Source organism: Oncorhynchus mykiss, chromosome 7 (assembly GCF_057628025.1).
Source record: "Oncorhynchus mykiss isolate SJ-2025 chromosome 7, ASM5762802v1, whole genome shotgun sequence".
NCBI lineage: Eukaryota > Metazoa > Chordata > Actinopteri > Salmoniformes > Salmonidae > Oncorhynchus > Oncorhynchus mykiss.
In genome coordinates, this window is record NC_143028.1 from 59,426,043 (window position 1) to 59,497,891 (window position 71,849).

Here is a 71,849-nt window from a genome sequence, read left to right on the forward strand (position 1 = left end):
AACTGACTTGTGTAGTTAAATAAAGATTAAAGAAAATACAATTATATACACTTAACTGGTTGTGCCACCTTTTAGGTGCAATGACTGCAACCAAATGCTTCCTGTAGTTGATCAGTCTCTCACATCGCTGTGGAGGAATTTTGGCCCACTCTTGCATGCCACTTTAACTCAGCAACCTTTGTGGGTTTTCAAACAAAGTCCTGCCACATCTCAATTGGGATTAAGTCTGGACTTTGGCTAGGCCATTCCAAAACGTACGTATTGCTTTTTAGCCCTTTTCATGTACACTTGATTGTGTGTTTTTGGATCATTGTCTTGTTGCATGACCCAGCTGCACTACAGCTCACAGACAGATGGGCTGACATTCTCCTGTAGAATTCTCTGATACAGTTCATGGTTCCTTCTATTAAGGCAAGTCATCCAGGTCCTGAGGCAGCAAAGCATCCCCAAACCATCACACTTCCATCACTATGCTTGACCATTGGTATTTGTATTTATTAGGGATCCCCATTAGCTGCTGCCTTTGCAGCAGCTACTCTGCCTGGGGTCCACCCTATTAACGCGCTTACATTACATAAAAGCTAAAACAGTACATCACAACATTATTAAACCACTACATATTTAAATGTTTAATACAACAATATCACAATGTGTGCGTATTCATGTGTCTGCACCTTTATGTGCTTCTCTTCACAGTCCCAGTTGTTCTATTTTTACCTTTAAAAATAAAATCAGATTCTGTTTCTTGCATCCGTTACCTGATGTAGAATAGAGTTCCATGTAGTCATGGCTCTATGTAGTACTGTGTGCCTCCCATAGTCTGTTCTGGACTTGGGGACTGTGAAGAGACCTCTGGTGGCATGTCTTGCTGGGTATGCATGGGTGTCCGAGCTGTGTGCTAGTATTTTAAACAGTCAGCTCGGTACATTCAGCATGTCAACACCTCTTACAAAAAGAAGTAGTGATGAAGTCAGTCTCGCTTCCACTTTGAGCTATTAGAGATAGACATGCATGTCATTGTTAGCTCTGTGTACTTTTAAGGGCCAGCCGGCTGCCCTGTTCTGAGTCAACTGCAATTTTCCCAAGTCCCTCTTTGTGGCACCTGACCACACAACTCAACAGTAGTCTAGGTGCAACAAAACTAGGGCCTGTAGAACCTGCCTTGTTGATAGTGTTGTTTAGAAGGCAGAGTAACACTATATTATGGACAGACTTCTCCCCATTTTAGCTACTGTTGTATCAATAGGTTTTGACTGACAGTTTACATTCCAGGGTTACTCCAAGCAGTTTAGTCACCTCAACTTGCTCAACATCCACATTCATTACGAGATGTAGTTGAGGTCTAGGGTTTAGTGAATGATTTTTCCCAAATACAATGCTTTTAGTTAACTCATCCGCATACATAAACACACTGGCTTTACTCAAAGCCAGTGGCATGTCATTAGTAAAGATTGAAAAAAGTAAGGAGCCAAAACAGCTACCCTGGGGAATTCCTGATTCTACCTAGATTATGTTTGAGAGGCTTCCATTAAAGAACACCCTCTGTGTTCTGTTAGAGAAGTAACTCTTTATCCACATTACAGCAGGGGCTGTAAAGCCATAACACATACACTACCATTCAAAAGTTTGGGGGTCACTTAGAAATGTCCTCATTTTTGAAAGAAAAGCTATTTTTTGGTCCATTAAAATAACATCAAATTGATTAGAAATACAGTGTAGCCATTGTTAATGTTGTAAATGACTATTGTAGCTGGAAACGGCAGATTTTTAATGGAATATCAACATAAGCGTCCAGAGGCCCATTATCAGCAACCATCACATCACTCCTGTGTTCCAATGGCACATTGTGTTAGATTAGCTAAGTTTATCATTTTAAAAAGGCTAAGTGATCTTTAGAAAACTGTTGTGCTAATTAAAGAAGGAATATGACTAGTTGAGTATCTGGAGCATTTGTGGTAGAGGTCGACCGATTTATGATTTTTCAACGCCGATACCGATTATTGGAGGACAAAAAAGCCGATGCAGATTTTTTAAAATGTATTTCTAATAATGACAATTACAACAATACTGAATGAACACTTATTTGAACTTAATATAATACATCAATACAATCAATTTAGCCTCAAATAAATAATAACATGTTCAATTTGGTTTTAAATTATGCAAAAACAAAGTGTTGGAGAAGAAAGTAAAAGTGCAATATGTGCCATGTAAGAAAGCTAACGTTTAAGTTCCTTGCTCAGAACATATGAAAGCTAGTGGTTTCTTTTAACATGCGTCTTCAATATTCCCAGGTAAGAAGTTTTAGGTTGTAGTTATTGTAGGAATTATAGGACTATTTCTCTCTATACCATTTGTATTTCATATACCTTTAACTATTGGATGTTCTTATAGGCACTTTAGTATTGCCAGTGTAACAGTATAGCTTCCGTCCCTCTCCTTGCTCCTACCTGGGCTCGAACCAGGAACACATCGACAACAGTCACCCTCGAAGCAGTGTTACCCATGCAGAGCAAGGGGAACAACTACTCCAAGTCTCAGAGCGAGTGACGTTTGAAAACGCTATTAGCGGGCACCCCGCTAACTAGCTAGCCATTTCACATCACATCGTTACACCAGCCTAATCTCGTGAGTTGATAGGCTTGAATTAATAAACAGCAGAGCTGCTGGCAAAACGCACAAAAGTGCTGTTTGAATGAATGCTTATGAGCCTGCTGGTGCCTACCATTGCTCAGTCAGACTGCTCTATCAAATCATAGACTTAGTCATAACATAATAACACACAGAAATACGAGCCTTAGTTTCCGGATTTGACCATATTAATAACCTATCATCTCGAAAACAAAACATTATTCTTTCAGTGAAATATGGAACTGTTTGGTATTTTATCTAACGGGTGGCATCCATCAGTCTAAATATTCCTGTTACATTGCACAACCTTCAATGTTATGTCATAATTACAAAAAATTCTGGCAAATTAGTTCGCAATGAGCCAGGCGGCCCAAACTGTTGCATATATCCTGACTGCGTGCAATGAACGCAAGAGAAGTGACACAATTTCACCTGGTTAATATTGCCTGCTAACCTAGATTTCTTTTAGCTAAGTATGCAGGTTTCAAAATATATACTTCTGTGTATTGATTTTAAGAAAGGAGTTGATGTTTATGGTTAGGTACACGTTGGAGCAACGACAGTCCTTTCTGCATCGATTATATACAACGCAGGACACGCTAGATAAACTAGTAATATCATCAACCATGTGTAGTTATAACTAGTGATTATGATTGATGCTAGCTAGCAACTCACTTTGGCTTCTTACTGCATTCGCGTAACAGGCGGGCTCCTCGTGAGGCAGGTGGTTAGAGCGTTGGACTAGTTAACCGTGATGTTGCAAGACTGAATCCCTGAGCTGACAAGGTAAAAATCTGTCATTCTGCCCCTGAACAAGGCAGTTAACCCACTGTTCCTAGGCCATCATTGAAAATAAGAATGTGTTCTTAACTGACTTGCCTAGTTAAATAAAGGTGTTACATTTTTTTTTTAAATACAGAGTTATGAAATCGGCCCTGATTAAATCGGTCGACCTCTAATTTGTGGGTTTGATTACAGGCTCAAAATGACCAGAAACAAAGACCTTTCTTTTGAAACTCGTCAGTCTATCCATGTTCTGAGAAATGAAGGCTATTCCATGTTAGAAGTTGCCAGGAAACTGAAGATCTTGTACAATGCTGTGTAGCACTCCCTTCACAGAACAGCGCAAACTGTCTCTAACCAGAATAGAAAGAGGAGTGGGAAGCCCCGGTGCACAACTGAGCAAGAGGACAAGTACATTGGCGTGTCTAGTTTGAGAAACCGATGCCTCACAAGTCCTCAACTAGCAGGTTCATTAAATTGTACACGCAAAACACCAGTTTCAACGTCAACGACGAAGAGGTGACCCCGGGATGCTGGCCTTCTAGGCAGAGTTGCAAAGAAAAAGCCATATCTCAGACTGGCCAATAAAAATAAAAGATGGGCAAAAGAACACAGACACTGGACAGAGGAAGATTGGAAAAAAGTGTTATGGACAGACGAATCTAAGTTTGAGATGTTCGGATCACAAAGAAGAACATTCGTGAGACAGAAAAAATGAAAAGAAGCTGGAGGAGTGCTTGACACCATCTGTCAAGCATGGTGAAGGCAATGTGATGGTCTGGGGGTGCTTTGGTGGTGGTAAAGCGGGACATTTGTACAGGGTAAAAGAGATATTGAAGAAGGAAGGCCATCACTCCATTTAGCGTCGCCATGCCATACCCTGTGGACGGCCCTTAATTGGAGCCAATTTCCTCATACAACAGGATAATGACCCAAAGCACTGCTCCAAACTATGTAATAACTATTTAGGGAAGAAGCAGTCAGCTGGTATTCTGTCTATAAAGGAGTGGCCAGCACAGTCACCAGATCTCAACCCTATTGATGGAGCAGCTTGACCATATGGTACTTCTTACGCACATGAAGCAAGAGAAGTGCACATGAAGCCAATCCAACTTGTGGGAGGTGCTTCAGGAAGCATGGTTAAATCTCTTCAGAAAACATCAACAAATTGACAACTAGAATGCCAAAAGTCTGCAAGGCTGTAATTGCTGCAAATGGAGGATTCTTTAATGAAAGCAAAGTTAAGGACACAATTATTTCAATTAAAAAAAAATATTTATAACCATGTCAACATATTGAATATATTTCCTATTCATTTTGCAACTCATTTCATGTATGTTTTCATGGAAAACAAGGATATTTCTAAGCGACCCCAAACTTTTGAACAGTAGTGTACGTTTTTCCAGCAGTAGACTATGATCGGTAAACGTCAAAAGCTGCACTGAAGTCTAACAAAACAGCCCCCACAATTTTATCATAAATTTCTCTCAGCCAATCATCAGTCATTTGTGTAAGTGCTGTGCTTGTGGAGTGTCCTTCCCTATAAGCGTGCTGAAAGTCTATTGTCAATTTGTTTACTGTGAAATAGCATTGTATCTGGTCACCAAAAAAAATCAATTTGTTTGCTAAGGGTTGGTAACAGGCTAATTGTTTGGCTATTTGAGCCAGTAAAGGGGGCTTTAATATTCTTGGGTAGCGGAATGACTTTTGCTTCCCTCCAGGCCTGAGGGCACACACTTTCTAGTAGGCTTAGATTGAAGAGGTTATTACTTTGGAATGCAGTGTTTGGTTTTCGCCAGGCATAATGGGACCCGTTGACTCAAGTTTGTCAAGAAGCACCTGGATGATCATCAAGACTTTGGAAAGATGGTTCTAGAAGAAGGTTTTGGTTGAAGATCTGATAATTCAGTAGAATTTTTTTTGCAAAAGTAGAGAAAATTAGAAAGGGGCCAAATACTTATTTCCAGCTGGTGCAGTCCCATGGCAGTATGATCTATCCTCCACAGTGCCACCCCAAGATTATATTTTAAGAGCCACCCACAGCTATTGTAAAATGAGCAAAAATATTCCGTTAAAGTTGTATCTGTGTTTGTGTCAGTTAGGGATGGTGGAAAATGGGGGAGGGTCATGCTTTTAATATTTCAGTCAAGGGGGAGGGTTTAGTATTTAATTATTTTTATTTTTTTAACATAGTCCAGGGGGATCATGTAATTGATTACATTTCAACATTTCTCAATGTTTTAGAACGAGTTGCTTATTAGGCTATATATCGATGTGTGCCCAATGCCACCCCTCATCTCTGATCTTTGCTGGGCACGCAATATCAATTGGCCCTATAGGCTATTTAGTGTGGTCGCAATCAAATGATCTATAGGCTACGAAATGCATTCGTGAAGAAGCACAGAGTCAAGTTATATTTCTAAGATAGCTGCTGGAATGGTATAAATCAAACTAGGCTGCATTACACACTGCAGTGAATCTGCCAACCCTGAGCCCCGGCCTGCTCTGCTGATCAAATACTTTGTGTGCTGCTTAACCAATGGCTGTACTGTGTAGGGCTACGATGGCAGTTCAGGAGGAAAATCTAAGTTTGATTAGTCTTGGTCTTGCACGCAGACTAGCCTATGTTATTTTTAGTTTGAGAAGGAGAGTGTGAAGATGAGGACCAGAGGTAAACTTTGATAGCTTGCTACTACTATAATTGATTTTAATAAAAACAATATTTTTGTTGCCCATTATGTATTTATTGGAGTTAATGACCTCACAATAAGCCAAATTGGAGAAACTTACATTGTGGTGCTGAAACTGAAAGCAGGAGCCGGCACAATCAATCAGAAATGGACAGCTCGTGCTGAAAGTAGACTAATTAGAGTAGACATTCATTTCAACGTCTCCATTTTAATTAGACTTTACTAACAAGAAGAGGGAATTTTGTTGGAGTCTATTTGTTTAAGAAAGAGGTAGGCCTACCAGTTTGACAGACGAAATTAGGCTATAAACTGCTATATCCATTGATGGCACAATTTAAATAGCCTACCTCTGCGAAGGGCTGTTAAGTTAAAAACAAGACTCGAATTGAGAGGGTATGCAATAGGCTTACCTTTAATTAAAGAAAATGTCAAAAAGCACTACCCCTTGTTAGTTAAAGATCTTGAAGAAAATAAAAACGGATCAGAATATGTAAAGTACTCTATAACAGAGTTTTGGTCAGTGATGCTTTAAGCTAGAAACAAGCTGTAAAATACCCGGGAAAGACGTAACTCCGATGCACATGGGGATATCATTATTTTTGTTTCTTTGACATTCAGAGGCTGACTTTGCTTGGGAAGTAATCAAATTCACGGAAAAAGAGTAGCCAGCCGTTAAAGCTGACATTTTTCTTCATCGGTAGGCATACTCTGACTGGGGGGTGGAAAGGTAGGACTAACTTTCGAGAGTACCATGCTCAGATACCTAATGATCTCACAGTTTTAATTATTCGCAAACAGGGCCAGTTTAGTTGCAAACAAGACATACTGATTTGGCAATGGAGAAATATGAAGAAATTAACACCCAAGGCCTAACTCTGTCTATTCTTAGCCTAATAATTAGTAATTTGTGTTGTACTAAAAAAAAGATGAATATGTAAAATTACATGAAATGTGTATAAATGGCAATTTTTTTCCAGACCTGCAAATACAATGATAGATTCATGCAATGCTTTTACTATAAAGGAGATCTATCCACCCCTACTCTCGTCCACGGTGGTCTGCGAACCCTCAACCTTCTAACCCTCAGCACTTTGCTCTATCAAAAGTTACACGTTGCTATGTAATGCTTACAGAATGAAGAACAGTTTTTAAAACTGCATATTGTAGGCTCTGGTCTGTCCATGAAGTATGGGTAAACGGTAGACATGTTCTGTGATATCCACTTTAATTATTATTTTGGGTTTAGGGGAGGGTCACCTTTTTCAAGGGATTCAGGGAGGGTTTAGGTAAAATATATTTACTGAAAGGAGGGCCATCCATTTTCATTTCAGAGGTCTGATTTTCTCCATGTAACCCTTATTTTAAATAATGTTCCCTCACGTTTTCATCCTTTGCATGAATAGTGCACTTAAAGTGGAACTGACATTGTTTTAGCAACATGAAATCGTATTAAATGCTGTCCATATACACCCCCAGGAAGAATGACACCTTTTTTAGATTATGACAAGCAAGCACTTAAATAATGGTAGTTTTCATACATTTATAGAATGTTTGCGAATGATGTAGAGTAAGGCATTTGTGAAATTTCTATAGCAATAGAGTGGGAAAGCGGCAGTGTGTTTGGACAACTAATAGACACTGCAGTAAATAAAGCCTATAAAAAACATGTCTTGTCCAGGATCAGAGTCTACACAGACCGGTGCGCCATAGCCAATCAGAGCTACAGTAGGCCTTTATGCAAATAAGCCATTTGCCACACAGGCCTGCCATCATTAACCTTGATCTGGACTAGAGGTCGACCGATTAATCGGAATGGCCGCTTAATTAGGGACGATTCAAGTTTTCATAACAATTGGAAATCGGTATTTTTGGACACCAATTTGGCCAATTTTTAAAATGTATTTTACACCTTTATTTAACTAGGCAAGTCAGTTAAGAACACATTCTTATTTTCAATGACGGCCTATGACCGGTGGGTTAACTGCCTTGTTCAGGGGCAGAATGACCTTGTCAGCTCGGGGATTCAATCTTGCAACCTTACGGTTAACTAGTTAACTAGTAGTAACTAGTTAACGCGCTAACCACCTGATTACATTGCACTCCACGAGGAGCCTGCCTGTTACGGGAATGCAGTAAGCCAAGGTAAGTTGCTAGCTAGCATTAAACTTATCTTATAAAAAACAACCAATCATAATCACTAGTTAACTACACATGGTTGATGTTACTAGTTTATCTAGCGTGTCCTGCGTTGCATATAATCGATGCGTATTCGTGAAAAAGGACTGCTGCTCCAACACAGAAGTATATATTTTTAAACTTGCATATTTAGCTAAAAGAAATCCAGGTTAGCAGGCCATATTAACCAGGTTAAATTATGTCACTTCTCTTGCGTTCATTGCACGCAGAGTCAGTGAATATGCAACAGTTTGGACTGCCTAATTTGCCAGAATTGTACGTAATTATGACATAACATTGAAGGTTGTGCAATGTAACAGGAATATTTAGACTTATGGATGCCACCCGTTAGATAAAATACGGAACGGTTCCGTATTTCACTGAAAGAATAAACGTCTTGTTTTTGAGATGATAGTTTCCGGATTCTACCATATTAATAACCTAAGGCTTGTATTTCTGTCTGTTATTATGTTATAACTAAGTCTGATTTGATAGAGCAGTCGGACTGAGCTGTGGTAGGCACCAGTAGGCTCGTAAGCATTCATTCAAACAGCACTTTCGTGCATTTTGCCAGCAGCTCTTCGCAATGCTTCGAGCATTGCGCTGTTTATGACTTCAAGCCTATCAACTCCCGAGATTAGGCTGGTGTAACCGATGTGAAATGGCTAGCTAGTTAGCGGGGTGCGCGCTAATAGCGTTTCAAACGTCACTCGCTCAGACTTGGAGGGGTTGTTCCCCTTGCTCTGCATGGGTAACGCTGCTTCGAGGGTGGCTGTTGTCGATGTGTTCCTGGTTTGAGCCCAGGTAGGAGTGAGGAGAGGGATGGAAGCTATACTGTTACACTGGCAATACTAAAGTGCCTATAAGGACATCCAATAGTCAAAGGTTAATGAAATACAAATGGTATAGAGAGAAATAGTCCTATAATTCCTATAACTACAACCTAAAACTTCTTACCTGGGAATATTGAAGACTCATGTTAAAAGGAACCACCAGCTTTCATATGTTCTCATGTTCTGAGCAAGGAACTTAAACGTTAGCTTTCTTACATGGCACAAATTGCACTTTTACTTTCTTCTCCAACACTTTGTTTTTGCATTATTTAAACCAAATTGAACATGTTTCATTATTTATTTGAGGCTTAATTTATTGTATTGATGTATTATATTAAGTTAAAATAAGTGTTCATTCAGTATTGTTGTAATTGTCATTATTACAACAAAAAAAGTGAAGAAATTGGCCGATTAATCGGTATCGGCTTTTTGGTCCCCCAATAATCGGTATTGGTGTTGAAAAATCAGTCTAGATTAGAGGTCTACCGATTATGTTTACAGGCAGTGGCAACAGCGTGACTTTAGATCATTAGAAAGCATTCGCCAAAAGCCACAATACACCACAATGATTTCTGCAAATAGGTAACTACCACGGGAGTCCTCTTATATTTGGGAACTTTACAGTCCAATTGATCAAACAACCATTAAAAGGTATGCTCTCTCTCACTCAGTTGCCTATGCACATCAACAACTGTTAGCCAGAGTGAGATGATCTCAAATCTAATGAGGGAATAGTAAATAACACTCAAACTTTTTCAGCTTGTAGTTGGCCATCAAAATTACACTGATACACAGACCTGCTCACCCTTCTCCAGCTTGCCTGCCAATGCATGCTTGTCTCAACCCACATTTTGACAACTGATTGAGGAACATGCCTACATACCTGCCCATTTGACCAATGCCAAATATACTGAACAAAAATGTAAATGCAACATGTAAAGTGTTGGTCCCACGTTTCATGAGTTGAAATAAAAAATCCCAGAAAACTGTCATATGCACAAAAAGCTTATTTCTCTCCAATTTTGTGCACAAACTAGATTACATCCCTGTTAGTGAGCATTTCTCCATTGCCAAGACAATCCATCCACCTGACAGACGTGTCATATCAAGAAACTGACACACAGGTGCACATTGTGCTGGGGACAATAAAAGGCCAATAAAATGTGCAATTTTGTGACAACACAATGCCACAGATGTCTCAATTTTCAATGGAGTGTGGAATTGGCATGCTGACTGCAGAAATGTCCACCAGAGCTGTTGCAAGATAATTTCATATTAATTTCTCTACCATAAACCACCACCAACATAATTTTCGAGAATCTGGTAGTATGTCCAACTGGCCTCACAACCGCAGACCGTGTAACAACACCAGCCTAGGACATCCACATCAGGCTTCTTCACCTGCAGGATAGACTGAGACCAGCCACCTGGACAGCTGATGAAACTGGGGGTTTTGTAAAACCTAAGAATTTATTCACAAACTGTCAGAAACCATATCAGGGAAGCTCAACTCGTTATCCTCACCAGGGTCTTGACCTGATTGCAGTTCGGCGTCGCTGGAGAAGTGTGCTTTTCACGGATGAATCCTGGCTTCAACTGTGGCAGATAGCGTGTATGGGGCGGTTTGCTGATGTCAACGTTGAGAACTGAGTGCCCCATGGTGGCGGTGGGGTTATGGTATGGGCCATTCCAGTATAGGCTGTGACTTACTTACAATTAAATACAAACTAAACGAAAAATGACTTTAGTGCCTTTGAATACATTTTAGAAACAGGACTTTGGACAGTATGTGGCTTCAAGCTCATGCGTTGGTGTCAGAAGAGCAGGCCAGCGGCGAATATGCTCTCCACACTTGCAGAGCTGGGGATGCTAAACACCATTTTGGCCACTCTTACTAGGCTGAGCTTATAGGTAGGCATACATGTTTTTAGGCTAAATAACCCCATAAAAATGTAAAGCTCCTTGAACGTGGGAATATACCAGGCCTATTGAGCCAAAATCAAGGCGAATCGCCGATTCCACTATTGTTGCTCAGCTAATGTTGCTCACAACACACACACACGTTCTGAAAAGCATGTGTGCTACCTAACTGCCTAATTCCATCAGAATTACATTTTTAATGTAATTTTAGTAACAGGATAATCAGCTTGCAAACTAACATTGCTCGACTCCTTGCCTAAATCGAATGAAATGCCATAACTCTTTAGCTGGTTACGTATTAAACAGTTTCGTCTGCCAGCTTCTTACCTTCTTCTTATTTTATATATATATTTAATTGTTTATTGAATATCCGAAACATACAGTATACTTGCAGTGAAGCCGCTCAACAGCTACATCATACCAGTCATCCAACAGACTCCCCTTCAGAGCGACACACAGAAGCATCCTGGGTCAATGCCCTGCTCACTACTGTGTTGTCAGGTCTCCCACCAGGCCAAAAAACGTGAACCCGAACCCTCCAAAATCCCTCCACCGTTCCCCAATAGCTGTCCCTCAGCCATATGTTCATCACTTTGTAAATCTTGCTACAGAAGATGAATTATCTCAACCCCCCAAAAAAAAAGTTGAAATATCTATCTAACACAAAAAAAATAGTCCAGCTAGTTTTCTTGAATAAGGCAGATAACGTTAGAGGGTATAATATCCATTGCAGACAGATGTTTTGTTTCTGATATAGTTACGACGTTACTAAAACTATTACATTTACACATTTTATGGATAGATTGTAGTGCAATATTCAAAGTGACCACTGTATGTCGCTGCTTGTAGTTACTGTACATACTAGCTTTTACCGACGGCCGCCGTTCAAGTACGCACCACTTGTGTCTATCAGTGTAATAAACAACGGCTAGCACACACGGACGCAGAACAAACCCTTCCCCGAACAATTACCACAATAAAACAAAAATATCGCAATTAGCTACATCTCCATCCGATCCTAATGAAGGATCTCCGGCCTGACTGACTAGGAGATGGGAATACTTAACATAATAGACCAGGTAGGTAACGCGAATTAAAGCTAGTATTCCTTTTGGAAACCGTTGTTTTCTTTATCACTGTTTCCTTATGAGGGCGGGTTTGATAGATAGCTAGCTAACGTTAGCTTGCTAGGTCTCGCTAACTACGTACGGTGCTTGGCCTAAGCTCGTTTATGGCCATTTTAACGATACAGTGTAATCACATTTTACATGCTCCAATAAAATGAAGTATAACGTGGGACTGTATTGTTTGCTAAAAGTATATCCGCTGATTTGTTCGCTTGCTAATGCCTAACTACTAAATGTGGCAATATCATGTACACACCAGCTTCCCTAACCAGGCTATCATCCCATAGCTAACGTAGTTAGCTGGTATCGGTATGGACGATGACATATTCAGAATAGTAGCCAGCTATCTGGCTAAGCATTTGGGATTTTATGATGTTCAGTATGAACAACTTGTTTAGACGTCAATAACCAACAATATAGGAGTAATGACGGTCACATTCTTAGCCAACTAGCTGACAGCTAGGAAACTAGCTATCTAGGTCGATACGTCGTCGCTGCAGTCCGCATTAGTTAGCTATGGACTGGGCTGTCACTACTGTGTTGGTAAAGTCTCGAGCTAACTGGACATAATTGTGTATTCCGCTAACTTTTTATAGTTGCATGTGGTACAGAAATGTAATCAGCATTTACGATTGAATTACTGCGTGCGTGAGGCGTTTTCCAATTCCAAGCGAAGTATGTTGTGTTGGGTGCACGCAGCTAACGCTGCCACATATGACAAGTAGTGTCTGTCAGTTTAACAATTCCCAGTCAAGTGGATAGCTAGCTAATGTCGTTCATCCACCCCGTGTTATCAGGGAAGCGTCACACATTTTATAGCCTAATGCCCAGATCCCACACCTGTCTATGACAATGACCTCTTATAATATCAACTTGCATGATGCAGCAGCACAATGCAAAGAAGTTTGCAAGAAATTGGACCAGATAACGCAGGTCCATCCTATATCAATCTGAAAATATTTAATGTGTCTTTATTCTCTTCCAGACTTTGCTGGTCCAGGCTATATTTAGCCGAAATGCAGAGGAAGTGAAGTTTTTGTTGCACAAGAATGAAGAAGTCAATGCACTGGTAAGATGGCTCGCTACACATTAACATGACCCTGTGTGAATCAATTTACTCCACACCTCCTATGGTACACATACTAGACACTTTCTTAATGGGCCAGCCAGTTAAACAGCAAGGGATTACCTCTCCAATCCTCTACAGGCTTTGACCTCCTGTGCATGTGACCTAAAACTTGGATTTGATTTGACCTTCCTATCAACTGTGAATCAGATATAGTTAACGCCACAGAGTAAATAAATAATGCTATGTGGAGCAGTAATGTTATACCCACAGTATTTCACACTTCAGATTCTTGGTCGCAGATTTCAACAGTATCTGTGCATGTTGTTCTCTTCAAGAACCATCTTGAGTGTAAGCTGTATTTTGTGTGTGTGTGTGGTTGCATTGCACACAAGTGCATATGCTCCATGTATTTGAAGACAAGGAACATATTAGCTTACGATTAAGGGATCGATGGGAGGAAAAGCTTAGCATTGAGAGATTGAAAGTATCTTCTTCCATCCAAGTGTGTGGCCGATCAGTCTAGATTCCTCACTCGTTCAGTCCACCCCTCTGGTAATCAGACCAGCTGGCTGTCAGGTTAGAGCCCTGACACCATTCTCTAGGTACACTTAATACACACACACAGCCAGTCTTAACATTTAGTTTCACAGGTGCTGAAACAGGGCAAGGTGAGGCCACCTAATGTGAATAGGGGTGTGTAGAAAGTGGAAAGGAACTTCTACAGTGGAGAGGAAGGGGTCGCAAATTGCTGAGTGCATGCTTTCAATCAGCATTGGTTCAAATATGGCTTGGTGCCAATATGTAAAATCAGTAGCTGCAATTTGTTAAATGTCACAACAACCTAAATCAGTTTCTATTGTATATTAAAATATTTTGCATTTACAATGGAGTCAATATTTGGCAGAGGTCAAATATTATATCACTGTCAATACTTAGTTGAAGCCACAAACCCTGGGGCTATTCAATCACTGCTTCAAGTCAAAGAAGACATTCTGTTCTACCACAGCAAAAGTAATATGCAGTTGAGCTACCTTTGCTTCACTTTCACATGGTTAACATTGTTTTGATTCCTACATGCATCCAAACATGAATTCTTGCTGTGCAAGATAACATTTTTGACTTGTACGCCCAAAACCCACAGGGATACTTGTCCTTAAACAGCCTCTTGTCCCGGAGGCCCAAAATCCTCAAACGGCTTCCTCCTCCAGTCAGTCAGTGAATGAATGATGCGTATGGAGAATAAGACAGTAATTTCCTTACTAGGGCTGCGAGGGTGAGACCGGGCCTGAGCCCTCATTCCCCACACGCCTCCCTTCCTTCCTTTCACTGTCATGAGTCATTCACTGGTGGGTTTACACTGCACACACACATTCCAGTACGGAGGACAGGGTCCATTAACAGGCTATAGATGCCTGAGCAATTTTACTCACTGAGGTGGATTTCAAGCCCTTTTGGTTTACAGAATGAATAAAAATAAACATATGATCTTGCTCCCTGCCACATTTGTATATACAGCATACCTAATCACAACTAATTATTTTCTGTGAAAAAAAAGTTCATAATGAATATTCTGAGGAGACGGGCTACAGGCCAACATGTATGACATACCTTTTTACTTGAGCTATTTCTTTCTGTATTTTCAATATCCTGTAATTAAAAGCTATTTTATGTAGTTGGTTTCAAGTTCAACCCTATTAGCAGCGGAATTACGTTTTATATTCTCTGCCTTTGAGGTGTATCGTTCAACTTGCTGTTTGTTTTTAATACAATGATGTGATCAAAACCAACTGTGGGCTTTAATCTGGGTTCTTGCTGACTCTTTCTCTGTCTGCGCTCTCTCTCCTCAGGACCAAGAACGCCGTACCCCCTTACATGCTGCTGCGTGTTTGGGCGACGTTCACATTATGGACCTCCTCATTAATTCAGGTAACGTTCTCCAGCATGAGACAGACACTTTTCAGAGGGATTTGCATTATTCACTCAATTATCCCTATCATATTATGGAATAAAGGTTCATCTCATTATCTGTTAGAATATCAACCAGCATTGAAACCCTTCCCTATAGTCAGAGGTTGATAAGCCCTATCCTAAATGAATATACTGCTAATGAAACCAGATACGTGTGCAAATGTCACTGACCATCTGAGATCAGAGGGGCATTGTGATTAGCTGAATGTGCAGTTGAGCTGAAAGCTACAGAATGGTTGACTGAGTTTTCTCTTGCTCTCTCTCAGGTGCTAGTGTTAATGCTAAGGATCAAGGCTGGCTGACACCCCTGCATCGGGCAGCTGCCTCACGGAATGAAGTAAGACCATGATGCCAAGTACTATATGTAAATCCTTCTACAGTCATTTCACTTGAATTCCTCATCAGTCTTAATAGCATTGCTCAGCTTTTGAAATTAATTTGCATACTTATAACCCATCACCTCCTTTCTTGAATGAGTATCTATATGAATGTAAGTGATAGTCACACTCCTCATCCTTTTTATTTATTCTCCTTCTGTCTTTCCCAGAAGGCTGTGGGGCTGCTTCTGAAGCAGGATGCGGAGGTCAATCTGCGAGATAAGTTTTGGCAGACGCCGTTGCACGTGGCGGCGGCGAACCGGGCCACACGCTGCGCTGAGGCCCTAATCCCCAAGCTGAGCAGCCTGAACGTAGCAGACCGCTCCGGCAGGACAGCTCTGCACCATGCAGCACACAGTGGCCATGTGGAGGTTAGAGGTCATAGGGTGGAGGGTTATGAGTAACACTGAAATGGCACCCAATCCCCTATATAGTGCACTACTTTTGACCAGGGCCTGCATAGGGTCCACTATATAGGGGTTTGGTGCAAATTCAGACGTAGCCTAGGTGATTAACTGTTCATCCTCTACTCAGAAAGGTGTCTTGAGTGTGCTGGTTTTAACTCACTATCTCCTGTCTGTTTCCAGATGGTGAATTTGCTCCTCAACAAAGGGGCGAACTTGAGTGCCAGCGATAAGAAGGAGAGGCAGCCAATCCACTGGGCCGCATACCTCGGTGGGTTGGACCTTAGAACGAACACATTTCCTGAAAGAAGCTTGGTTTCCATCCAATTTGCGACAGATTTGAATGCGAATATTCTGAAATCTGCATAGAAAAATATGGGCATTTTCCCTCCAGAGATGTTTCCATCAAACAGACTTTTTGCAGATTAAAGGCTGTACGTGATGACATTGTGCATATAAAAATAACTTTTGCTGTTAAATGTACCGAATGGAAAAATACAAGTTAAATGGATTTCCATTGCATTTTCTCAAGAACTGTAGCAAATGTACCCACTCTGGTCTTGGCACATGCACTCTAGCCAACAGCTCGCATATTCTTATGGATAAGAGCGATATTATTTTTATTTGTCAAATGACATCCAAGCATCGATTATCATGTCACCAGAATAAGACCCTCAATATTTTTTCATCACCTTGCACTCACCTCCTGTGAAATTCATCCTAACTTATTTCATCTGTAGTCATCTGTAGCCTAATAAACTGCATGCTTTCCCGAGTCGTAGTGGGAGGACCACAGAACATATTGCGTGACTCCAAGTTTACTTCATTATGATGGTTATTATATTAATATTTGCGCATAAAGGCATTTCCACCACAATTTCTAGCATTATTAATTTTACAAATACAAAAAGATTGAACAAACAAATTGTCTGTCGGCGTTTATAAAATTGTACCGGCATTTTATGTTTCCATAAGTCCGGTCTTCACTTTTTTCATGCGTCAGGTAATTCAGCCGCATTAAAGGAGGTTACTGACACTTCTCTCATTGGTCTGAGCAAAGGCACTGTGCACTGAGCAGACTCACTGATCTACAAATCAACTTGCATTCTAGACTTCCCATCAAGGCATCTTTATATATAGTGCATTTGGGAAAGTATTCGGATCCCTTGACTTTTTCCACATTTTGTTATGTTACAGCCTTATTCTAAAATTATTTAAATAAAACACATTTCCCCATCAATCTACACACAATAACCCATAATGATAAAGAGAAGACATGTTTTTAGAAATGTTTTTTTTTTTTTTTTTTATAAATGAATGAAATCAGTATTCAGACCTTTTACGCCGTACTTGGTTGAAGCACCTTTGGTAGCGATTACAGTCTCGAGTCTTGGGTATGACGCTACAAGCTTTGCACACCTGTATTTGGGGAGTTTCTCCCATTCCTCTCTGCAGATCCTCTCGAGCTCTGTCAGGTTGGATGGGGAGCGTCGCTGCACAGCTATTTTCAGGTCTTTCCAGAGATGTTCGATCTCCAGGCTCTGGCTGGGCCACTCAAGGACATTCAGAGACTTGTCCCGAAGCCACTCCTGGTCTGTCTTGGCTGTGTGCTTACGGTTGTTGTCCTGTTGGAAGGTGAACCTTAACCCCAGTCTGAGGTCCTGAGCGCTCTGGAGCAGGTTTTCATCAAGGACCTCTCTGTACTTTGCTCTGTTAATTTTTTCCTCCATCCTGACTAGTCTCCCAGTCCCTGCTGCTGAAAAACATCCCCACAGCATGATGCTGCCATCTCCATCCTTCACCGTAGGGATGGTGCCAAGCTTCTTCCTGATGTTAGTCTTGGCATTCAGGCCAAAGAGTTGAATCATCAGACCAGAGAATCTTGGTTCTCATGGTCTGCGTCCTTTAGGTGCCTTTTGGCTGCTAGCTCTAGGAATAGTCTTGGTGGTTCCAAAATTCTTCCATTTTAAGAATGATGGAGGCCCCTGTGTTCTTGGGGACCTTCAATGCTGCAGAGAATTTTTGGTACCCCTCCCCAGATCTGTGCCTCGACACAATATTGTCTCGGAGCTCTACGGACAATTTCTTTGACCTCATGGCTTGGTTTTTGCTCTAACATGCACTGTCAACTGTGGGACCTTATATCAACATGTGTGTGTCTTTCCAAATCATGTCCAATCAATTGAATTTACCACAGGTGGACTCCAAGTTGTAGAAACTTCTCAAGGATGATCAATGGAAACAGGATACACCTGAGCTCAATTTCGAGTCTCATAGCAAAGGGTCTGAATACTTATGTAAATAAGGTATTTCTGTTTATTTTTAATACATTTGGAAAAATGTACGAAAACCTGTTTTCGGTTTGTCATAATGGGGTATTGTGGGTAGATTGAGGGAATTTTTTATTTATTTAATCAATTTTAGAATAAGGCTGTAATGTAACCAAATGTGGAAAAAGTCAAGGGGTCTGAATACTTTCCAAATACACTGTACAAAGATAAGAGAATCTTTGCCGAATCACATATCCTCACGCACAAGCAGAAGATTGATTTGGATTTCATTAACCTATCCGTGTGTGTCTGTATATGTTCCATGATTGTATGGTTGTCTCCTCTTCCCTCAGGGCATCTGGAGATCGTGAAGCTACTGGTGTCGCGGAGTGCGGACGCCATGTGCAGGGACAAGCGAGGTTATACCCCGCTCCACGCCGCAGCTGCCAGCGGCCAGATCGAGGTGGTCAAGTACCTGCTGCGGCTGGGGTCAGAGGTGAGGGGTCAGGGAGTGAGGCTCCATCAGGTCACCATCATATGGTCACTCCATGTGTCAGGTGGTTTCCTATTGTTGAAATGTGCTTATTGTTTTTTATCTCCAGGCCATATAACATCCCCAAACCCCACCATCATCTCTAGTTGTTGTGTAATTTCTACCTTCTCTTTATCTCTGCGTCAGATTGACGAGCCCAACACTTTTGGGAACACAGCGCTCCACATGGCGTGCTACACAGGCCAGGAGGCGGTTGCCAACGAGCTGGTGAACCGAGGCGCCAACGTCAACCAGCCAAACCAGCGCGGCTGCACGCCGCTGCACCTGGCCGCTGTCTCCACCAACGGGGCGCTTTGCCTCGAGCTGCTAGTTAACAACGGTGCTGATGTCAACATGCAGGTCAGTTCGAGTAGGCTGGGAAAAAAGGGATTGGTTGCACCGCAAATGGCACCCTATTCCTTATATAGTGCACAAATGTGTATATACAGTGCCTTGCGAAAGTATTCACCCCCCTTGGCTTTTTTTCTATTTTGTTGCATTACAACCTGTCATTTAAATATATTTTTATTTGGGTTTCATGTAATGGACATATACAAAATAGTCCAAATTGGTGAAGTGAAATGGAAAAAATAACTTGTTTCAAAAAATTCCTAAAATTTTAAACGGAAAAGTGGTGCTTGCATTCACCCCCTTTGCTATTAAGCCTCTAAATAAGATCTGGTGCAACCAATTACATTCAGAAGTCACATAATTAGTTAAATAAAGCCCACCTGTGTGCAATCTAAGTGTCACATGATCGCAGTATATACACCAGTTCTGAAAGGTCCCAGAGTCTGCAACACCACTAAGCAAGGGGCACCATCAAGCAAGTGGCACCATGAAGACCAAGGAGCTCTCCAAACAGGTCAGGGACAAAGTTGTGGAGAAGTACAGATCAGGGTTGGGTGAAGAAAAAAAAAAACAGAAACTTTGAACATCCCACGGAGCACCATTTAATCCATTATTTAAAAAATGTAAAGAATATGTCACCACAACAAACCTGCCAAAGAGAAGGCCGCACACCAAAACTCATGGACCAGGCAAGGAGGGCATTAATCATAGGAGCAACAAAGAGAACCCTGAAGGAGCTGTAAAGCTCCACAGCGGAGATTGGAGTATCTGTCCATAGGACCACTTATCTGTCCATAGGACCACTTTAAGCCGTACATGCCATAGAGCTGGGCTTTACGGATGAGTGGCCAGAAAAAAGCCATTGCTTAAAGAAAAAAATAAGCAAACACATTTGGTGTTCGCCAAAAGGCATGTGGGAGACTCCCCAAACATATGGAAGAAGGTACTCTGGTTAGATGAGACTAAAATGTAGCTTTTTGGCCATCAAGGAAAACGCTATGTCTGGTGCAAACCCAACACCTCCCATCACCCTGGGAACAGCATCCCCACAGTGAAACATGGTGGTGGCAGCATCATGCTGTGAGGATGTTTTTCATCTGCAGAGACTGGGAAACTGGTCTGAATGGCGCTAAATACAGGGAAATTCTTGAGGGAAACCTGTTTCATTCTTCCAGAGATTTGAGACTGTGACGGAGGTTCACCTTCCAGCAGGACAATGACCCTAAGCATACTGCTAAAGTAGCACTCGAGTGGTTTAAGGGGAAACATTTAAATGTCTTGGAATGGCCTAGTCGAAGCCCAGACCTCAATCCAATTGAGAATATGTTGTATGACTCTCTTTGGTGAAATAGTCCTTACTTTGCCTGTAGGTGTGTTGGGTCATTGCCCTGTTGAAAACCAAATAATAGTTCCACCAAGCGCAAACCAGATGGGATGACTTATAGCTGCAGCATGCTGGGGTAGCCATGCTGGTTAAGTGTGCCTTGAATTCTAAATAAATCACTGGCAGTGTCACCAGCAATGCACCATCACATCTCCTCCATGCTTCACGGTGGGAACCACACATGCCGAGATCATCCGTTCACCAACTCTGCGTCTCACAAAGATGGCAGTTGAAACTAAAAATCTCAAATTCGAACTCATCAGACCAACGGACAGAGTTCCAGCAGTCTAATGGCCATTGCTCGTGTTTCTTGGCCCAAGCAAGTCTCTTCTTATTGGAGTTCTTTGGTAGCGGTTTCTTTGCAGCAATTTGACCACAAAGGCCTGATTCACGCAGTGTCCTCTGAATAGTTGATGTAGAAATGTGTCTGTTACTTGAACTGTGAAGCATTTATTTGAGCTGCAATCTGAAGTGAAGTTAACTCTAATGAACTTAACCCCTGCAGCAGAGGCTTCCTTTCCTGTGGCAGTACTCATGAGAACCAGTTTCATCATAGCACTTGATGGTTTTTGCAACTGCTCTTGAAGGCACTTTCAAAGTTCTTGAAATGTTCTGTATTTACTGACCTTCATGTCTTAAAGTAATGATGGACTGTCATTTCTCTTTGCCATGATATGGACTTGGTATTTTACCAAATAGGGCTATCTTCTGTATACCACCCCTCCCTATCTTGTCACAACACAATTGATTGGCCCAAACGCATTAAGAAGGAAAATAATTCCACAAATGGACCTTTAACAAGGCACACCTGTTAATTGAAATGCATTCCAGGTGAAGCTGGCTGAGAGAATGCCACGGTGTGCAAAGCTGTCATCAAGGCAAAGGGAGGCTACTTTGAATCATTTCAAATATAACATATCTTTAGATTTGTAGCATGTTTTTGGTTACCTCTTAATTTCGTGTTATTTCAAAGTTTTGATGTCCTTACTGTTATTCTACAATGTAGACAATAGTAAAAAAATAAAGAAAACCCCTTGAATGAGTAGGTGTGTCCATACTTTTGACTGGTACTGTATATACAGTGCATTCTGAAAGTATTCAGACCCATTCCCCTTTTCCACATTTTGTTACGTTACAGCCTTATTCTAAAAAAAAGTATTTTTATTCTTACCAATCTACACAATACTATAATGACATTGGGAAAAAAGGTTTTTGTTAATTTGAGCAAATATATTACAAATTAACTGTATTAAGTATTCAGACCCTTTATTATGAGACTCGAAATTGAGCTCAGGTGCATCCTGTTTCCATTGATCATCCTTGATGTTTCGACAGCTTGATTGGATTTGACCTGTGGTAAATTCAATTGATTGGACATGATTTGGAATGGCACACACCTGTCTATGTAAAAACTGTTGACAGTTTATGTCAGAGCAAAAACCAAGCCATGAGGTCAAAGGAATTGTCCGTAGAGCTCCGAGACAGGATTGTGTCGTGGCACAGATCTGGGGAAAGGTACCAAAACATTTCTGCAGCATTGAAGGTTCCCAAGAACTCGGTGGCCTCCATCATTCTCAAATGGAAGAAGTTTGAAACCACCAAGACTCTTCCAAGAGCTGGCTTCCCGGCCAAACTGAGCAATCGGGGAGAAGAGACTTTGTCAGGGGGGTGACCAAGAACCCGATGGTCATTCTGACAGAGCTCCGGAGTTCCTCTGTGGAGATTAGAGAACCTTCCAGAAGGACAACCATCTTGGAGTTAGCCAAAAGGCACCTAAAGACTCAGATGATGAGAAACAAAATACTCTAGTTTGATGAAACCAAGATTGAAGTCTTTGGCCTGAATGTCAAGCGTCACCAGGAGGAAACCTGGCACCATCCAGGTGAAGCATGGTGGTGGCAGCATCATGCTGTGAGGTTGCTTTTCAGTGGCAGGGACTAGGAGACTCGTCAGGAATGAGGAAAAGATGAACAGTGTGCAATACAGAAAGATCCTTGATGAAAACCTGCTCCAGGGCACTCAGGACCTCAGACTGGGGAGAAGGTTCATCTTCCAACAGGACAACGACCCTAAGCACACAGCTAAGACAATGCAGGAGTGGCTTTGGGGCAAGTCTCTGAATATCCTTGAGTGGCCCGGACTTGAACCCGATGTAACATCTCTGGAGAGACCTGAAAATAGCTGTTCAGCGACGCTCCTTATCCAACCTGACAGAGCTTGAGGGGATCTGCAGAGATAAATGGGAGAAACTCCCCAAATACAGGTGTGCCAAGCTTGTAGCGTCATACCCAAGAAGACTCAGCTGTAATCGCAGCCAAAGGTGCTTAAAGTACTGAGTAAAAAGTCTGATTACTTATGTAAATGTAGTATTTCCTGTTGTATTTTTCTTTACATTTGCAAAAATGTCTAAACCTGTTTCTGCTTTGTCGTTTAAATGAATTTCCGAATAAGGCTGTGACGAAACAAAATGTTAAAGTCAAGGGTCTGAATACTTTCTGAATGCGTGTGTGTATGTACAGTGGGCTCCAAAATTACTGGCAATGCACAAACAATACTTAAAAAAACATAAACAATATAATTATAGAGAAACTCAAAATACGTGAGAAAACGTGAGAAATACTGTACTTTATTAATGTTTCAATGGAAACAACCGAAATCATTCAATTATTTAATACAAATAAATGTAACCAAAATCAAGGTTTCATAATTATTGGCGCTCCTCATTTAGTACTTAGTGCAACCACCTCTGGCAAGGATAACAGCATGGAGTCTTTTCCTGTAATGTTTGACAAGGTTAAGGAACACATTTGGAGGGATTTTGGACCATTCCTCTATGCAGATCCTTTCAAGATCCTTCACATTCTTGGGTTTGCTTTTATCAACTGCCCTCTTCCACTCAGCCCACAGGTATTCGATTGGATTGAGGTCCGGCGACTGAGATGGCCATGGCAGAACATTGATTTTGTTGTCACAGAACCATTTTTGTGTGGATCTTGAAGTATGTTTTCGGGTCATTGTCTTGTTGGAAAGTCCACCAACGGCCAAGTCCCAGCCTTCTGCCAGAGGGAACCAGAATGTCAGCCAAAATTGCCTGCCAAAATTGCCTGATACTTGGTAGAATTCATTATGCCATCAATCTTAACCAGTGCCCCTGGACCTCTGGAATTGAAACAGCCCCAAAACATCACTGCCCCCCCTCCCATATTTCACCATGGGTATGAGGTGCCTCTCCTTGTATGCATCTCTGTTTCAACGCCAAACATGCAAATCTGTATCTGACAAAAACGTTCAATTTTGGTCTCATCTGACCAGGGCACCTTCTTCCAGTCATAATTTAAACGATGTTTGGCAAACTCCAAGCGCTTGCGTCTTTGTCTTGGGGTCATTAAGGGCTTTCTTCAGGCAACCCTTCCAAAGAGCCTTTGGATGTGGAGGTAGCGTCTGATGGTGCTTTTTGAAACCTGGTGACCCAAAGACTCCACCAAGGCCTGCAATTATTTCACAGTGATTCTTGGGGATTTTGTTGTTTCTCTCACCGTCCTCCTCCCCATCCTGGGGGGCAAAAGGCCAGCATCCCGGAGTCACCTCTTCGCCGTTGACGTTGAGACTGGTGTTTTGCGAGTACAATTTAATGAAGCTGCTAGTTGAGGACTTGTGAGGCATCTGTTTCTCAAACTAGACACTCTAATGTACTTGTTCTATTGCTCAGTTGTGAACCAGGGTCTCCCACTCCTTTCTATTCTGGTTAGAGCCAGTTTGCGCTGTTCTGTGAAGGGAGTAGTACACAGCGTTGTACGAGATCTTCAGTTTCTTGGCAATTTCTAACATGGAATAGCCTTCATTTCTCAGAACAAGAATAGACTGACGAGTTTAAGAAGAAAGGTCTTTGTTTCTGGCCATTTTGAGCCTTTACGCGAACCCACAAATGCTGACGCTCCAGATACTCAACTAGTCTAAAGAAGGCCAGTTTTATTGCTTCTTTAATTAGCACAACAGTTGTCAGCTATGCTAACATAATTGCAAAATGGCTTTCAATTAGCCTTTTTAAAATGATAAACTTGGATTAGCTAACCCAACGTACCATTGGAACACAGGAGTGATGGTTGCTGATAATGGGTCTCTGCACGCCGGCAGTGTATATGCACAAGCAGAATGTGTACAAAACATTAGGAACACCTGCTCTTACTATGACATGGACTAACCATTTGAAAGCTAAGATCCCTTATTGATTTCACTTGTTAAATCCTCTTCAATCAATGTAGATGATGGGGAGACAAGTTTAAAAATGATTTTTAAGCGATGAGACATGTATGGGTGGCATTCAGAGGGTGAATGGGCAAGACAAGATTTAAGTGCCATAGAACTTTGTAGGGTAGTAGGTGTCAGCAAGGCACAACAGGGTTTTTTTCACGCTCAACAGTTTCCCGTGTCTATCAAGAATGGTCCACCGTCCCAAATGTTCTCCAGCCTACTTGACACAATTGTGGGAAGCATTGGAATCAACATGGGCCAGCATCCCTGTGGAACACTTTTGACACCTTGTAGAATCCATGCCCCAACAAAATGAGGCTCTTCTGAGAGCAAAAGGGGGTGCAACTCAATATTAGTACATTATATGTGTGTATATGGAATGCCGTTTGGGACGCGGTCTTAGTCAACAGAGGTTTAAGATAACTTAATTATTTACCTAACAATGAACTGCTTTTGTGTGTTCTATTTTTCTCTCACAGAGTAAAGAAGGGAAGAGTCCTTTGCACATGGCCGCTATTCACGGGCGCTTCACTCGCTCCCAAATCCTTATCCAAAACGGTAACCACACACACACATCCAAAATAATAGTAATATTTGCAATATTATAAAAATGAATACAACATTATCACACACTACACAGTGATAGGGTGTTTGTGAAAAGTGCCTGCAGTATTTTGGGTAACAAACATCTATTGAAGTGCACCACCCAAACATACCCAACACTCATCCCCACCAGCCCATAGCAACCACCAACTCCAACAGCCACATAGCTTCTCATAGCTGTGTCAAAAACAGTATTGTGCAATTCTCCCCTCTGTCCCGACCACATCCCCTCTCTCCTCTGTGTGCAGGTGGGGAGATCGACTGTGTAGATAAATATGGCAATACTCCTCTTCACGTTGCTGCTAAGCACGGCCACGAGCTGCTAATCAGCACCCTGATGACTAATGGTGCTGACACGGCCAGGTGAGAGACACACACACGCACACACACAATCAGGTGAGTGACGGAACAGACACAGAACTCCACTGTAGACGTTCTTTATGGCAAAAGCAGAATGTCTCTTCTGAATGTCAGAGGATCAGCTCTCACATTACTTATGCAACATAATGGACCTCTCAACAAAACTAGCAGCAAAACTCAAATCTCTCCTACACTGAACAAAAATAGAAACGCATGTAAACGCATGTAAATTGTTGGCCCCACTTTTCATGAGTTTTTCTCAAAAATGTTGTGCACAACTTTTGTTTACATACATGTTGGTGAGCATTTCTCATTTGCCAAGCGAATCCAAGCGAGTGGTTTACGAGTGGTTTACTGATCCAAGCGAGTGGTTTACTGATGTCCACGTTGTCAAGAGTGCCCCGTGGTGGGGTTATGGTATGGGCAGGCAGGCATAAGCTACTGACAACAAACACAATTACATTTTATCGATGGCAATTTGAATGCACAGAAATATTGTGACGAGATCCTAAGGCCCATTGTGAGGTCCATTTCTTTTAAGGTTTCTGTGTCCAACAGGAGCATATCTGTATTCCCAGTCGTGAAATCCATAGATTCGGGCCTAATTAATTGATTTCTATTGACTGATTTCCTCATATGAACTTAAACGCAGTAAAATCTTTGTAATTATTGCATGTTTCGTTTATACAGCGTCTCTGGAAAGTATTCAGACCCCTTGACTTTTTCCAGATTTTGTTAGGTTACAGCCTTATTCTAAAATTGATTAAAAAAAATTCTCTCAAGCTATATAAAATACCCCATCATTACAAAGCAAAAACTGTTCTTTATATTTTTCTTGCTAATATATAAAATAAAAAAATGTAATTTCACATTTACTTAAGTATTCAGACCCTTTACTGAGAACTTTCTTGAAGCACCTTTGACGGCAATTACAGCCTCGTGTCCTCTTGGGTATGATGATACTACAAGCTTGGCACACATGTATTTGGGGAGTTTCTCCCATTCTTCTCTGAAGATTCTCTCAAGCTCTGTCAGGTTGGATGGGGAGCGTTACTGCACATCTATTTTCAGGTCTCTCGAGTTGTTAGATCGGGTTCAAGTCTTGGTTCTGGCCACTCAAGGACATTCAGAGACTTGTCCTGAAGCCACTCCTGCGTTGTCTTGGCTGTGAGCTTAGTGTTGTTGTCCTTTTGGAAGGTGAACCGCCCCAGTCTGAGGTCTGGAGTGCTCTGGAGCAGGTTTTCATCAAGGATCTCTCTGTACTTGATCCTGACTAGTCTCCCAGTCTCTGAAACGCATCCCCACAGCATGAGGCTGCCACCACCATGCTTAACTGTAGGGATGGTGCCAGGTTTCCTCCAGACGGGAAGCTTCGCATTCAGGCCAAGGAGTTCAATCTTGGTTTCATCAGACCAGAGAATCTTGTTTCTCATGTTCTGCGTCCTTTTGGCAAACAAGCGGGCTGTCATGTGCCTTTTACTGAGGAGTGGCTTTCGTTTGGCCACTTCCATAAAGGCCTGATTGGTTCAAACCTGTCTCGGAGCTCTACAGACAATTCCTTCGACCTCATGGCTTGTTTTTTGCTCTGACATGGATTGTCAACTGTGGGACCTTATATAGACAGGTGTGTGCCTTTCCAAATCATGTCCAATCATTTGAATGTACCACAGATGGACTCCAATCAAGTTGTAGAAGCATCTCAAGGATGATCACTGGAAACAGGATGCACCCGAGCTCAGTTTCAAATCTCATAGCAAAGGGTCTGAATAGTTATGTAAATAAGGTATTTCTGTTTTTTGTTTACCTGTATGCTAAAATGTATACCTGTTTTCGCATTATGGAGTATTGTGTGTAGATTGCTGAGGAAATGGTTGTATTTAATCAATTTTAGAATAAGGCTGTAACGTAACAAAATGTGGGAAAAGTCAAGGGGTCTGAATACTTTCCAAAGGAACTGTGTTTTTGTTCATTGTGTGTTACATATTTGAGAAGCTGCTGTCAGCACTATCTCCTTCCCGGTCTCTAATATTCCTCTATCGCTCTCCTTGCTCTCTCTAGGCAAGGGATTAATGGGATGTTTCCATTGCATTTGGCTGTGCTCTACGGGTTTTCAGACTGTTGTCGCAAGTTACTCTCCTCAGGTAAGCCTTTAGACACAGCCATGGAAACTGTATGATTGAAACTAATCAAGTTTCATGGAGGTGTACATTCAAATTGACCTAAGTAGTGCTCTATCAGATAGAATGTGAGCGGGCATTTACATACAACACATTCTTTAACTTCTTGCTTTTCTTCATTCAGTGTCATGTTAGGAAACAGACCAATGTGGTCACCACGTATGACATCACTTCCCGTTTTGTGTTGTGCTTTCTGTAGGTCAGCTGTACAGCATTGTATCATCTCTGAGCAACGAGCATGTGCTGTCAGCCGGGTTTGACATAAACACCCCAGACAGCTCAGGGAGGACCTGCCTGCACGCCGCTGCCTCTGGAGGGTGAGCGCGCGTGCACACACATTTTGAATGAAGAGTGAGCTTTTTGGTAGTGGTTGTAAAATCGTTTCATTTGTATTTCTGTTCTCTCTTTGATGGCAGAAACGTTGAATGTCTTAACTTGCTGTTGAGCAGTGGTGCCGACTTGAGTAACAAGGACACATTGGGAAGGTGTGGTCTCATTCTAGAATTCAACAAATGTTTTTTTCCCCGTAATGTTTTTGTCATTCAGTGAATTCTATTTAATTCTCTTCTCCTGTGAGTGTGACTTCTCCTCTCTCTCCCGTCTCACATGGCAGAGCTCCTTTGCACTACGCTGCGGCGAATGGGAGCTACCAGTGCACGGTTTCCCTGGTGAGTGCTGGTGCCGAGGTGAACGAGCTGGACCAGAAGGGCTGCAGCCCCCTGCACTATGCCGCTGCCTCGCAGACCTTCCGCCGGTGAGACACACAGATAACACACACAGGGGGGGGCTAAACAATACCAGACCAAAATTTGACTGACATTTTGTTTTTGTTTCAGAGTGGACAGACATTACTCAGTTGGACACCATAGTGAGGAGAGGGCCAAGGAGGCCTTTTTGTAAGTCCCATACCATGACAGGGTAGCCTAGTGGTTAGAGCGTTGGACTAATAACCGTTGCAAGTTCAAATCCCAGAGCGGACAAGGTACAAATCTGTCGTTCTGCCCCTGAACAGGCTGTCATTGAAAATAAGAATTTGTTTTTAACTGACTTGCCTAGTTAAAGGTAAAAAAAAGGTAAAAAAATAAAAATAATAATTTAGTCTTCATGTCTTATGTTTGATAGAAACAATCTAACCAAGCCCTAACATTTTGCTTTCTCAGAAGATGGGAACCATTTAGAAATGTATTATATTTGGCAATGGTTTGCAGTTAAGGTTAACCTGCCCATGTATTTGACGGCTTGTTGATTGACCTTTCACCGTTATTCTCTGTGTTAATGTAGTTGTGTATCCAACAGTTTGTTGGTTGACATAACCAACATGTCTGTCATCTCCCCCTTTGTATGTGTAGTTGTTTAGAGTATCTGTTGGATAATGGGGCTGACCCAGCTCTGAGGAACACCAAGGGTTACAGCGCAGTCCACTATGCAGCAGCCCACGGAAACAAGCAGAACCTGGAGCTGGTGAGTCAGTAGGAGGAGGGACTACCAGTGTGTGCGTGCTACAGACATACCGGGAAAGATGAGACCGAATCATGGTGTCTTTTCAATAGGGGCTTACCCTCCTCGTCTTTGTCTGCACTATTTAACAACAGGACAAGTGACTGCAAAGTCCTAGTAGACATCCAACCATATTGCGTTCACTAGGCTGTTGATTTCAGATCAGTGCAGATAAAGAAGAGGAAAAGACATAAATTTAGAGTATTGAGATGCATCCAAAGTTGTACTTCAAAATGGTTCTGAAATGTAAGGCTTTGGAACTGGTAATGGCCTTTGTAATTAAGTTGTCTTTTCAGCCACCCCTTTTTAAGAGTTGAGATTGGCTGTTGGTAAAGTGTCGGTACAGCATTTACTGTTGCTTCCTCTTCAGAGGGATAAACTCAGATGAATGTGTACCGGTTTCTGGCTTCCTTTGGGAAGTGCAGTGATCTTAGTAAATGGTATGTACAGGTTGCAAACTCCTCCCTTTGTCCCTCTGTTCCCCAGCTCTTGGAGATGTCTTTCAACTGTCTGGGAGACGTGGAGAGCAGTGTTCCAGTTAGCCCTTTGCACTTAGCCGTGAGTACAGTACACCCGCTTAGCCTCGTTTCCTCTGGCCCGACGTTCCGTTTCATTGTACTGTCTATTGGTTTAACTTCTGATTAGCCTGTTACATTAGTTTTATTACGGCCCTCTCTTTGTTCTACAGTGCCAGTTCAAAGTTGGAGTGAACTATCCATTTAACACAGTCACCCAATTCATTGACACATTTATCCGCATGACCCCCATTCTTACACTGTCATGAGGTGCTGGTTTGGAGTTGGAGTGAAATAAATATCCCATTAACACAGTGACCCACTGCCATTCTCACAGTCTTGTATTCCCTGCCCTTTTCCCTCATCCAGGCGTATAATGGTCACTGTGAGGCTTTGGGGGTGTTGTCTGAGACGCTGGTGAGTCTGGATGTTCGGGACGCGGGGGGGCACACCGCCCTCTACCTGGCAGCGCAGCGGGGACATGCTCAGTGCGTGGAGGTACTGCTGTCCCACGGGGCCTCCTGCCACCTCAAGGAGCGCCGCCGCAAGTGGACCCCGCTTCATGTCGCAGGTGTGTGTGTATGTTGCACTCTATTGGGTGGTGGTTAGATTCTGATCCTCTTGGTGTTTGTATATGTTTGAGCACATGTTCATATTTTCACACCTCTCTGTGTTGCGTTCTCTCTGCTCTTCATTGTATGTGCTTGTCTCAAAATTTGACTGTCTCCGTCACCTCCTCCAGCTTCCAACGGCCAAACAGACTGTCTGCTCATGCTGGTCAACCGAGGAGAGAAGGCTGACGTCATCGATATCGTCGACATACAGGGACAGTGAGTGACTCATTAATTTATTGAACATTATGTGCACCCACTAGAAAGGAAGGACAGAGGATTTTCTAGTTTCCTACAATGTCAGCTTTTCTTTTTTTTTCTTTTTTTACAACAATGCTCTAGTAGAGTGTTCCCTGTTTAACCTTGTGTGTGTGTGTGCGTGTGCAGGACGGCTCTGATGCTGGCAGCTCTGGGTAGTCACACTGACTGTGTCCACATCTTGCTGGAGAAGGGAGCCGGGGCTGACACCGCTGACAAGAGAGGCCGCACTGCTCTACACAGAGCTGTGAGTTTCTCCACCATGTGTATATAATGTCTTACCTTGCCCAACCTACTGTGGTGGTTCAAAAACACTTATGCCTTTCATCTGTTCTTCTCTTTCGCTCTCTCCGTCTCGCGGCGCTCTCTCTTCTCTTTCCTTTCTCTTTTCTCCTTCTGTCCTTCCTTCCTCTTAGCAGTGATGGGTTCATCCTCTGTAACTGTTTTGTCTCTTCCTCCAGGCGGCGATGGGCTGTGAGGACTGTGTGTCGGCCCTGCTCGAGCACGGGGCCTCTGCTCTGTGCAGGGAGTCCCGGGGACGCACACCCCTGCACCTGGCCTCCTCCTGCGGCCACATGGAGCTCCTGCGCAGCCTGCTGCAGGGTGCCACAAGCACCGACCCCCTGGACTCCTTGTTGGACTACAGCGGATACACCCCCGCCCACTGGGCAGCCTACCACGGTGAGACACGCCTTCTTGGAGGGGCTACAAATAACCCTGGTGAATAACTCACAAATTATAGGATTTGGCTTTCTGGCATGGAGAGAACTCGTTGCTCTTAAACTGTGAACCGTTGTCTGACTCATCTTTTTTCTCTTTCAGGGCACGAGGACTGTTTGGATGTTTTTCTTGACCACAAACCTTTTAGCATACAGGAAGGAAACCCCTTCACCCCATTGCACTGTGCTCTGTGAGTACCACGACTGGTTCCTCCTACCTTTCTAGGTAGTGCTGAGTGATTAACTGAAATGTTGCTAATTTATCGACCAACATCTGTTCAATTATTTTAATTCCATTTAGTTTTTTTCTGTGAGCTCAACGCGCATTTTCTCACTGCAGTTTCTCTTTTAGAAATCAGATCAAACCTGGACTGTGCACAGTAGTAGGGAGTTGTAGTTTCCAACAGGCCAGTATTCAACATTAGTGGTCACCAACCGGTCAATCACGATAGACTGGTCGATCTTCAAGGCATTCCTAGTCAATCACGATAGACTGGTCGATCTTCAAGGCATTCCTAGTCAATCACGATAGACTGGTCGATCTTCAAGGCATTCCTAGTCAATCACAGTCAATCACCAAACATTTGTGTAGAAAAGCCGACGATAAAGCCATCAGCTCTTTTTTTCCCTTCTCTTTTCCGTGTTGCGATGTTGGCTGGAGGTGTAGTTCAATCTGAAGCCCTGTGCACCGGGTAGGCAAAGTGTTCCCATTTTGAACTATTTGATTTGTCTGAAAAGACAAACTCCGCCTACCTGGATGACCGGGAGATCTGTGGCTAGATTGAGTGCACCTACTCAATCGGAAGGGCATAGTGATTTGAGCTACCTGCAGCTTCCACGGCCACAGCAAAGTTTGATACTAGCCTACGTAAGATTTATTAACTTTTAAAACCATGACCACAGAAAGACGAGATTACAGCAAAGAGCTGCTGTTTTTATGTGTGGGTTCATGTTTAAGTTTGTATTCATCACTGTCAGCACTTTGTATTCAACACTATTACAAACACAGCATGCTTCTCTCTCTACTGCCACTCGCACTGCAATGAATGAGTAGCCAAGTCTATCGATAGCCCTGCATTTTTATTATTATTAGCAGCTATTTTAATATGGAGGAGAATTCCACTTTCCCTGGTCATAGGAATAATATGAATTTGTGCATGAGGCAGATGCAGTGCGACTTCAGTTTGAACATCAGGTGGTAGACGGTGTCCCCTCTCTCTGATCAGTCTCACCCAGAGGAAAGGAAGAAAGAGCAGGGACCGTGAGAGGGTGGACCCTCTGCTGTTCTCTCCCTCACTCCACTGAGACTAATGCCTGTTCAAAACAACTGTGAATTCTGACATTTCCGACTTAAGTGTTTTAAAGACAACTGGGAACTATAGGGGGAAAAACGAGATCCGACTGGGAAAAATCGCTTTGAATGGTCATCCAACTCGGAAACTCTGGCATCTTTCTAGAACTCCGACTTTCTGACCTGAAGTTCACAGACATCTTGATTTGGCCTCCTTTTTTCAGAGTTCCCAGTTGTTTTGAAAGCACCATGATCATGAGATGCAGGTACCATCAGTCCAGTCAAATAAAAAAGCAAATTATTTTAATTTATGCTCTGTTGTGCCTCGCAAGTGCTTCACCAACTGATCTATTTTGTTATCAAAGCTCGAGATTTGGATGTGTACTTTTGGGGGTACTGGAGGACCGGAGTTGGGAAACTGTAGGTGATTGAACGTTGGTATTCAGCAGTCTCAAAAGTATGCGTTATTTACTTTGAAGAATTACTCAAATCAGATTTTGGCAGACAGCATATACTGCAGCTCTATAGAGATGAGATGATGACACGGAATTAAATAATAATAATCTTGTAAAATAAATGTAATATACACAACTGAAATATTTTATTAAAGTCATGTGAATAAATTATGGTAAATAAGTGATCAGTAGTAATGGGCAGTCACTACCATCATAAGACTTTTATTTATTGTTTTATTCTGTGTTACAGAATTCAACCCACATAATGCATAGTGCATTTATAATCAAACAGCACTACTTCTGGTTTCTGTATTCTTCTATCAGTTGATCAGCTCTGGCATTGAATCCATCAGAATGTTGCTCTCCTTTTTGATAAGAGAGCTGGAGGATGTTTTCTTGCTCCTTTCCAGAATAAATGGCCATGATGGTGCTGCTGAACTACTGGTGGAGACCGTTGGAACTCAGATGGTGAACATCAGAGATGCCAAAGGAAGGTGCGTGTCATGTCTATTTTGAGTTTCTTTCTATGCATTTTCGTACGGTGATATTTAGTGTAGTCTAGTGTATTGCAGCTTGCCACTGTTGCTTACTTGTCTGTCTGCCTGGTTGTGGCTGACCTGGGCTGTGCCTGAAGGACCCCGTTGCACGCAGCTGCCTATTCAGAGAGTGTGGCCGGGCTGCAGCTGGCCCTGGTTCAGGGGGCAGAGGTCAATGCGGTGGACACCACCGGACACTCCGCGTTAATGGTTGCCGCCAACAACGGACAGACTGCAGCCGTCGGTGAGTGACCAGAGTAAATATGAAAACTGAACCTTTAGTCTTATTAGTGTGATATGTCATTTGTTTTATTTTATATTAATGTATTACATGTATTTATGAACTGATAGTGACTATAGCAACTGGAGGAAGCTTGTTGTGGACTGTTCTGCAGCTTAGCGACGATGATGATGATGATGATGATGATGATACTGATGATTGTGTAATTGTTAGAGATGTGTTAACCCAACAGAGGTCCTGCTGCACCAGGCCAAGGCAGACCTGACCCTGCTGGATGTCAACGACAACACCGCCCTTCACCTGGCCTGCAGCAAGGTGGGAGCACGCATGCTTGATCGCTCGCTCACTCACTCACTCATAGGCATGAGTACTCAAACGCATGTCAAAACTCAATCTTTAACCAGAGATTATATTTTTATTATTTTTACAATTTGGTGTAATGTGCCAATTACATTTTTTCCAGAATGTATTTATTTTTTGGTCTCTTAAGACAACGTTCATTTGCTTTGACCCTGGTGTTTTCATTTTTACAAGTGCATTTCCGGGGCACAACAAACATGAAACCAAGCCAAGCGTCACACAGTTCTTCTCCATAAATTCCCTTTCCCCTCCGTGTCTCTCTCACTTGCGCTCAGAAATAAATGCCTATTAAAAACTTATCTAACGGATGGGATACATACTCAAGCTACATTCTCTGGTTGATTGAAGTAGGGAAATATGTGTTCCAACAACGAGCTGCCATTTTGGAATAATTGAGTATGCACACTAATTATTCAATATTAAACTGATTATGGCAGAAGGCCAAGTATGGCATTATTCATTTTTTTTACCTTTAATTAACTAGGCAAGTAAGTTAAGAACAAATTCTTATTTACAATGACAGCCTAGAAAAAGGCCTCCTGCAGGGACGAGGGCTGGGATTTAAAATAAAAATAGAGAACAAAACACCCATCACGACGAGAGACAACACTACATGAGTAGAGACCTAAGATGACAACAGCATGGCAGCAACACATGACAATACAACATGGTAGCGGCACAACATAGTAGCAGCACAAAACATGGTACAAACATTATTTGGCACAGGCAATCGCTCACAGCCAAGAAGGAAGACGACAATACATCACGCAAAGCAGCCTCAACTCTCCTTGTCCATGATTGAGTCTTTGAATGTAAGCACCTTACTCTGCTTATCTGAATCGACGTAAGGTGATAAAGGAAGTAAGCATACGCCAATAACAAAACCTGAGTTTCTGAGCAAACTTTCAAATGATTAGGACATGTAAACAGCTTAATCGGCATCTCAGCGGTGTATTTGATCTGTGCATGTGCCAGCACTGGCAGCACAAGCCTCCCTCTCTTATGCACGAGTGAAGTGCGTTTGGAAAAACTTAGTATGCATCTTAGAAATGGTTTTCACTAACTTTATACACTGAACAAAAATATAAAGTGTAAAGTGTTGGTCCCATGTTTCATGAGCTGAAATAAAAGATCCCAGAAATGTTCCATACACACAAAAAGTTGACGTCACAATTTTGGGCACAACTTTGATTACATCCCTATTAAAGAGCATTTCTTCTTTGCCAAGATAATCCATCCACCTGACAGGTGTGAGATATCAAGAAGCTGATTAAACGGCATGTTACTTAAAAGGCCACTACAATGTTCAGTTTTGTCACGCAACACAATGTCACAGATGCCTCATGTTATGAGGGAGTGTGCAATTGACATGCTGACTGCAGGAATGCCCACCAGAGCTGTTGCCAGAGAATTTAATGTTCATTTCTCTACCATAAGCTGCCTCCATCTTCGTTTTATAGAATTTGGCAGTAAGTCTAACTGCATACCCACGTGTATGGTGTCGTGTGGGTGAACGGTTTGCTGATGTCAACGTTGGACAACAAACACTGATGGACAACAAACACAATTCCATTTTATCAATGGCAATTTGATTGCACAAAGATACATGATGAGATCCTGAGGCCCAATGTTGTACCATTCACCTGCTGCCATCACATATTTCAGCATGATAATGCACTAGCCCATGTCGCAAGGATCTGTACACAATTCCTGGAAGCTGAAAATGTCCCAGTTCTTCCATGGCCTGCGTACTCACCAGACATGTCATCTTTTGAGCATGTTTGGGATGCTCTGGATTGATGTGTATGACAGCGTGTTCCAGTTCCCGCCAAGATCCAACAACTTCACAGCTATTTTTTATTTGATTTAACTAGGCAAGTCAGTTAAGAAAAAATGCTTAATTACAACGACGGCCTATCAGGGAACAATGGGTTAACTGCCTTATTCAGGGGCAGAACGACAGATTGTTACCTTGTCAGCTTGGGGATTCGATCCAGCAACCTTCTGGTTACTGGCCCAACGCTCTAAACAGTAGGCCATTGAAGAGGAGGGAGACCGCATTCCACAGGCCACAATCAACAGCCTGATCAACTCAATGCGAAGGAGATGTGTCGCGCTGCATGAGGCAAGTGTTGGTCACACCAGATACTGACTTGTTTTCTGCCCCCGCAGAAATCGAATTAACATAATACAAATATCCCCATTAAATCTGTCAGTTTAAGCTAGAGATATCATTTTTTTTGCATTGGATAGGTGTGAATCCGCCACCTATGCAATACTTCTACCTCTGCGGTGAAAGGTGACAGAGCTGGAACGGTGTTTGTCAGACCATGAGAAAATCGGTCTTCTCACAAAATTGTCTGTAGCGTCCGAACAGTTTAGCCTTCACACTGATATGACCCATCTGTGTAAAGGTGAACATTTACTGTACATGTCGATTGTTTTGCTCTAGGACAGCCACAAGCCTCGCAAGACTCGTCTGGAGGTCCACCGGTACCAGTGAAACATTTATGGAAGTACTGTATATATGGAGAGGGGTTAAATACATGTAAAAAAAAAAATATCTCTATATATATATATATATATATATATATATATTCATATATATTAATGTCTCCTGATCTTATATCTCAGATATTGGATAGACACTTAAAAACAAACCTCCTTTCGATTTTTTGGGGGGTGGGGTACTATCTGTTGCTCCATGGAGTGAATCTGTTATTCAATGCCTCTGTATGGGCTAAACTCAAAACCATATGGCTTAGTAGTACCCCCCTCCCCCATCTTAAACGTATGGGTTAAATAATGAATCTTAAATGGCACTTATATTTTTAATTGACGAATTTACACTGAGTATACCAAACCCCCCCACCCCTTTCCCTCAGAATAGCCTCAATTTGTCAGGGCATGGACTACAAGGTGTGGAAATCGTTCCACAGGGATGCTGGCCCATGTTGACTCCAATGCTTCCCACAGTTGTCAAGTTGGCCTGATGTTCTTTGGGTGGTGGATCCTTCTTTACAAACGGGAAACTATTGAGCGTGAAAAACCCAGTAGCGTTGTTAGCATATACAGGTCAAATATAAAGGAACACCAACAGAGTGTCTTAATAGGGCGTTAGGCCACCACAAGCCAGAGCGGCCTCAATGCACCTTGGCATAGATTCTACATATGTCTGTAACTATTGGAGGGAAGAGACTGTGATTTTATTGTGATTCGATGTTCTAAACATTGCTCTGCTACAGAGGGACAAGAGAGAGCCATGACAAAAAGAGTTTTGATCAGTCATGGAAATAAAAGTGCTGAAAACAATTGGCTCCCTATTTAAAAAGATGGAGAACAAACTTTGACGTTTTGGTGGAGGTACAGTCAACTAGTGTAAAAAATAATATTGTGATATTGTCAAAACGATACGATATTTTGTCAAAAAATGATATCCAGATATGTAACTATCAATTTTTCTTCCCATCACAAGATGCAACACTATTGATCCCCGAGAAATTCCATTATTTGGTGTGTTGTTGATGATGGTGGAAAATGGTGTCTAAGACGCTGTTCCAGAATCTCCCATAAGTGACTGAGACAGTCATGGCTTATGGTTTATGTCATTTTCATGCTCATCAAACCATTTAGTGACCACTTGTGCCCTGTGGATGGGGGCATTGTCATCCTATGGGACATATCCATGTATAAGTGTAATGTCAGGGAAAGTTGCATGCGCAAGCTAACCAAACATAATTACTTTTTTGACATGTGTTTTACCACAATTTCTAACTTATTTACATTATTTTTTACTTAGTGGTATGTTGACTTCTCCATATTGATGTTGGTTTTAAGTTTTGGCTAACTTTTCTTAGCGGATTTACAATCATTGTGAATTGAATTATGTGGAGTTTCAGGCCCCGTAGTGAACTTTATTGTACACTTGCACACTCGATCACAAACAAGGGTTGAGGGGCTTACGAATGCCAATTTCCCTTGCTTAGCTAATTGTTTGGACCGATTGCAAAGATGGCCGCGGGGATTCCCCCAAGGAGGGAGGAGGGAGTGTCTTTTGTGTTTGAAACGCAGCTTTTATAACATGCCTGTTGATCACACGTGTATCTGTTCTGTCATTGGCTTGAGTGGTCCCACCTGATCTTACATCCTCCCGATTCCCTTACATTTTTGAAGACATTTATTTTCATTGTTAGAGTGGCCACTTGAATATCTAGTCAATATAATGGATAATCTGTGATGACCCTGAGAATGATGGGATGTTAATTGCTTAATTAACTCAAGAACCACACCTGTGTGGAAGCACCTGCTCTCAGTATACTTTGTATCCCTCATTTACTCAAGTGTTTCCATTATTTGTCAGTTAGTTACCTGTAGATAAATGCACACATTGTTTTCCAGTGCGGGTCTTGTGTTCTAATAATAATACTCAATCGGGTGCTCCAAAAAAAATTGTGCAAGTACTCAAATAATAAAAACATCTAAAATGCCCATCCCTACTCACTCACTCAAGTCCCGCAGCAAGGCAAGACACTCCATCATATATCTAGCTGACACACAACCCTATGTTATTTAGAATTCTGACCCACTGTAGCCAAATACACAACAAGTTATCTAAAAACTGGCCTCTATCAACTCTACAGGAAACCATCAGTCAAAGTCATGATAGATCCACATATCATTGGAAAAAGTGCTTTATCCTTTAGATTGTCCATTTGTATTTCTGTTGATACCAATGCACAAATTAGGTGGCAGGGAAATGGCATGTGTGTTTCCATCTGAGTTTAACCATCAGAGTACTAGATCTTCCAATCCTAGTGTTTCCCGGCGACAGACTGGTGTAGTGTCCAGGGGGAACTGGTACATCAAGCTGTCTCACGCTACAGGGACAGAAGATTGGCCCATAGAGCAGGAGCCTTTCTGGTTTGGACAAGGCTTACTTACTTAATGTGTTTTCTCCGGCAGGCTCATGAGATGTGTGCCCTGTTAATCCTGGGAGAGATCAGCGACCCCTCCCTCATCAATGCAACAAACGGTGCACTGCAAATGTGAGCCATCATCTCAGCTACTCAGCCTTTCATTAATGACACTGTTCAACACTGTAGAAAACCCCAGCTTCAGCTCTCACTCAGCTCTTTCCAACTCTCAAACGGTGTGACTCCTAACTCCAGGAGTTGGGACAAGTTAGAGTTGAAGCTGGGGCTGTTTAACACCGTAATAACCTAGCGATTTGTTTACCCAGGTGATCTACTGACTGTCTATCCCTTATGTCTCCCCTCTTCCTCCTCAGGCCCCTTCATATCGCTGCGAGGAATGGTCTGGCTACGGTGGTGCAGGTGCTGCTCAGCCGGGGGGCAGCCGTGATGGCTGTTGATGAGGAGGGTGAGTCACCAGTGTCGGTTAGTGAAAAAAGACCAGAGCCCTATCCTACGTACGAGGTAACTTTCGTTAACTGAGTTCAACTCGGGATAACCAGTACCACGAAAGTGGCTCACCTTTTAGCCAGGTACATTTCTATGGCAATGAATCCTTCAGAACTAACCTGCTCCAGGGCAGGCTAACTCATGACTAACTAAATTTTCCCTGAAATGAAGTGTCCGAGCCGTGAGTTGAGGACCGTCATCATGCTCTTCATTTGAGGAAGACTACGGATTTCAATATTTTGTTAATCAAATGGTTTGTGTGCTAAAAAAATTGTTAAAATACCTAACACATTTAATAATAACGGAATGCATTTGAAACTTCACACAGTAAAACTTGTGTATGACTTAATACAATTATTTGGGTAAAAAAAAAAGGTGCACGTGGATTGATGAGCACACCATTAATGATAAGTCATTTCAAGCTTATTTCACACCATAACCATAACACACCTAGGACCAGTGAGTTAACTGCCTTGTTCAGGGGCAGGACGACAGATTTGTACCTTTTCAGCTCGGAGATTCAATCTTGCAACCTTTCGCTTGCAAGTCCAACGCTATATCCACTAGGCTACCTGCCCGCCTGAGCTGGAATGTGAAGCTAACTGAAGCTGGCTGGCTTTAGAAAACCCTTGCTTCAATTGTAGTATACCCCTCTGGGTGAGGCATAGTCAAAGCCACTGCAGGGCCTGGCTGGGTCGATGCTCTGCCAGATTGAATACTGGCCTAACCAATCAGGCTGGCTTAAAATATATACAGTGTCTTCAGAAAGAATTCATACCCCTTGACTTATTCTACATTTGTTGTGTTACAGCCTGAATTCATGAAATGTATTTTCTTTCTCAAACATCAACACTCAATGCCCCATAATGACATAGTGAAAATATGTTTTTAGATTTTTTGGAAAATGTATTGAAAATAAAAGTAATCTTGTTTATTTAAGTATTCACACCCCTGAGTCAATACAGTTATAATCACTTTTGGCAGCGATTACAGCTTTGAGTCTTTCTGGGTGAGAATCTTCTAAAGTAGCCTATCACAATATTTCAAAATTCAATCACGGGTTAAACACAAAAGTCACATATATTCCGAATTGATCCTTTCAAATGATTTCAGCATGTAGTGTAGTTTATTCGTTGTAGTAAGCTACACCAGGGACTAATGTCTTTACACTAGTGGAGCATGTCGGCCATATCCCCGATAAGTACGCATATTCACTGACTTTATCATTGGTTGAGACAGTGCCACTGGAAAATTTAGGACAATCATTTCCTCTAGTTTTTATTGTTGGAAGTTTGTCAGTGTCAACAGAATAGCCTACCCTGTCTTTTTTGTAATAGCCTATTATAGATTCTCATAATGTCTCCAGACATGTATAGTGTTGTAGAATTGCATGAAATGTGTTTTTAAAAAGTACGTTAGCTATCTCAAATATGTGTTTTTTTAACCTGAGCACTGCTCTATTGCTGCAGCTGCTGAGGGGCCGGTCAGATGGCAGCGAGCAGACTGCGTAGGAGAGATGCCGTACCCAAGGCAACTTGGCTGCAGCCAACTTTTATCAGCCACAATATTATTTATCATCACGTATAACAGTGCCTGTCTTGACTGGAGTAGCCTAGAGAAGCTAGCTAGCTAGGCTAATTCTTGAGGACACGTGATGTACTTACTCACCAACCCCATTCAAATAAAACAGCCTACCTGTTGGTTGCTCGTTGTAGCCTATTCCTCATTAAACTAACTTTGCATTGCATTTAGTGAAGTCTAATTCCATTTTCTACAAATTTAGCCTTTTTGTTTGACCAACATAAAATAGCTACACACGTGAAGGCTACCAGTCTTTTTATGGGGCACACGTCATAAAAACAACATTGCGAAGTTTGTTTTATTCAATTTAATAATTTAGAACGTCACGGTATATCCTTGTATGGAACAATGACACAAGGATTGCAGGCTCCCCCTCTCCTTCTCTGTGGCCGACGTGAGTAAGACATTTAAACGTTTTAACCCTTGCAAGGCTGCCGGCCCAGACAGCATCCCTAGCCGCATGTGCAGACCAGCTGGCTGGTGTGTTTACGGACGTATTCAATCGCTCCCTATCCCAGTCTGCTGTCCCCACATGCTTCAAGATGGCCACCATAGTTCCTGTACCCAAGAAGGCAAAGCACTCACTTCTGTCATCATGAAGTGCTTTGAGAGATTAGTCAAGGATCATATCACCTTACCTGTCACCCTAGACCCACTTCAGTTTGCATACCGCCCCAACAGGTCCACAGACGATGCAATCGCCATCACACTGCACACTGCCCTATCCCATCTGGACAAGAGGAATACCTATGTAAGAATACTGTTCATTGACTACAGCTCGGCATTGAACACCATAGTACCCTCCAAGCTCATTAGGCTTGAGGCCCTGGGTCTCAACCCCACCCTGTGCAATTGGGTCCTGGACTTTCTGACGGGCTGCCCCCAATTGGTAAGGTAGGAAACATCTCCTCTTCGCTGATCCTCAATACTGGGGCCCTACAAGGGTGCGTGCTTAGCCCCCTCCTGTACTACCTGTTCACCCATGACTGCGTGGCCATGCACACCTCCAACTCAATCATCAAGATTGCAGACGACACAACAGTAGTGGGCTTGATTACCAACAACGACGAGATGCCTACATCTCGACGGGACAGTAGTGGGGAAGGTGGAAAGCTTCAAGTTCCTCGGCGTACATATCACGGACCAACTGAAATGGTCCACCCACACAGACAGCGTGGTGAAGAAGGCGCACCTCAGGAGGCTGAAAAAATGTGGCTTGTCACCAAATACTCTGACAAACTTTTACAAATGCACAAAATTGAGAGCATCCTGTCGGGCTGTATCACTGCCTGGTATGGCAACAGCACCGCCCTCAACCGCAGGGCTCTCCAGAGGGTAGTGCGATCTGCACAACGCATCACCGGGGGTAAACTACCTGTCCTTCAGGACACCTACAGCACCCGATGTCACAGGAAGGCCAAAAAGATCATCAAGGACTACAACCACCCGAGCCACTGCCTGTTCACCCCGCTACCATCCAGAAGGCGAGGTCAGTACAGGTGCATCAAAGCTGGGACCGAGAGACTGAAAAACAGCTTCTATCTCAAGGCCATCAGACTGTTAAACAGCCATCACTAACACAGAGAGGCTGCTGCCTACATACAGACAGACTCAAATCATTGACCACTTTAATAAATGGATCACTAGTCACTTTAAATAATTCCACTTTAATAAAGTTTACATATCTTACATTACTCATCTCATATGTGTGCATATACCATCTTGCCTATGCCGCTCGGCCATCGCTCATCCATATATTTATATGTATATATTCTTATTCCATCCCTTTACATTTGTGTATTAGGTAGTTGTTGTGGAATTGTTAGATATTACTGTACTGTCGGAACCTGAAGCACAAGCATTTCGCTACACTCGCATTAACATCTGCTAATCATGTGTATGTGATCAATAACATTTGATTTGATGTCATTTAGAAAAGTAGAAATGTTAAATTTGGCCTATACATTTTTTTGGTCCCAAAAATGAATACTCACCATTATTCGACTACTAACGTCCATTCAGATATTCAAATAACCGTGCACATCCCTAGTTTGTAGTGTTTCTTTGTCAAATGTACCATTTTTTGTGTTTTCAATTATACAATATGATTGAACAAATTTTCACTTAAATATGACGGGGGAATTTTGCCGTATTTTTTCTGGAAAATGTTGGCCCAGTCACTTACTCAGGCCCATCCACACATCAATTTCTGCCTATGCCACTGGGGTGAGGTGGCCATTTGCTTATCTCATTTTGGTGTGTATATGTGTCTGAGTAAAAGTGCTTAGCCCTCTTGACCAACCAGGTTGTTATTGAGAATTTTATAAAAGAGAATTTGTTCTTCCTAAATGTGAATTGTCTTTTAATCAATTGTGTGTTTTTGTTTCTTTCTCCTCTCATCAGGCCACACCCCGGCCCTGGCCTGTGCCCCTAACAAGGATGTGGCGGACTGCCTGGCCCTGATCCTCTCCACCATGAAGCCTTTCCCTCCCAAAGACGCCAGCGCCGCCTCCTCCTTTGGCCTCAACTTGCTGAAGCATTGTGGCATCGCCGCCTGCGGGCCCCTGCCCAACGGCAACCTGCGCCACACCTACGCCAAGGACCGTCATGGCACCATCGGCCTGGACGGCTGCTTCACCGAGTGAGATAAAACTCCCCCCCCAAACCTGCTCCCCCTCAGACCGCCATACCCTAGGTGCCCCTGTCCCGTTGTATCTCTAACTAGCCGGATCGCCCCTCTTTAATCCACTATGATCCGGGTTACAACCCCCCCCCCCCCCTTTCTAACACACAACAAGAGCAGGAATATACTTAGTTTCACGTGTGTGTGTGTTTGGATGTGTGTGCGTGTGTCTGTCTGTTTGAAGAAAAACGAAATCCCTAATGGGTGTTGTCAAACCTATATGCAATTATTTGCCTCTCTCCTCTGGCATCATTTTCATTGTTTATTTGTCTGTTGTCACTAGCCTGGACTTAGGTAAGACACCCTCTGTCCAGTGTCCAGGGACAGAGCTCGTCACGGAGTCCCTCTAAATCCTACCAGCAGTGATGATTTTTACCCCTTACGATATTATCATGGATGTTTTTGTTGAATTAACAGATTTACAAGCATGTGTGACAAGTTACAGAGAGTTTAATTTTAGTTCTAAATTAAATTTCCATTTTTGGTGAATTTTTGATATTGCACTTCAACAACGAATAAACTAACCTCGCAAATCCCAGTGAAAGCGATGACCTAGTAGAAGGAGAACGGTGCCTCCAACTTCTCCTCTGACTTAAACTGGTGCAATATGCAGCATGTGTGGGTATTTCCCGTGCTGTGCGTCTCTGAAGAGAGAGAGAGAGAGTTGAAAGCTCTGCACAGAAACCCCATAGATTTTAAAATAAGTGGTTACAAGCTGGTGTCTACTCCCCTAGACATCCGACAACAAGCACTTCCTAATGGCTAAGGCCATCTGAGTGACACCATCCAACGGGTCCAGACACTGCCTGACTGGGGGTTTCTGCATTAGCCCACCTCTCAAGGAGTCCATACTAAAGGAAGAGGTTGTGGTTCTTGCCTGAACCCCACTACCGCTTGTCACTGTCGTAGGCGTTTCTGGATATTTAAACAATGTTGTGCCTATGGAACACTGAGAATTACTAAGAGATGACCCCACCCCCTCATCCCCAACTAGTTTATGCCCTCTGATCTCCCACCTTATCCCTGATTATTTGAGACTTAAAAAGAGAACAATTCTAGTGGGACATTTTTAAAGGATGAAATTCTGTTTGTTTTTTTAAAGAAAGATGGGTTTAGCACACATACTGATTGCGGTATAAGCTATTGTTGTATTAACACTTGTTTACACAATGTAAACCAACGTCACATTTACTTGTGAATTGTCAGTCAAATATGTTTGCACAACAGAGCCATGAGAAAATACGTGTTTTTAATATAGCTGCTAAAATATTGCTGCCTTTTCCATGGATTGTGTTCACGGTTTCCGTCAATGCGGATCTACATGTAATGTTTAATTTGACTCTTTACGTTATTTGGAATTGGAAGCAATATTCAGTCACAGACAGCCTTCAAACTCTTATAGCATTTTTATTTCCCTGCTGTTTGCTATAGTGGAAAGGTTCATGTAATTTTCCATTTTTTTATCTATTTATCTATTCATGCCAAACAGCCATACTGGTTTGCTTCTGTCTTCTTTTGCACATTAGTTGAATCAATTTAGTTTTTTTGTGTTTCACTTGATTAAGCTATTTATGAAGATTGTTAGTTATGTTAATTAGAACATAATTCAAATTATGTTCACTCTGTTGTAATTGTTTTCATGTGGTTGTAGCGATTTTGGAAAAATTCAGATTACAAAATCTATCAGTATTTGACCGTACTCACACTTCCATAAACTAATTGGAATTCAGGAACATTTCAAATCCATGGTGTACTGTAATATTAAGCATTATCCTATTTTGTTAATGTATTTTCAATATTACATAAATGTAGTTTGGCTTAGATAGTGAAATTGTGAAAGTAGTGGTAATGTACCGGTATCTTTACTCTTCACAACATATGGCTAACACTGAAAACTAAAATATCTGCATTACGTTGCTATGGTTATGTATGGACAGCTACTTTTTTTTTTAAAGCTTTTTTAAATGTATGATTATCAGCGTCACAATGGCTTTTATATATAAGTAACTGCATCTCGGAAGTTGTTTAAGAAGTGTCTTAGAGTATTTTATTTATTTGAATTTCAAAGAATACCAAAAGTGATTGATTTCTTTTACACCCATTTTCAAGTATGTGTGCTCCCGTTTCTCTTTTGCGTCAACAAGAACACCATGTAGGCATGTCTGGTACCAATACCTCTATCGTGTGATACACTGACAACCTCATCCACCTTCCTCAGTTGAATTGTTTTTTTTTTCTCGACATGCCTCAGTCCTATCATCACTTGTGTAACCTAATGTTACCCCTAGAATTGTTCTCTTTGAATGGAATATCGAAACCATTTAGCACATCTTTAGATGTACATACTATTATTTATATAAGAAAAAAAACATTGCATCAATTTCTGAATCATTTTGCAGACTGAGATTCATTGTCAGTTCCTGGTGCATTCAACCATATGGCTGGGAAGGAACTGTTTCAAAAAAGAATGTAGGAAAAAAATAGATCAACAGAGAGAAAAAACAGCTTATCTGTTCCGTGGCCAGTACTGGTATTCTACAAGGTATTTCATGTCAAAGCGTTTAAGAAAAAAACAAGATGACGAAGTCTATCCCTAACATGTAGGAATAGCAAATGCCAAAACCAGTGTCGTCGTTGTTCCTCACATTTATACTAATATGCTGAAAAAAATGATTGTATTAAGCTACCTGAACTTTTTGTGGCATTTTACATAAGCCTTTTTATATGATGTCAGAGAAGGTTTAGTTCAATGACGTGAGATCACATCGAATAGTAAGCCATTAAATAATGTTCTTATTATGTTCAAGGGTGACTTGCTATGTTAGAATTTTTTGGGTTGGTTTAAATATGAACTTCTCACAACTAGGTCCCATCCATTGTTTATCTTATATTGTGTGACATTTCATTGACCATAGATTTGGTTTAGCCTATGGTTTTGTTAGGCTGGTTAGATACGACATTGAAAACAAAAATCCCCTTTTGGAACAAGTTTCATGTGGGACTGAAGAAAGCATAAGTCGAGTGTGTGGAGGTTAGAAGCCTAAAAAGGATCATGATATACCACCAATACCCTTTTTTTATGTTTTTATTTCCTCCCTCCCTATTTAACCATTCCGTTTACACTGTGGACAAGGTTTACCCTAGTATTGTGATTTTTAGGGCAATAGAACAATGGAAAGCATTTTTCGATTTTCAGTAATGCAACAACAAGCAACTCTATTTTCACTCAGTCCTGACCCAAAGCACTTATTTCAAGAATAAGCACTTTTGTATATTTAATATCTCTATATGTATGTGTGTGTTTACATAGGTTACCTATGTAGATATGAACTTATATTTAGGGAAGACAATACCTTCAATGGAGAGATGAGAGTAGATGAACTGGTGACTGATCTTCACGATCATGTGTGATGTGTGGGTGCTTGTATGAGAGACACGGTTTAATTGGAGGGTCATGGTTCTCTTTGGGATCAGCATAAGGGAGCAGTGAAGAGTTGAGGGTCACACCTTGGTGTGCACACGTACGCAGCCCAAAATACATTTCAAACGGAAAGTATACTTGCACTGCCTTTCAAAAAAAAAAAAAAAAAAAAAAACGGGATGAAACTCAAGAACATGTTTGATTAAGTGCAGAAATGTAAGATATTACGTACATTTGCAGACGTCCACTGAGCCATATTAGTCAATTGCTGATTTTTTAAAAATGTATGTCTAAATTAAAGCAGGGGTTTTGGTTGTTGAATAACTGACATTTTTGCTGCACTGTTTAACTGAGAAAAAAGTAATAGAAATGATGGGGACAATAATGAAAAATGAACTAAAGCAACATCTTTACCTCTGCCTTCTCCTCGTGCATCGATGCAGAAGGATTGTGTTTTATCTTGAGCCATTGAAGGGTATTATTGCATTCAGTGGATGGGTTAGTCTATTGCCCAACAATGTGGTGCATGCAGTGCCTTCAGAAAGTATTTATACCCTTGACTTATTCCACATTTTGGTGTTACATTTTGAATTCAGGCTGTATTAAATATGACTTTTTTTCTCACCAATCTACACACAATGCCCCATAATGACAATGTGAAAACATTTTTATTGACATTTTTGCAAATGTATTGAAAATAAAATGCAGAAATACCTAATTTGCTTAAGTATTCACATACCTGACTCAGTACTTTGTTTGAAGCACCTTTGGCAGCGATTACAGCTGTGAGTCTCTAAGAGCTTTGCACACCACGATTGTGCAAAATTTGCCCATTTTAATATTTTCTAAAATTCTTAAAGCTCTTTCAAATTGGTTGTTGATCATTGCTAGACAACCATTTTCACGTCTTGCCATAGATTTTCAAGCCGAATCAAGTCAACTGTAACACTCAGGAACAGTCGCTGTATTCCTGGTAAACAACTCCAGTGTGGATTTGGCCTTGTGTTGGCCTTGTGTTTTAAGTAACTGTCCTGCTGAAAAGTGAATTAATCTCCCAGTGTCTGGTGGAAAGCAGATGGAACCAGGTTTTGCTCTAGGATTTTGTCTGTGCTTTGCTCCAATCCATTTATTGTGTTTATCCTGAAACTCTCCAGTCCTTTTTTTTTAACCCATATTTTATTAGGTAAGTTGACTGAGAACACATTCTCATTTACAGCAATGACCTGGGGAATAGTTACAGGGGAGAGGAATGAGCCAATTGTAAGCTGTGGCTGATTAGAGGGCCATGATGGTATGAAGGCCAGATTGGGAATTTAGCCAGGACACCAGGGTTAATACCCCTACTCTTACGATAAGTGCCATGGGATCTTTAGTGACAACAGAGAGTCACGTCCCATCCGAAATACGGCACCCTACACAGCACAATGTCCCCAATCACTGCCCTGGGGCATTGGGATATTTTATTTAGATCAGAGGAAAGGGTGCCTCCTCCTGGCCTTCCAACACCATTTCCAGCAGCATCTGGTCTCTCTACCAGGACCAACCCTGCTTAGCTTCAGAAGCAAGCCAGCAGTGAGATTGCAGGGTGGTATGCTGCTGGCTTACAAGCATACCCATAACATGATGCAGCCACCACTATGCTTGGAAATATGGAGAGTGGTATTCAGTAATGTGCTGTGTTAGATTTGCCCCAAACATAGCACTTTGTATTCAGGACAAAATGTGATTATTTTTTTTGTTGCTTTCTGAAGGCACTGCCTTGTCTATCAGTACAAACCTCACTCCAATATAATCATTGTGACTCTTGTAATCACGGGATTATTTTATTTCCTCAAGTTTTATTTTGTCAACAGTTGGCACAGGAGCTATCCCTCCTGTTAATCATGTACTCGCCATTTTTTCTATCAAGATTGCCTTACAATATCTCTCAAATTATGAATCGTTGTTTTGTTACTCCATTTTTTTGTGTGGCCCGTATCTGATTTGCATTTGGGAATGTGTCCCTTTTTGTCTTACATCAATCAATACCATATCAAAACAGTCGTCCTTAAAAACACCCCATGCTGTTACCTAGACCCACAAGTGCCGTAGAAATCCCTGTTTGTCTGCCCATGGAAAAAGGAAGTGTCTATGGAGATTAAAAAAGTAAAGGTCAACTTTGACAAATGACAATAATACCTTACAATGGCTGAAATTGCAAAAATTGACAACTTTCTCAAAATGCTTCAGATTGTAGGAATAAGTGATATGGGAGCTTTGGGCAAGGGGAGGAGTGAAATGCATAGCATTAGGTAATTGTATTTTGCATGATGCAAGACTGATCAAGTCCACATTTTATTTGGGAGCGTGATCGAAAACACAATATGGCAGGGTGGCTAGTAAAGTAGAAGACGGTAAAATTGCACAAAAGTAGTTGAGTCAGAATACTGTAAACTGAGTTACATGTTAAGTTGGGGGAATAACTATTGAAAGGAAGCATATTCAACATCTTTGTTTCCTTCCATTTTTCTTTTGAGAAAAATTCAGGGTACTTATTGATTTTGGGCAACTTGTAAAATGTTGCCATCAGATATGTGAGTGGAAAGAAAGACTAAGTAGGGTCATGTTGAAATTGGAGAATAGGAAAAACTTTATTGCTTTTGACACTATTGTCCTTCAAGTGAGAAAGCATTCATCTGAGAACGAACACTTATGTCATGCTGATTTTAAATAACCTCCTAAATTAGGTGTGGAAGGGATAAAGTTAGAAACAAAGAGGCTGTTGGTTTCTTTTGGTTATGCCAGTGATCCCCATGGTGATGCTGTCCATAGCGTATTCCTCTGGGATATCTGCCAATGACTGTACCTCGAGGACATCGGTGTCCTTCATTACTTGAAAACTCATTGGGTGAAGGCAATAGCTAGGCAGTTACCATTGTGTTTTTCTTTTATTTCCATTTAAAATATTATTTTGAATCAAGAGTACACAAATGTTTTCTCTTCTCCAAGCATAATTAAACTGCTGAATTAGATTGACTCTATTTGTCATCGGTGTAGTGTTATCAAAGAATTCTTCAAAATGGCTACAATTCACAAAAATAGTGAATAAATTAACATGTAAGATGCCGTAAGTTATATTTAAGTGGATTTTAACAAGAAGTTAAAAATAATAAATCTCATGTTATAGTCCGTCATAAATGTACATTTGATCACCAAAACAAACACCTCTTGATATGGATGGAATTGTGTCTTAAGTATAGATCCATGAATGAAGCTCAATATTAAAGGGATACTTCGGGGTTTTGGCAATGAGGCCCAATGAGACCCATAGATTTCCAGTCATTGCGCTAACGCTGGTTAGCAACTTCCTTCAAACTGTACGCAGACACATAAAAATGGTATCCACGAGTTCATCTGACTGGAGAAGTAGATAAAGGGCCTCATTGCAAAAATCCCGAAGTATCCCCTTTAAGTTCTTCCATGATTCTAACTGCTGCATGTCTGTCCTATGTCTATGTACACAACATATTTATTTGAGATGTTCAGATTCTTTGATTGCATAGTATGTTTATGCTTTCATTGTTAATTTGTCAAACTACACTAGGTGGAAAAAATTTCCATGCTTATTCAATCATAACTTCCAAATGCTTGTTAAAATGGAACAAAACTGTTGGACCCACTTTAAAAATAAGGTCTTGAAATGTAGCAGTAAGAAGTGTAATTTTGCAGAATTTGGCACGTGTCTAACATTATTATTGAGAAACAATTGACATTTGTTCCATTTTCATGTGGGATTGCCCATACCCCTGTATATCGTGGCACATATACTTTAGGTCATGGAGAAAATAAATAAAAACAAACACAATAAACTGGTTATAGAATTTAACAATTATATATTGACTCCAGACTTCTGGCCTTTTCTTCTTACAGAGACTGTCATTTTTTTGTTGGCACGCATGTAGCTAGTGCTCTTTTCTGCATTATAGTCCTCATAGGTGGTGTGGCCTGTTGTACTGTCCAAAGTTTGTTTGGTCCTGAATTAACTAGAGGGAACTGGTTGAATACGTTTGTCTCTCTTGTGCCTCTGTAGTTAAGGCTTAGCAACATATACCTATGATCAAAACAAAGCATACTGATCCTTGGATTCACTTTATTCAACCCAGTAGTTGGCTGCTTTGAAAAACTTCAGGGACAAAATGTCGACACACCAATTGCTTTTATTTTGTCCGTTTTCTCTTCCTCTTTAAGGGCAGTTACTGAGTTGACCTCTCACTCCAAAAATACTATCTAAGAGTAACGTTACTCTTTAAAGGGATGCAATGGTTTTGTCTTAGTGGAGAGTAACGTCAACACTTTATATTGTGTGACTTCATGTATTACTTGATTAGCCATAATCAGACATTGAACAGCTTACCTCAAGATGTTATATCTCGCAATGATTTCTATCCAAGCCAGTGCATTTTGTTAATGTATTGAACCTCATTGGAGAGTAAATGTTATCTGATACATATTATGCAACATGAAAACATTTAACTTTTTTCTCTTTGATTTGATGGTTTCTTCATGACTTGACTGCTTCTTGACAACTACCCATAGGATGGACAATGCAAATAGGTGAATAAGGATATTAAATCATGATATTTCCATTAAAGGAATGCCTTAGTAGGCAAAAGAGAGATGTCTCAGAACGGCACTGGTTTTAGATCCATCATAAAGTACCTTATTTATGAGAGTTGTGTGCATTGTTATACTGTATGTCACATGGCTGCTCAAAATTATGGGGTTGGAATCTATTTTGATCTCGTAGAAAATTGAAGATTAAGGTTAAAGAATATTATTTGAACTTGTAAACGGCAAAACTCAGATCCTCTATTACTGTCAATACAATCCTGACTGACACTTTGTCCTGATACAAACAGGTATACTAAACTGTGTCATTAGAAAACAATTGAGCAAATAGTGAAGTCAGATTTTTATTTTTTATGCATCACGAAATTGGTCTTCCATTCATGCCAACTGAAAGCCTTATTGTTGATAAAAGTTGAGGTCGCACAACTACTCACAATCACACAGGGTGAAGTCAGTGAGCCATTGTTCATTCATAATACAAAACATGATGCTATGCTATAGTGCTTCCCAATCTCATCATCCATGTGGTCCACTGTGGCTTGAATCCTGGAGAAAATGTTAATTGGCTGGATACATTTTTCAAAGCACAAATCCAAAGAAACACTCGTGCTGTTGTCATAAATCCAAACACCTGGATGTACAACTTGACTAGTTTATTTAGCTCTTGTTTGATTCTTGCCTTAGTCTTGCATGGCTTGCCATATTTTTCAATGGACAGCCTTTCTTAAGGGACCTGAAAAACCACACAGTGAAATAGTTTTGGATCACTGTAGTGATAATACTGAAGTTTTAGTGTGAATTCATAACAAAAGCAATATTGGCAAGTGCACTTTGCTGGATGTTCTAAGCACATCACTAAAAATGCACTGCAGACAGTAGTGTGTAGAGATTGTTGATTTACTTACTCAACTAAATGGTATTGAAATCAACATGGTGAATTGTTATAAAGCTGAGAGAGAGATTTAATATTTGACATTTGTAGTACCATTTTAGCAGTGTATATGTTAATTTGATCGGGATGTAGTTTTAGTTGGTGTCTGTACAACCCCTTCTAACCGTATTTCAAGTATTTGAAGGCAAAAACACACTTAAGATAATCAAGACTTAAAAGTTGAAGCTTAAACATTTTAATAGCTAGTTTGTATGCAACCCCTTTATTTGGGCATCTATGTTTGTGTTTTATATAAATTGTTCTCTGTATTGCGATATGTTCTAAGTATAATATATGTAATCTTCAAGGTAACATCAAGGCACTGGGTTCGGTTGAGGTGGTGGTAGAAGATTGTATTTTGTGGACAAGAAAGACAATGGATTGCTATGCCATAGAACTTAAGGATGTAGTGATTACTTTTATAGTACAGTGAGTAGGCATAGAGTTCTGTGTTTGTGTGATGATTTGGGCAGTTAGATGTCATGTCTTCATTAGTGAGTATGATGTCAAGAATGTGAGCGTGAGATGGCAATATGAACTGCTATCAGCAAAAGGGCAAAGAAAAAGTGTGTCTTCGTTGATGGCTATTGTACTACTTTACACACTTTCCTGGTTTACAAATACCATAAAGAATATTGTTATTTTGTTTCTAATTGTTCTAATTGGTAACACGAAGTACATTCCCTTTGAAACACAAGTGATGTTTGTAAGATTCTGGTGCTATGGTCTGTAATAGTTTTTGGTTTGAGTCCATAAATTGGAATATTTTAATTTGAGCATATTTGAAGATTATAATATGTAAGGTTAGGCCTACTGGTTTCTGGTACAGTATCCTACGTATTATGTGTGTTAGCCTAATATGCATTAACTGACCCTTTGAATAAAATGTAAAACTCTAGTGTAATTGAAAGCTTGAGGTTGGTGGTTGGTGGTTGGCCGTGTCCTTTGCCTTAACAGCCCTCCTTTTTTATTTTGGTTCTGGATATATTAAGCTCTTATTCAGGAGGGCAGAGGCATCTTGTTTTGATTCAGTCATTGGACATTGCTTTGTATGATGCAGGGATTTGTTTACTCCATAGACCAGCCAGGCAAAATATAACAGGCCGTGTCTATGGGCTATGACCTTCAATTATTATGTGCTTTGATTGGCTAGCAGTGTCCTGTCCATATTGCTTCTGCTAGAATTTCATTGGCTCCTTGTTTCGCTGCAGTTCTTTTCACCATCTCAGAAGTTGCGGGTTTAAGTTATGAATTGGTCAAGAATTTCATGTCAGGGACAAGTGGTTAAAAAAAATTGCATATCTGGTTGTGGTCCTTAGAATGGATAGGATATGCCAAGCCAATGTTTAGGACAGCATGTTAACCTCTCATGTGACTTCAGTGTGAACTGTAGGTGATAATGAAAGTGTTTATTGAGCTTCATTTAGGCCTAATTATAAATTCAGGTGGTGCAATGTGAGCAAGTGAAACTGCATAAAATGCTTTTTCAGGCCTTTTATCAACTTTTCACTCTTTTCTCTTGCACCTTAGGCTCTGTTTTGAAGTAAGTTACGGCTACTGCTGCCTGGTGGAGAGTTTGAGCATGCCTGCATTCAGTATTGTGTATTTTCTAGAGCCTTCAGTTGCTTACAGCAACAACAAAAAAAATCTTATATAGGTTTTACTAGCATGACATTGTGTGATATTAAAATCATATTACCTCAGAAAATATATCAATTACAATTAAGGAATTGAAATGGGGAAAAACGGTCTCTCATCCAAAATGGAATCTCATTGGCAAGATACAAAGTCCATGCTATTCTGAAAGTAAAGATTACTTTTGCTACTAATGTAATTGCTATGATCATGTTTTGCCTACCTCCTTGATGCACAACTCATCTTTGTCTTCTTAGCTCATAACCACCTATACTTGTGTCTCAAAAATGAGCGCATATTAATCACTTTTAATCTAAAAGACAAATCAAATGTGATTTTGTGTGTGTGTACGAGCATGTAAAATGAAAGGAAAAATAATATATCACAACAGCCACTGGAATGTGAAGCCAAACTGTATTATGATCAGAATGAAATCTCTTTAAGGTCTGTTGTAGCATACACGTGAACCTCGTCTGTGGTACATGTTTGCTATCCTTCAGATACTTGTCGCAACAAGGTACTTTATGATTGCTTTTATTTAACCCCCTGAAAGTATCCTTTAACCACCAGTAATCATCTGGGTTTTTACTGTACGTTTGTAAGTTGAGCCATATGTCTAAACATCAAGTTTACAGTTGTAACTGTGTGAAACTACGAGAGATTGGGAGAATGTGTGTGCATCTAACTTCATTACAAAAGCAACAAATAACTAAGGCTCTTACTGAAGTCTGATTATGAATGTGGTGTTTACGTGTGAAGGTAAATGTTATCGTATCCAGCCTTAAGCATTCAAAATAAAATAAATGAATCATTTGTCATACTACCCCCCCCCCCCCCCCCCCCCCAGACCTTTGAGATTTTGACTGAAGCGGAGGAATGTGCGATGCAGCATTAGGGGTTAAGAGATGCCCTAAAAGAGACATACAACCCCCCCCCCCCCCTCCCACTCCTGAACAAATATCCAACTGTCATGACATGATAATGCAATCCTTGAAAGCACTTTGCCTTGGTATATCATTAAGTGTGCTAGTGAATGGTTATTTGTTACAAACATTTTACATGCATAATGATTTGAGTGAATCAAACAACGTAATCTGCATTGACCTTTGACATTACAGGAGAAACTTAACAAACCAAGGCATTGAAACCTTATCAATTTTATACAATGTATGCCGCAGCCTATGAGTCTTGTCATTCAGTGTTGTGGCTTGGGATTGGTTGTTTAAATAAAGTGCTATTGCCTAATATCTACTTTGTTTTTTGTTCACTTTTATACAGCTTAAGTCGGAAGTTTACATACACCTTAGACAAATACATTTAAACTCAGTTTTTCACAATTCCTGACATTTAATCCTAGTAAAAATTCCCTGTCTTAGGTTAGTTAGGATCACCACTTTATTTTAAGAATGTGAAATGTCAGAATAATAGTAGTGATTTTTTTTCAGCTTTATTTTCATCACATTCCCAGTGGGTTAGTAGTTGGTAGCGTTGCCTTTAAATTGTTTTACTTGGGTCAAACGTTTTGGGTAGCATTCCACATGCTTCCCACAATAAGTTGGGTGAATTTTGGCCCATTCCTTCTGACAGAGCTGGTGTAACTGAGTCAGGTTTGTAGGCCTCCTTGCTCGCACACGCTTTTTCAGTTCTGCCCACAAATTTTCGCTAGGATTGAGGTCAGGGCTTTGTGATGGCCACTCCAATACCTTGACTTTGTCATCCTTAAGCCATTTTGCCACAACTTTGGATGTATGCTGGGGTCATTGTCCATTTGGAAGACCCATTTGCGACCAAGCTTTAACTTCTTGACTGATGTCTTGAGATGTTGCTTCAATATATCCACATAATTTTCCTTTCCTCATGATGCCCTCTTTTTGTGAAGTGCACCAGTCCCTCCTGCAGCAAAGCACCCCTACAACATGATGCTGCCACCACCGTGCTTCACGGTTGGGAAGGTGTTCTTCGGCTTGCAAGCCTCTTTTTCCTCCAAACATAACAATGGTCATTATGGCCAAACAGTTCTATTTTTGTTTCATCAGACCAGAGGACATTTCTCCAAAAAGTACGATGTTTGTTCCGATGTGCAGTTGCACACCGTAATCAGATTGTTTTTAATGGTGGTTTTGGAGCAATGGCTTCTTCCTATGTTGATCTAGGACTCGTTTTACTGTGGATATAGATACCATATTACGTTCATCTCTAGGAGACGGTACCACGGCTGCGTGGTCTTATGGTGTTTATACTTGCATACTATTGTTTGTACAGATGTACCTTCAGGTGTTTGGAAATTACTCCCAAGGATGAACCAGACTTGGAGGTCTACAGTTTTTTTTCTGAAGTCTTGGCTGATTTCTTTTGATGTCAAGCAAAGAGGCACTGAGTTTGAAGGTAGGCCTTGAAATACATTCACAGGTACACCTCCAATTGACTCAAACTTCTGATAGGCTAATTGACATCATTTAAAGCCATGACGTCATTTTCTGGAGCTGTTAAAAGGCATAGTCAACTTAGTGTATAAACTTCTGACACAGTTTAGTATAAGTGAAATCTAAACAATTGTTGGAAAAATGACTTGTCATGCACAAAGTAATGTCCTAACAGACTTGCCAAGACTATAGTTTAACAAGAAAATTGTGGAGTGGTTGAAAATCAAGTTTTAATGACTCCAACATAAGTGTAATGTAAACTTCCGACTTCAACTGTATATGCTTGTGTTTCTGATTGCCAAAATCCAACTACACACCCATCTGTCAGCCTTAGGCTACTTTTTGAACACAGAGCCTACACAGCACATTAACTAAGAGTAATTTTATATTTTAGACATTGAGTGCAGAAAATTAAAGAAAAACATTGTTTAAAAAAAAGTATCACATTTTAAACAAAGGGATGGTAACATCCCTGCCTGTCTTCCTTTGAAAAACACATGACTTCCCATTAAACACCTTAATTGTAAAAAAAAAAAAAAATGTAAGAGAAACTCGTTACAGCTTTTGTGAACCGTGTTCCTTAAACAAACCTAATTAAGATGCTAATTCTTAACCCACTTTACAAGGACAAGTAAATAATGATCATGGTAATTTCAACAAAAACTAAATAATACATATATAAAGACTGATTACACAGTTTGTAAAAGAAACATGAGTCTTCAGTGGTAGAGTCTCTCATTTGAAATTTCTGGCACGTGATGGACTTTGCTTCTCTTTTCTCTAATCATCTTTTGGTAGAGCGTCTGGTCTCCTTTCCATTGACAGTGGTCCCTCCTGGATTGTTTGCCCTGCTGCCGACACCACTGCCAGCCCGCCCTCCCTGCAGAGGGGTAGTTGAGCTCCCGGAACCTTGTGAATTTACACCGTTCCCATTGGTAGTGTCATTTCCTAGAATAAGAAATTGTAATGTACAAATTAATGTTCATAAAGTGATAAGGAAAAGTTGTTAATGTTCACCATTAAAATGAAGACTACTGCTTATACACTGAAGGTGGCTGAACCAGCCACTCACAGGTAAAATAAGCAACTTTACAGCTTCAAGCAGCAATTTAGTGTACTGCTACAGACATGCCATTGACATTTAGGGAGACATGCAGGTGGAATTGTTGCATATAGCACCTTAAGCCGCAGAGGTCAAAATTACTTTTGTTGAAAAACACGAACAAAAGTAGTTGCCGAAACACTTCCATTTGATGTCAGTACTTTTGTTGGTCTCTGATAGTGGACTTACCAGCTGAATTATTGTTCAGTATGTTTCCTTGGTCACTGAGTACCTGGGAATGAAATAATCTGTTCACAAACAGTACAAGAGAAAGGTACTTAACAATATTTCCCCCCTATCCTTCTGTAAAGCATCCTGTAGTAAGACATCCTTAAGTAAAGAACACCCCTTACCGTCTTGTTTTTCATCTGGTCCATGTTAGAATACTCTGGGTTAGGCTCACTGAAATTTGGCACCTCGGAGTACACCATGCAGAACCTGAAGTGGACATTAGTTTAGACTAGTAACTTATGACATTACATGCATCTCTCAGCAACAGTTACATGGCTGCAACTACAGGACTTACTCTCCAATCTTCAACAGCTCTCCACCTCTGCCTGTGTACAGAGTCAGGCAACCTTTGAACACAGATGCATATCTGGAGAAAAAGGCAGCAATTTCAATACAAGATTGCAGACTACTAATAACGTATGGCACATATTCATCCGAATTACTTCATGCGGTTAGGTAAAGCTAACATGATGACTGGGTGGTCTTATTTCTGTATTAATTTTATACTCAGCAGTAGGTTTGGAGCTTCGTCCATGCAGTAGAGGTGTTGACTGGGATGTGACTAACTCACCCCTTAGTGAGTCTGATTATGTCACCGGTTTGGATCAGTCCCCCCACCTCATCCCAAACAGAGATGCTGATGCTGCCTGTCTTGTCGGCCACCTTACAGGTCCGCACCTCATGCCCATCCTTCGTCTTTGTCACTCGTCCTGTGTGAGGGGTTATGAGGGACAAATAAATCCGTAGCTTTTGATTTTTTTTACAAAGACGGGACCAAACTAGTTGTACAAGGAAAGTGTCATATCTCATTGTGAGGAGCGTAAACATTCACTTGTGGAAAAAAAGAGGGAAGGTTCAACACAGGTAAGTTATTTGATGCCTGGCATGATTCAAATAAACCAACATGAACAGTTCTCATTAGACTATATAGTGGCATACAAGAAGGATGTTACTCACTGTTGAAACATTATATTGTGTGTAAGAATTTACATTACTTTTTTTTGCCACCCCAGTGCATTACAAGATCATTAACATTTGATTCCTAATAATACTGTTATGAGTTAGTAATTGAAACAGCCCACCCTCACCGGTTTCCAGTACGATGAAGATAACGTTGAGATTCTTGAGTCCTGGCTTGATGTCCTTGACGTGGGTCTCAGTCGTCATCTTTCAGATTCTCGTCATGCATCCACAACTGTAGCTAAGTCAACTTTAGACCAAAGCAGCACTGAAATGTTGACGTGAGTATGAATACACGATTAGAAAGTATATAACCCAGGTTGACTTGTAAAGTAGTTAGAAGGACCAATCTGGCAACTGGTGTAGTTAGTTTACCAAGCTGCAGTAACGCCACTCACTACCATGACCTATGAGCATTATGGCAGCAATCTAGCTAACGTTAGTTATAGCTAGCTAACTGGGTGCCAGGTTGTTAGCTACAAATGACATTAACTTTACCTCAACGGTGTGTATTGTCGTTCACAGCTGCGTTGTCCGATATAAGGGATTTTAAGCCATGGGACAAGTCAGTTTAAATATAAGTATTGTTTTCCTGTTTGTAAAAGGGCTGGCTAGCTAGTTGTTTTTCGTGAGCATCAGTATGTCACTACAGTAGTGAAGACTTGTCCCCTGCTGCATTGTTGGTCAAATTTAATGTCAATCAAAATTGTGTCCAATGGAAATGGACTATATAGGATGTGCTTTAGAGATAATCATGTGATAGGCCCTTTATCTGAGAAGGGACACTGAACGTACCGAAGATAGGTGGAGTCAACTGTCAATCAACGATTTGACAATTTGGTTGCTTAGCTGCAGGAGTGAGGGCTGGACGTGGAAATGTGGTCACGGGAATCAAGAAAAACATGGATATCGTGCTGGCATGCTAACCCAAATACTGACGCAAACGTAATTTAAAATACAATTTAACCATTGATTGTTATATCAAGAGGTAACGTTTCTCAATTCGACGAAAATCACTAGCTTTGCTCTCTCTCCGTTTTCCTGTGTGATTCCACCTTGTTCCAGCCAGCTAAGCTGTACATTAGCTAGCTAAGGTTTGTTCACGTAAATTAGTCAGCTGTGGCTAACTTGCGTGCACACTGGCTCGTCAGATTTTCTAATTAGTATCCAATATGTATCTTTCATCCGTTTGCAGCTAGCCACATAGCTAACGTTACAGTATTCCATTTGGAACAGTAATGATGAGTTACGTGTTTGAGTAACAAACAGCGCTAACGTTAGTCATATCGTAAACTGGTTATAAAGTAAATTAAAGGGACAGTAACTTTATTCATCCCAACAACGTTGCATTACGTTACTATTTTTCCCCAGACTCATTTTTCCAGGACATCATTACCTAGGCCCCAGGTTGCTCCTTTCCTTCCCATAATTCTGCCCCAGTGGTCCTTAATTTCAATGAGTAGGAGGTCTGTGGATTCTGGCCCAAGGAAGAAAAGACACCGGTAAGTGGACATTGAACACACATGTGTACAGGTACTGGGGGCGGCTGGTAGCCTTGCGTTTAGAGCGTGGGCCCATAATTGAAAGATTCCTAGTTCAAATCCCCGAGCAGTCTAGGTGTAAAAACTGTTGATCTGCCCTTGAGCAAGCTACTTAATCCTGATTGCTCCAGGGTTACTGTCAATAATGGCTGATTCCTAGTTGTGACCATAAATACCCTGTAATTTGAGCTTTTGATCATTGATTACTATAAAGTCAGTGTTTTAGTTGTATTGTCCATATTCATTGAGAATGTTGGGCTTTTACTTGTTGATTTAATCCATGCTCCAACTCATTGGAGTACCATTTGATAGATCCAGGTAGTTATTTCAAAGTGCACTGATACCCAAGAAGTATCCACACCATAAATGTTCATACTACCTCTAGTCTTAGTCAAAAATAAAACCCACTTGCACTATAGTAAGTGTATTTATAGTTAGCCACTGTTTATGAAGAGTCAAGACTATCTCAAAATTAAATCACATCAGAGAGATGGTGTGCAGTAGATTCTGTTTATTAATGACATCCCTTTGCTTTCAATTCTGAAAGACTTCTCATCTCAGTGTCTAGCCCAGAGTTTCTAGATCCTAGTGGAACTTTTCCCACATCCAAGCCTATATCTGTAATCGATAGACTGTTCTGATTTGGAAGTCGTCATTTGCATCACCGAGCAGTGTCCAAGAAGGAATGTGTCTGTCTGTCAGGAGCTCACTGAGGCAGGAAACTCTGAGGGCCCAGAATATTTTATACAATGTTGCAAGTTTGTTAGCTAGAGCTTCAGGCCAGACAGAGTTAATAGTTGATATAATGTTTCAAGTTCCTTGCAGACAGGCCATGTGTAGCCAATGTGATTTATATATATTTTTTTAATTATCAGGCTATTTTCTACCTGAGAGCTGCAGTGTTTTTATTTGTTGGCTTAATGTAGGCTATTTTTACATATTGGCAATAGAAGTTACTTTTAGGTTTGTATCATTTTAATTTAGATAGAATGTTGATTAACCACATGACATTGATTTTTGAGATGAAGACTTTATTATAAATGAAACTGTTCCACGAGAATGTGCATATGAAACTCATAACTGGCGCACAGATCGGTAAAAATGGTACGACAACCTGTCACTCCAAATGGAAAAGGTCGCCGACCGTTGGTGTAGCCTTTTACTGGCAACTTCAGGAGCTTAATGGGCAGAAACTGCGAAGGCCAGCAGCAGTGGGAGGTGGAGGGTCGGGAACAGTTTTTTAAAATTTTGGTTAGACTATATTGATCTGTGGTTTCCTTTTTAGTAATTTGAGTGTGTTCATTTTTAATCGCAGTGCTTAAAGCATCAGATGAGCTCAGTTGCCTACATATTGTTGATTTTATTCAAACAGGGTGTGTCTATATATGGAAAAATTCACGTTTAAAACTTTTGACCAATTGATTTCTCGAAAAGAACAGACAACTCAGTCGACCAAGATTTTTTTTGTTTTTGTCAAGGACAGCCCTAATCCCTTTGCCATTCCTAAATCATGCAACCTGGTTATACTTTATGTCCATGATATCTAAACCAAAGGATTTCCTTTCCTAGTTTGTCGAGCTTGCCAGACATTACGTTAGTCACTGACTCTCAAATCAAATTTATTTGTCACATACACATGGTTAGCAGATGTTAATGCAAGTGTAGCGAAATGCTTGTGCTTCTAGTTCCGACAATGCAGTAATAACCAACGAGTAATCTAACCTAACAATTCCAAAACTACTACCTTATACACACAAGTGTAAAGGGATAAAGAATATGTACATAAAGATATATGAATGAGTGATGGTACAGAACGGCATAGGCAAGATGCAGTAGATGGTATCGAGTACAGTATATACAGTGGGGAGAACAAATATTTGACACATTGCCGATTATGCAGGTTTTCCTACTTACAAAGCATGTTTTGGTCTGTCATTTTTATCATAGGTACACTTCAACTGTGAGAGATGGAATCTAAAACAAAAATCCAGAAAATCACATATGATCTTTAAGTAATTAATGTGCATTTTATTGCATGACATAAGTATTTGATCACCTACCAACCAGTAAGAATTCTGGCTCTCACAGACCTGTTAGTTTTTCTTTAAGGACCCCTCCTGTTCTCCACTCATTACCTGTATTAACTGCACCTGTTTGAACTCGTTATCTGTATAAAAGACACCTGTCCACACATTCAATCAAACAGACTCCAACCTCTCCACAGTGGCCAAGATCAGAGAGGGTGTAAGGACATCAGGGATAAAATTGTAGACCTGCACATGGCTGGGATGGGCTACAGGACAATACGCAAGCAGCTTGGTGAGAAGGCAACAACTGTTGGTGCAATTATTAGAAAATGGAAGAAGTTCAAGATGACGGTCAATCACCCTCAGTCTGGGGCTCCATGCAAGATCTCACCTTGTGGGGCATCAATGATCATGAGGAAGGTGAGGGATCAGCCCAGAACTACACGGCAGGACCTGGTCAATGACCTGAAGAGAGCTGGGACCACAGTCTCAAAGAAAACCATTAGTAACACACTACGCCGTCATGGATTAAAATCCTGCAGCGCAGGCAAGGTCCCCCTGCTCAAGCCAGCGCATGTCCAGGCCCATCTAAAGTTTGCCAATGACCATCTGGATGATCCAGAGGAGGAATGGGAGAAGGTCATGTGGTCTGATGAGACAAAAATAGAGCCTTTTCACGCAAATTCTGCCATCAATCCACGGTTTCTTGTTTGGGAATGTTTTAATCGTTGCTATGGGAACGACATCTTCAATACACTTTCTAATGAACTCGCTCACCGAATCAGCGTATTCGTCAATGTTGTTGTTGGACGCAGTGCGGAACATATCCCAGTCCACGTGATGGAAGCAGTCTTGGAGCATGGAATCAGATTGGTCGGACCAGCGTTGAACAGACCTTAGTGCGGGAGCTTCTTGTTTTAGTCTCTGTCTATAGGCAGGGAGCAACAAAATGGAGTCGTGGTCAGCTTTTCCGAAAGGAGGGCGGGATAGGGCCTTATATGCGTTGCGGAAGTTAGATTAGCAATGATCCAAGGTTTTACCAGCCCTGGTTGCGCAATCGATATGCTGATATAATTTAGGGAGTCTTGTTTTCAGATTAGCCTTGTTAAAATCCCCAGCTTCAATGAATGCAGCCTCAGGATATGTGGTTTCCAGTTTGTAAAGAGTCAAATAAAGTTCGTTCAGAGCCATCGATGTGTCTGCTTGGGGGGAATATATACAGCTGTGATTATAATCGAAGATAATTCCCTTGGTAGATAATGCGATCGACATTTGATTGTGAGGAATTCTAAATCGGGTGAACAGAAGGACTTGAGTTCCTGTATGTTGTTGTGACCACACCACGTCTCGTAAGCATAAGTCATACGTCCCCGCCCCTCTTCTTACCAGAAAGATGTTTGTTTCTGTCAGCGCGATGCGTGAAGAAACCAGCTGGCTGCACCGATTCCGTTAGCGTCTCTCGAGTGAGCCATGTTTCCGTGAAGCAAAGAACGTTAGTCTCTGATGTCCTTCTGGAATGCTACCCTTGCTCGGATTTCATCAACCTTGTTGTCAAGAGACTGGACATTGGCGAGAAGTATGCTAGGGAGTGGTGCGCGATGTGCCCGTCTCCGGAGCCTGACCAGAAGACCACTTCGTTTCCCTCTTTTACGACGTCTTTGTTTTGGGTCGCAGGCTGGGATCTATTCCTTTGTCCTGGTTGAAAGGCAGAACACAGGATCCGCTTCGGGAAAGTCATATTCCTGGTCGTACTGATGGTGAGTTGACGTTGCTCTTATATTCAGTAGTTCTTCTCGACTGTATGTAATGAAACCTAAGATTACCTGGGGTACCAATGTAAGAAATAACACGTAAAAAAAAAAAACTGCATAGTTTCCTAGGAACGCGAAGCGAGGCGGCCATCTCTTGTCAGTCAGTGTAGCCTACCGAATCGCATTGGTGAGAGCTGTTCATTTGGCTTCCTAATTTGTATAGGCTACTGGTAGGCCTAGGATTTGGGGGTCGATTATCTGCAGATAAATTATGAAAACATTAGATGAAGATTGTGAATCATCACTGCAGGAACAATGGGTAGTGGAGAGCCTAATTCTGATGTAAATATGATAATTAGGGCCCTCACGGAATCCAGGCATTAAAACGGAATTCAACAATATTCAACAATGTATTGATCTTAATAAACTACATTTATTGAAAATGATTTAATCTGTCCAAATGTATCATAAGACATCAAGAGAATGCATCAGTGATTTCTTATTTCCTGCCACTTTCTGAAGAGGCAACGAGAATACCCCTGTCTGTGTGTGTGATGCACGTCTACCACGTTATGTAGCCGGTAAGGATGATGCTAATGAAAACGGTTGTCTGGTAGATGGAGACTTCCTCAATTAAATGTTAACTACTAAGTAGACCATGCATACCTGGCAGAATGATATCATGACTATTTTCATCAATCCAGTGGGTATTTGTTTTGCACACTCTACCATCACAAAAACACCAGGAAACAAAAGCCTATTTAATCTATTTTGAATTCAGGCTGTAACACAGCAAAATGTGGAATAAGTCAATGCACTGTATATACAGGTTGTTTATTTTGAACATGATTGAGAACTAAGCGATAAGATATCGACCCTACTGTTACGCTTGTTTACACTGAGCTGCACTGAAGTTGGAAGGCAATCATGGGTACATGAAGACACCTTCTCGATGGAGCAGTGTGGATAAAGGTACAATTTGGATAAGTGGCATATCCCATCCCTGCACTGATGTATGTTTTCCAATCAATATCTCGCGCCGGCTCCACAGTGTCTTAATGTAACCTTGATTGCGTTTCGACCCCAGTGCAGCTTCATGTAAACAAGGGTAACGGTAGGGAAGGTATGTTCTGGCAAATTGAATTCTATACTTTTTTCTTTGAGGGTGTTCCATGTCGTTTTATAATCCTCCACGTGGGTTGGCATGTAGGTTGTCATGTTGGTTTGTACTCTGTAGGCTTACCATTTCCTCACCTGTGTTGCAGGTTGTAGTTGGATCTGGGGATGTGCCATGGGCTACGACGTTACCCGGTTCCAGGGGGAAGTGGATGAGGACCTGCTGTGCCCCATCTGCAGTGGAGTCCTGGAGGAGCCTGTGCAGGTCAGTGACGTGCACATCTGTACCATTTCAGCCATTGGAGAAGCAGTGCAATTCAATGTTTAAAAAAATCAGTGCTGCCTCAGTCACTGAAAAATAAGGAATTGTCAGCGTGTTGTGAATTCAGTTCCATTTCAGTCAAATAGGATCCAGTTCTTGTCAACACGTTGACCACACACATGCTGTTCGATTTGTCGTAGAGAAAGGAGAAAAAATGACATTTCAGCCCTGTAGGCCGTGCGCAGGCCATTTATTTTGTGATGCTAGAAAGATGGTTATCATCTTGTCCGAAGTGCTCTTGCTGATAAGCTGTTCTTGCATTTCTATATACATTATATCACTAGACTTGTAATTTAATTCTCTATGATAAACCTCCATTGATGAAGATCCAATGCTTGTATGGGATGGGTGGGAGCGATAACAGACATATGAGAATGGGCTAAATCGCGTCTTGGCCAGGAAGGGTATGGGCAGAGGGAGGAGAGCTTACAGGATAATCAACTTTTAAAGGGATGCAGTGACAGCAATGGGAGAAGACAGAAGATAGGGGGAAGAAGGAAATATGGAGAGATGAGCTCTGAAGGAAGGTTTGTCCATTCTTGTTCTAGATGAATGAGAAGAGCCTTATGTTTATAATGGTGCGTAAAGATGGTGTAAGTAATCAGGATAGAAGAAGTGAGTGGCGATGCTTAGTCCTGTTAATGTAAATAAAGCATAGGGTTGCTAACATAACAATCTCCCAAATCGAGACCAACCATGAGGTGAGTAGCTTTAAATAGACACACTTGAAGAGGATGGCATTGTTTTCCTACATGTTTGCCCTTGGAGCAAATGGTTGCTGGATTGTGCTTTTTATAGTACAAAACACTTTTTCCAGCCTAGGGATTGGTCAATTGGTGTTATTAGTGTTCTTTGTTTTGCACTGTGTTTAGGAGTGAGTGATTGCATCTGTGTCTGTGGGAACATGTGTTGGTAGGTTAATTCAGCAAGGAGCTAGTGTGACTGTTCAGCGTCACTTCCAGTCAATGTAGCCTATGCATTCAGAGCTGTCCTTGGACTTTGTGCAGAATGCTGGCAGCAGTACAGGAATGTGGACATGGTATACTGAGAGGGAAGAATTGGAATTCAGTTTGCTTGCATCTGCACTCAGCTGTGTGATGATCATTTATACTCCCTCTGGGGCCCAATGTGAATCAGCAGCTTTGCAGCACAGAACCCCACTGAGATGGGAAGAACCAGAACTAGGACTGTGTCTGTAATGGCACCCTATTCCCTATAATGCACTACTTTTGACCAGGGCCTTGGTCAAAAGTAGTGCACTATATAGGGAATAGGATGCCATTTGGAACTTACCCAGGGACTGCATGACGAACAGAGGGCAAGAAGGTTCAGTATCTGGGGGATTCATTGCTACCAGTAGCTTTCTTCCTGACACACCCAGGAACTGCAGTGGGAATGGCAATTGTAGCCAGCAGAACTAGCTAGCCACCGTCGTTAGCTTAGCGTCACGCACTGATGTCATCAGTACCGTCACCCCTGCGTTGATGAGCACTTCACCCACAGCAGAACTGCTATACTTCATGCTCTCTGCCTCTGGTTAGGGCTGGGCAATATATCGAATTCATTCAAATTTATGGTTTTGCACGATATTCCAAAGTCCTATTTTGCAAGAATTATGTTTTTATTCATGAAAATGTCAGTTTGTTCTCATGTTTTCTTTTTGGTCTCGTCTCCTCCACTCTTTCTGTACTGTGTGCACCTTCCCATTTACTTTCGCACACGCGCACACACACGGCCCTCCCAAACACAACAAGCCCCTCCCTCTGCTACTTACAACAATAACAAAGAGGAGCGATCGCTTCTTCCTCTGTGACAAGCCGTTTCAACTCGCTATTTGCATTTGAGATTTGGTCCAACAGAATGGGTCATATGGACACCGAAACACATGGAGACATTATTTGACTGTAAGAAAGGAGAATTTCTAAAGATATCCTTTTTATGTTTATAACAGGAGTATCAATGAACACTTAGTTTGTTGCGCGTGCATTGCTGTACCACTTACCACTACCATTAACTCGTTCTCATTCTGAGAAATAAGGTCGGCCACTTGATTTCAGCATCTGAACAAAGTGAAGAGGCTAGCATGCTGTTTAAACAGAGACGGACAGAAGGGTGCGTTCATAACAATTGAACTGTCCTACCTTGTTAGCTAGCACATAGATCCAAGTTGGCTAGACTTAAAACATAAAGATTACCTGGCAACTCACTAGCATGTGGGCTTGAGATTGTTTGAGACCTGTTTTAATTTTCTATAATGCCCGCTACAAGAAGTTAGTCATTATTGGTGAATGCGCATAATTCATGGTTCTGGTTAATTTTTAATTTTTATTATTTTGATAAAATAATGTAATTATTAGTGGGTCTTACGGTTGTGGAAGGCTTACATTTAGTCTAGCAATAATTTCACATGCCCTGCATTCATTCATTATTGTTGACTGTTTTAAATGCAGTGTATTTTACTTTTAATTGTACAACAAAGCTTGCTCTGAGTGTACAAGACATTAGGAACACCTTCCTAATATTGAATTGCACCCCCTTTTGCCCACAGAACAGTCACGATTCATCGGCCGTGGACTCTACAAGGTGTCAAGCATTCCCCAGGAATGCTGGCCCATGTTGACTCCAAAGCTTCCCATAGTTGTGTAAAGTTGGCGGGGTGTCCTTTGGGTGGTGGACCATTTTTAGTCCACACGGAAAACTGTTGAGCGTGAAAAACCTAGCAGTGTTGCAGTTCTTGACACACTCAAACCAGAGCGCCTGGCACCTATTACTATACCCCTTTCAATGGCACTTAAATCTTTTGTGTTGTCCATTCTCTCTCAATTGTCTCAAGGCTTAAAAATCCATCTTTAACGTGTCTCCTCTCCTTCATCTACACTGATTGAAGTGGATTTAACAAGTGACATCAATAAGGGATCATAGACTGACCAGGTGAATCAAGGTGAAAGCTATGTCATGGAAAGGACAGGTTATTTTTTTGTACACCCAGTGTATTCCGTGAATCGCCCATAAGTTTGAAAAAAATCTATATGCTTTTTAGGCAATATCGCCCAACCCTACCTCTAGTCATTCCAATAATTTGACATTTGAATCGGCATGTCTCTCTCTGTCAAAACATGTTTTTAACAGAAGAATTGTCATATTATACATTTTATATTATCAACTGAAGATCTATTTCTAACATCACAGTGCTTTTTCACCGGAGCGGGTCTTTGTTTGCTGTCCCTTTCTTCCTACGTGTGTGACACTCCTTCCATCCTTAGGCCCCTCACTGCGAGCACGCCTTCTGCAATGCCTGCATCACCCAGTGGTTCTCCCAGCAGCAGATATGCCCCGTGGACCGCAGCGTGGTGACGCTGGCCCACCTGCGCCCCGTGCCTCGCATCATGCGCAACATGCTGTCCAAGCTGCAGATCACCTGCGACAACGCTGGCTTCGGTTGCACCGCCGTGCTGCGCCTCGACCAGCTGCAGTCGCACCTCAGGGACTGCCAGCACAACCCCAAGAGGCCCTTCCAGTGCGAGCAGGGCTGCGGGTGAGTGGGGTTGGCTCCAACAAAGGGGTTCCTCAAGGCTCTATTTTAGAGCATGTTTTGTTAATCCTTTATATAAATTATGTAGGCAAAGCTGTTTAACTGTAAACTTCATCTATATGAGGGAGCATGAGCACAACCCCAAGAGTGGCGCAAGAATCGGATTGGGAAACTCTGCTGTAGGCGAGTGGTGCTACAACAGTAGCTCTGGGTTAGTGGGTCAACAGGGCTGTGGGGGTAGGGTATTGACTAAAGGTTGTAGTTTACTGGGGCTGTAGGTGAGTCGGCTGAGCAGCTGTTATGTCCTCCCTACGTCCCTTCAGACTGGAGATGCCTAAAGACGAGGTGTCCAGCCACAACTGCATCAAACACCTGCGCAGCGTGGTGCAGCAACAGCAGGGCAAGGTCACCGACCTGGACAAGACTGCTGCTGAACACAAGCACCAGCTAGCAGAGCAGGTCTGCGTGTGTGTCTGCAGTTATACGTGTGTGTGCGTCAGGGTGTGTTTGTGTGTGTGTGGGTAAGTGTATATATGCTTTCACGCGTGTGTGTCAGTGCTTGTACATCCGAGTGTTTGTGTGATGTTGCGGCAGCGTGGTCTGCAAGCCCAGTGTGATGTCTCCTCCCTGCCTCCAGAAACGGGACATCCAGCTGTTGAAGGCATACATGAGAGCCATCCGCAGTGCCAACCCCAACCTGCAGAACCTCGAAGAGACTATTGAGTACAATGAGATCCTGGAGTGAGTGGATTATTAAGCACTGTGGTGCAATACTCAATTGCACAGAACACTTTACAATCAGACAGTTTAACTTACTACGCTGCATCATTTTCCACCTTTTTTAAGCATAATTAATTTAAGTGATAATTATAGAGCTGGGCGATATAGACAAAAATCCTTATCGTAATAAATTGTTTGAATTGATGCGATAACGATAAATGGAACAAGTTTATAACATTAATGTGCACCAGTTTTAGTTTTTCTTCCCTTTAAATTATTTCTAGCTATTAGTTTGATGGTTGTGGTATCCATCAACTTATTTCATTTCAAACTTCACATTTATCAAGTATAGGATACTTATTGTAATGAACAATATCAGCAAAAGGCCTGTGATAAGTGTACTTTATGGTCGGTGTTGATCACTTCCGGTTTATCGTCCCATTTCTATATGATTATAATAACTACGTATTAGGACACATCTAGTTGTTATTACATGATTGAAATAGCCATCATAATATCCCAGTCCCCCCCCCCCCCCCCTCATCCTCTCCTCAACTTCCCCTCCTAGGTGGGTGAACTCCCTCCAGCCAGCGCGCGTCACCCGCTGGGGCGGCATGATCTCGACACCGGACGCTGTCCTCCAGGCGGTCATCAAGCGCTCACTCATTGACAGTGGCTGCCCACCTTCCATCGTCAACGACCTGATCGAGAACGCCCACGAGAGGAACTGGCCCGCCGGCCTGGCCACGCTGGAGACGCGGCAGATGAACCGGCGCTACTATGAGAATTACGTGGCCAAGCGTATCCCCGGGAAACAGGCAGTGGTGGTGATGGCCTGTGAGAACCAGCATATGGGTGAGGACATGATCCTGGAGCCAGGCCTGGTCATGATCTTCGCCCACGGGGTGGAGGAGATACTATGACCCGGCTGAGGGTGGTGGAGAGCAGAGGGGAGACTTCTGACTGACCTGAACTGAGTAGAGGAGGGAGCAGGGGATGCTGTAACACTACGGTTGCATCCCAAATGGTACCCTGTTCCTTATGGACCCTGGTCAAAAGTAGTGCACTATAAAGGGAATAGGGTGCCTGTAAGAGGAGGGGAAGAGCCAATGACAAAGCAGGGATTAGGGAGATATGACACCATCACCAGTAGACTGGTATAGGGCAGGAGGTTGGCAACAGGTGGCCCACAAGCCAAAATTAGCCTTCAAGTGTTGTTTTTTTGGCTCCCTAAAGCTTTTAGCAATTTTGGGGGATTTTAGTTTTTTTGGTCCAAAAAATACTAAAATCACCAGGAATTCAGCTAAAAATCTGTTGAATTCCCACTAATAAAAAAAGAGAGCTGTGATCGTGTCTCAGTCAGTCGTGGCCAAAAGTTTTGAGAATGACACAAATATTAATTTCCACAAAGTTTGCTGCTTCAGTGTCTTTAGATATTTTTCTCAGATGTTACTTTG

General features: G+C 41.5%; 3 protein-coding genes across 13 annotated transcripts in view; 2 read left to right on the forward strand and 1 right to left on the reverse strand.

The window, feature by feature from the left end:
* The first annotated feature begins 11,860 nt into the window (after nt 1-11,860).
* Nucleotides 11,861-48,224, forward strand: LOC110528255 (serine/threonine-protein phosphatase 6 regulatory ankyrin repeat subunit C). 2 transcript variants are annotated; one of them, XM_021610152.3, is made up of 28 exons: nt 11,861-12,111; nt 13,145-13,228; nt 15,076-15,154; nt 15,463-15,533; nt 15,744-15,944; nt 16,161-16,248; nt 18,601-18,743; nt 18,927-19,139; nt 25,245-25,323; nt 25,617-25,731; nt 27,787-27,869; nt 28,105-28,222; nt 28,322-28,390; nt 28,519-28,659; nt 28,742-28,801; nt 29,255-29,366; nt 29,889-29,960; nt 30,287-30,488; nt 30,660-30,747; nt 30,916-31,033; nt 31,248-31,467; nt 31,609-31,696; nt 33,662-33,745; nt 33,886-34,031; nt 34,261-34,343; nt 39,351-39,433; nt 39,676-39,767; nt 43,793-48,224. In XM_021610152.3, the coding sequence occupies exons 1-28, from the start codon at nt 12,085-12,087 to the stop codon at nt 44,032-44,034; spliced, it is 3,201 nt and encodes a 1,066-aa protein (XP_021465827.2). In that variant the 5' UTR covers nt 11,861-12,084; the 3' UTR covers nt 44,035-48,224. The 2 variants fall into 2 exon arrangements, with proteins under 2 accessions (XP_021465827.2, XP_021465829.2); XM_021610154.3 differs by having other exon boundaries at nt 39,676-39,784; nt 43,793-46,874.
* Nucleotides 48,225-57,300: 9,076 nt separating this feature from the next.
* LOC110528257 (SOSS complex subunit B1) lies at nt 57,301-60,090 on the reverse strand. 2 transcript variants are annotated; one of them, XM_021610165.3, is made up of 7 exons: nt 59,882-60,090; nt 59,512-59,651; nt 58,995-59,133; nt 58,719-58,790; nt 58,546-58,630; nt 58,382-58,424; nt 57,301-58,038 (listed from the first exon to the last, which is right to left on the reverse strand). In XM_021610165.3, the coding sequence occupies exons 2-7, from the start codon at nt 59,588-59,590 to the stop codon at nt 57,875-57,877; spliced, it is 582 nt and encodes a 193-aa protein (XP_021465840.1). In that variant the 5' UTR covers nt 59,591-59,651; nt 59,882-60,090; the 3' UTR covers nt 57,301-57,874. The 2 variants fall into 2 exon arrangements, with proteins under 2 accessions (XP_021465840.1, XP_021465839.1); XM_021610164.3 differs by having other exon boundaries at nt 59,506-59,651; nt 59,882-60,054.
* Nucleotides 60,091-60,204: 114 nt separating this feature from the next.
* Nucleotides 60,205-71,849, forward strand: part of LOC110528256 (E3 ubiquitin-protein ligase NRDP1) — a 13,401-nt gene continuing 1,756 nt past the window's right edge. Inside the window, exons 1-8 of one of the 9 annotated variants that reach the window (XM_036983839.2) lie at nt 60,205-60,328; nt 60,755-60,885; nt 64,626-64,708; nt 65,968-66,083; nt 69,404-69,675; nt 69,996-70,131; nt 70,310-70,413; nt 70,961-71,849. The exon at nt 70,961-71,849 is cut by the window's right edge and continues 1,756 nt beyond it. In XM_036983839.2, coding sequence (XP_036839734.2) covers nt 60,260-60,328; nt 60,755-60,885; nt 64,626-64,708; nt 65,968-66,083; nt 69,404-69,675; nt 69,996-70,131; nt 70,310-70,413; nt 70,961-71,315 — 1,266 coding nt within the window. In that variant the 5' untranslated portion in view covers nt 60,205-60,259 and the 3' untranslated portion in view covers nt 71,316-71,849. Of the gene's footprint in view, nt 60,488-60,754; nt 60,886-64,625; nt 64,709-65,967; nt 66,084-67,900; nt 68,045-69,403; nt 69,676-69,995; nt 70,132-70,309; nt 70,414-70,960 lie in introns of those variants that run through there. The other 8 variants (XM_036983840.2, XM_036983842.2, XM_036983841.2 and 5 more) reach the window with 8 other exon arrangements.

Bases quoted from the DNA above. Each gene is read 5' to 3' on its own strand.
- LOC110528255 (XM_021610152.3), top strand. From the start codon at position 12,085: ATGGGAATACTTAACATAATAGACCAG. The intron at 18,744-18,926 runs GTGAGGGGTCAG...TCTCTGCGTCAG, and splicing joins TGCTGCGGCTGGGGTCAGAG to ATTGACGAGCCCAACACTTT. The intron at 33,746-33,885 runs GTGCGTGTCATG...CTGTGCCTGAAG, and splicing joins ATCAGAGATGCCAAAGGAAG to GACCCCGTTGCACGCAGCTG.
- LOC110528257 (XM_021610164.3), bottom strand. From the start codon at position 59,590: ATGACGACTGAGACCCACGTCAAGGACATCAAGCCAGGACTCAAGAAT. The intron at 58,791-58,994 runs GTGAGTTAGTCA...CTTTTTCTCCAG, and splicing joins ATAATCAGACTCACTAAGGG to ATATGCATCTGTGTTCAAAG. The intron at 58,425-58,545 runs GTAAGGGGTGTT...TTTCATTCCCAG, and splicing joins ACCAGATGAAAAACAAGACG to GTACTCAGTGACCAAGGAAA.